The sequence below is a fragment of the Dendropsophus ebraccatus genome, chromosome 2 (genome assembly GCF_027789765.1).
Source record: "Dendropsophus ebraccatus isolate aDenEbr1 chromosome 2, aDenEbr1.pat, whole genome shotgun sequence".
Lineage (NCBI taxonomy): Eukaryota > Metazoa > Chordata > Amphibia > Anura > Hylidae > Dendropsophus > Dendropsophus ebraccatus.
The window spans coordinates 13,594,518-13,666,606 of NC_091455.1; the positions used below are offsets into that span (position 1 = coordinate 13,594,518).

A 72,089-nucleotide genomic window follows, 5' to 3' on the forward strand; every position below is an offset into this window, starting at 1 on the left:
CAATTGCGATCAGGTGTCTGACTGACAGACTGACAGCTAGGACCACCAGTCAGAAGTCTGTATCTGGCCTGGGGCTGGGACTCCAGGCCCGATAAGTATCCTCCTCTTACCCCGGCTCCTTGTTTACGATAGAGCCTAGTTAACTAGGGTATCTTGACCTAGCGTTCATTGTGTACTTGATAATTTGACTTGGATCACGTTTTATAGTGCACCGCCCTCTTGTCGCTGACCTGGACCTCGGACCCTGCTGTATTATAGTACATTTGTCTCTTCTTTGTTCCGTGTTCACACTTATAAAGGATTAGGGACCATCAACCAGTTTTCCGCTGCCGTTAGGGCTGTTGAGGCAATTAGGCAGGGACAGCAGGGCGGGCACAAGCTTCAGGGCTGCACCTGTCTTTTGTCTTCCGGGTCCCATTTCCTGACAGGAAGCCTGGAAAGCATGGATACTGCCATAAGCCACAGGCTGTATGCATGTTTTCCAGGATTCCTTGGGGCTGCATCCAATGTCTTCAGCTATCGGCACGCTCAAGCTCATATGAACCCGAGTATGCTTGAGCTTTGCGCATCTCTAATAATTGTATAATGGGATGTTCCAGAACAATCTAAGCCTCCGTTCACAATAGCCTAATAGCTTAGAATCCAGCATCCTATCCTCTTATAACGGGAACAATCATCTACACTATTTGCCCATTAGAGAGCAATAAAAATCTAATGTACAGTAACTGAATTTAGATCCCAGTGGAAAGAGAGCAACGCTGGTTAAGGCAGACAGATGAAAAATGATTTATCGGGTAGCCACCTGCTATGTACTGTATTGAGCAAGTGGTTGTTTGGGTTAGAAGACTCAATATGAAACCATTTATAGTACAACATACTAGTTGTGTAATAACAGGTGAGGAAAGCAATGCTTCTTGCGTAGGCTCTTGCATAGTGTAGAATACATGACACAATATATACAAGAGCCATAGTGCCCATAACTGGGGGTATTTAGCAGGGCAGCCATCATTTCTGTGCACTATGGTTGTTATAAGAGGATATCACTGACCAGAGTTTCCCATTACGAAAGAGATTGGCATTTCTGCCATTCATCCAATGATAACTGCATTATGAACCATAGATAAAACTTCCTACAGGAAAAATGTTTCATAGCGACAGCTGGATGCTTTCAGCAACTGGACGCCACTGCTATTAGGCAGAAATGAACGATTGTGTCCTGTCTAGGGATGGTCCGAACCAAGTTCGGTTCGGGTTCGTACGAAACCCGAACTCTCGGTAATGATTCCCGCTGTCTGCCGGCTCCGTGCAGCGGGCGGATCCAGCAGGAGGACCGCCTGGAAAACTGGGATACAGCCATAGCCATAGGCTGTATCCCAGTTTTCTAGGCGGTTCTCCCGCTGTATCCACCCGCTCCACAGAGCGGGCAGACAGCGTGAATCTGATGCCGAGCTTTCGGGTTCATACGAACCCGAACCTTGGAGGGTTCAGACCATCCCTAGTCCTGTCCTTAAGTATTTGATTACCAGTGGCTGAAGTTTGATGCAGCCCTAGAGGGTCTGGGGAAATAGTTATACAGCCTATGGCCCTTGGCTGTATCCATGTCTTCCAGGACTCCCTAGAGCTGCATAAAATACCACACGACTCGATATCGAACTCGATCAGGGCTATAGGAATCAGAAAATTGCTATTTAAATGTTTGTTTGTTTTTTTACAAAATGATGCATTTCCATACAAATTGGGTATCATTGTAATCATACCAACCTGAGGCAGCATAGTGAACAGTAACACTCCCCGCCCATTTGCAAAATTGCTATTTTTTTTTTAACTAATTACACCTCAAAAGTTTTTATGAAGGGTGTTGCTACATAGTATCCTACAAGAAAAAAAAAAAGTACCTATTTGGCTCTGAAAGAAAAATTAAGAAGGTCCTGAAAGAGTTAATATTTGTTGTTACCCACACCAACCATTTACTCTCACTTGGTCTGATTCTACTCCAAATAAAGTTTCAGCTTCTAATCTGTCTATATTAACATGTATCTACGAGGGTGAGATGGCTGCCCGATGGACTAGCAGGGTTTGGGAAGGATCCAATGGTTCCAACAATGTCCAACACCAATATCATAATCCAGGTGCTTCATCTTAAAACCTCTATTCAACAGCACGCGCAGGCTAATGGGATTCAAGACATCAGAGGTATATGAACATAAATTTTCACGTGATGTCAAACTGTTTTTTATAGAAGTGGTAAAGAATTAGATTTTTACATTTTGGATCTATGCACCAGACAAACCCTACATAACCCCATCTGTCCACCTTTGTTTTACATCCGCAATGTCTGATACTGTTGAGTTTATTTCTCGCCGTGTTCCTGGCTGAATTGCTCTTACACACTTGAGTTTTAATTACTGACCAAGGCATTTCCCTCATCCCGTCCTACATGTCATTGAATTAAGACATGTTGATGAGCAGAGAAAAGTGAAGAGGACCTTTTGATCCCATCATTTCTAATTAGCTCTTCAACAAAGTTCTATGATGACCTTACCCATCTGCTCGAAAACCATTTCACGTAGGGTCAGCACCTTCCACTTTCAAGAGTTTTATCAACGATCCCTGTTTCAGGGATATTATTCTCATATCCAGGTGTTAGACGTTGCGCATTATGGATGAGTGACTATAGAAAATAATTGCCCACTTACTTGAGCTTCTTTTTCTATACGTTGTGTCTAAGGTCAGCAAACATTCCTTGATCAAATGTCTCTCACACTGCTGGCTCTGACTGACAATCTATTAATGCTGATGTTTTCTGGGATGGTCGGGGGTGCTGTAGACTTGTTTGGCTCAAAGACTTTATCTTGACATTTTCTTGATGATCTATCGGTCTAGAGGAACTTTAATTAAATTTCCCGTGAGTTACAGAGCTAAGCATTTTTAAAGTGAACTTCCTTTGACAAACATGGTTGACTATTTCTATTCTTGTCTATAATCGTGACGTCTGATGTCACCTCGATAACTTTTCTATATACAGAATTGTCATTACGAATCCGGTAATGTGTTGTTATACCGTAGTTTAGTGCTGTCAAATTGCAGTTGAGTTATGGTGACCCATTGGATAGCTTCTCTGTAGGATGTTCTGTATGAGGCCAGACGATGGAGGATTGATAGCATCATATCTGTAGAGGTCGTTATGGTGTCAACCCAACACATGACGGTTCTGTCAATTTTACTCATTCTCAGCATGAAGTATTTTATTAATGATCTGTCTCTTCTCAAGATACGTCCAAAATATGAAAGGTAAGCCTGGTAATCTTAGGATCTAAAGACATCTCCAGTTTGATCTCTTCTATTACAGATTGTTTCGTTCTTTTAGCAGTTGCCTGTAACCACAGTGGTCTTCTCCAGCACCAACGTTCACATCCTACGTGGCCACTACAAGGGATTTTAGCCTATTTTTAGGTGGATAATTTGATTTTTTTATTTATAAACCAGTATTCGACATTTAAATATTTTTTTGATGCAACTTTTTTTTTAATCTGACTCTTTTGAGTATTCATCCAAAAGTTCCATACGCCCAATTTATAATTTGAGACTTTTTAAAAAAGTCCCACAAACAAGCCGATCCTACAGTTACCTTAGATTATGCCTTAGACTTTACTGACCTAAGTGGTACTTTATTTAGATATGCTTTTTTAAGTTGGATGCAGCCCTAGGGAATCTGGGAAAACATGGATACAGCCTATGGCCTATAGCTGTATCCAAGTTTTCCCCGACTCCTTAGGGCTGTATCCAACTTCTTGATCCACTGATATTCAAATATTGAATGATCACACTTGGGCATGCTTGACTAGCACTTATCTCTAGTCGACACCTTTGGAGAAATACAGTATGCTGTTGCTGTGGTGATATGGGGGTAAAGAACCCTACATGATGAAAGCTTTGAACTTACTCAGAGCCTACAGCCCATTATACTTTACCTGTAGACCTCAGACATTTCTCCCTCCCTCCAAGCATTGCACCCCTGGAGCTAGCTTATGGCTTGACGTCATTATGTAGCCCATGTCTCCGTGCCTCTTCTTTTCCTCTAGCTTTCAGTAAGCATTCCTACTGCTTCGTATTTTGATAAACACACCAGGTTATACGACCGGTGATTCAGACTCGAAGATCTGTCAAATCGAATTACTTTATAATAAAGCCTATACGTTACTCTACCAACATTGATTTTCTTGATGTTTGCCAGAAACTTTAGCTGAACTTCAATATGAATAATACATTGCCTGTGTATAATTATACCGTCCCAATGGTGAGCTACAATAAGCAGTCCGATCATCTGGTCAAAGTTGAATCTGTTAATAGCTATTAAACATTGAGGCTTTGAGCTGCTTCAAATGATGACTTGATGTCTTGGTAAATGATGAATGATACTGTAATTATAACACTAGAGAGACTGACTCTTTATGAATATCCATCTATAATGTATTTCAGTAGAGAAAAATTCAGATTTATATGTTGCAGAGACCAATTGTACTCTCGCGGCCTTTTAGGACCATAATAATGGACCATGATAGATGTTACATCTCCGCTGACCTAGAAGCATTTGTTTATCTCATCCAACTAGATATTCACAGTTTCTTGGATATTCTGACCACTGAATGATGTACCTGATCAGATGTCCAGTCTTTAACTGGCCATACTTATTAGCATATTGCTGAACAAACCTAAACATTTCATCAGGACTGGCCAACCATATCAGGGCCTCCTTATTCTCTAGTTCTCGTTAAGTTTTGCAGCTATCGGCCAATTCATGTACAAAAACCACAAAGCGATGTACCCTTCCGACCAGTGATAAGGTTATTCTACTGCTATCATTGCTGGTATTGAGTTTTCTATCCATGGTAGTACACACACAGGCACTTCATTTCCTTGCTTGTCTGGCCAATCACAGCACAGCAAATCAGAAATTAAAGATTTAGCAGTAGCAGCACAGTAAGGAAAGGGTTACATTAACCATTAAACTGCTGCTGTTATTAATAATTATGACAAGCTAAAGGAAAGGGGAGAAGGAAGTATGGTCAGGAGAAATTGCTCTGTATATACGATATTAAGAACAACTGCCTATGACTTTGTAGATGAGAGGAAAGACTTATTTTATCTTTTTTGGCACAGCATGGTTCATAGATAGCAGAAAAGCTGCCCACCCTCACTTCCTGTGATCCATCCTGGTCTTTCTGCTACATGAGATGGGTGAACAACGGGCAGGGAACAGCAGATGTAGGGAAGGGAGACACCTAGTGGCCAGAACTTCCCTTTTTTTCTTCAATGTAAATATATTAGGAATCACACAAGGTGTATAGGAAGACGATTTAGACGTATGTGACTATAAATAAATTAATACAGTGCAATTTTCACAATTCAAAAGCAAGCAGCTGTTTGTGTCTTGGGGTAGGTAGGGTCATGAACAAAGGTAAAGAAGGACACGTCTGACCATTGTACCTGAACAGTCTGTATCTATGGTTGGATATATTTTTTAAAAAATCTAATGAAATCAGATGAAGTAAAGTGAATGGGAACTCTCCTTAGCGGAAGAACTGGCACAAGACTACAAAGATTTATTTCTATCATTTATTTTCCTTGATTTGCTATTGATTATTATAGGAACGGCTCCTTAGGCAACAATTTATGATCGACTCTTCTGAGGTCCAGTTTCATTAAGTTTATGTTGCCTTAACCTCAAACATATTTGAAATCATAGAAAATTGGATATTTTTCCCAGAAATAGTTATCTAGGAGCATTATAAGTGAGAGTCCTGGGAATGCAGAAGTTCTATAAAGGATACAAGGCTTAATGTGTTTGATCCGCTGCCTCTCCCCATTGTACGTTATATATGACACTTCGACTTTGCTGGGCGTAAATCACTTTCCATTGACTTTCCGATTGTCAATAAATATTATACACAGGCTGAAGAATTAAGGACCTGCTCACATTACTCTTTGTCTCTGTTTTAAGCATGTGGGATACCCATACCCTTTTTTTATTTATTTTTTAAGTTTTACTTCACATTTTATCCCTATTATATTTTATGGCTAGATGAAGGGTTAAGGTGGGAAAAACAAGGCAAAAAAAAAAAAAAACTTTTTGAAAGGGTTAAAGTGGTATTCCCATCTCAGTCATGCCATGTTTCTGGCCCGTTCTCATTAAGGGTGCGTTCACATCCGCTGCGGATCCTTGCCCTGTACACTCTATGGGCAGACAACCCGCTATGAATATGTAAGCAGCCCGCCTCGTTAATCCCCTGCCGCTGGAGCGTATACATCACCTGGTCCCCGCTCCGGCTTGCTTCGGGGCTCCCGGCGTCTTCACGTCCCAATCAGCCAATCAGTGTGCTGTGGCTGGACAGCGCACTGATTGGCCGAGCGGGACCTGCCGGGAACCCCCGAAACAAGCCGGATCGGGGAAATAGTGATGTATACGCTCCGGCGGTGGGGGTTAAGAGGGCGGGCTGTTGACATGTTCATAGCGGGTTGTCTGCCCATAGAGTGTACAGGGCAGGGATCCGCAGGGGATCTGTTATGTGTGAATGCACTGTAAAAGTCTCTCAATGTTTAGATCTAGTTCTGCTATTCATATTTGCTGCACAAGGTGATGCAGATGTTACAGATGCATTGTTACTTACCTCTGGACCACTCAGTTTAAAGGAGCAGGGACTCTTTCCTTTGACAGCTGTCCCTGCTCCGGTATAAATTTCTCACAATTTACCCCTCAAAATTGTAAAGTGTCAAATCAATTATTTCTATTCATTACTTCAATGAAAGACCTATTATTATTATTATTATTATTATTATTATTTACCTATTACAGCTTCACACAAATCTGAGCCATAATATGGTTGTGTGTATCATCCCTAATGGGTAAAATCTTACAAATATTTTAAATAATAATAATAATAATAATAATAATAATAATAATAATAATAATAATTATTATTATTATTATTATTATTTTAGGCTACTTGGCCAACTATTGTTATTACGTATAGCTATGCTGCAGCTACTGATCATAATACTGTATTATTGTTATTTTTTTTTTACTTTTATTATAATTGTTATTGTTTTTTTTAACTTTTATTATGATTGTTATTATTATTTTCCTAGTGAGAATTAAACCAATTTTAACCAAATTAATCCCTACTTAGAGACTTTATAGCACCCCCCCCCCCCCCCCCCTCCAGACCACATTAATATCTGCCAAGAACAAACACAATTCTTTGAAAAATAAATATTAAAACGAAGAAAATAAATAAAAGAGGGAAAAAAACCTCTCTGTTTGTTAATGAGAACACAATGTCTGGGAGATAAAAAATAATTACCAAAAAGCATAAATCCATTTTTATGAGATGTGGTATCACATCCCGGCTGGTATTAAGGATGACATTTTAGGGAGGTGACCTAATTAAGAATCCTTTGGCTTTGCTGGAATAAAATAAAACATGTGAAAAAGCAAACAGAAAACAGATTTAATAGAAAGATAAATCATAACCTCCTGTAATTAGCTTCTCGTATGATGAAGAAAAGCCGGGGGAGCCATTCATCAAATCCGTTCACATGATCTCGCTTCCCACCGTTAATCAAATGGATTGGAATGTTTATTTTAGGTATTTTAACCCTTTAATGACTGTTCATGTCTGTTGACATTGAGGTGGCACGGGTCCCACTTTTGCAGAGACTTTTATTGTTATTGAAGTTGAGGAAAATTTTGGCCACTTGCCCCCCTCAACACACATACACATTCCCAATCCTGGCACTTAAAGGGGTTAGTTAACTTTTAGGTCTTTTTTATGTCCCCAGTTCTGAGCCTGCCGCTTTCTGCTGAAGACACAGAAAAATGGTTGAGAGCTGTTTTCCTCCATCTCTGCTCTAATGTTCCTCCTCTCCCCTCGTTTCCAGCTGTCTCTGCACTCTGTAATGCCAGGATGGTAAATCTGAGGTGACGTTGCTGGTGACCTCACTGTGATTAAGCCTCTTGGTAATACAGAGTGCAAAGACAGCCGGTCAGGGATGCTGTTTGCATGAGCTGTCGCGGAAGGGAGGGGGGAGGAGATCAGAGCGGAGATCGACTGAACAGCTCACACACAGTTTTCTGTGTCTTCAGCAGAAAGCAGAAGCTCAGAAAAGGGAAAAAAGACTAAAAGGGTAATAATGTGGAAGTAATGGTTACAGGAGGGGGGATGATTAAATATGTATTTTACCTAGCCCGATAACAATTTTAAACCCTTTGATACCCATGGTCATTGACTGCAATGATGAAAAGTAACTCGCACCCTAATTCGATCAGGTCATTGGGTTTGTCAGTGGTCTGATCAAAGACTGGGTAAACCCTCTACAGTTATCCCTGGGGGGCGACAACACACTTTGTAAAACACCGGCCGTTATGTTTGAGATGATCCTCCCAAATCTTCATTTCTGATGAATTGGGATGCAGGCACATCAGTGTGCGCCCGTATCCCGATTCCCCACTGTACACAATGGAGAGTGCGACTGGAGCTCCATTGTGTGAACTGACTGGTTCAGTTTTTTATGTGGCCACTAGCAATCCTGAACAGAGTGTATACTATGTGTATGTATATATGTAATATGTGTATACACTCCGTCCGGGATTCCCTCTACCTGCAGCACAAAGTCAAGTATTAATCACGGCCATTGTTGCAAATCGGCAACAACGGTCATGATTAATACATGACTTGCGTTGTGTGAACACAACCTGACATTATTACGGGGGTACTTCAGCATTTTTTTTTCTTTTAAATCAACTGGTTTTAAAAAGTTATATAGATTTGTAAATTGGTTCTATTTTACAAAAGTCTTCCAGTACTTATCAGCTGCTGTATGACCTGCAGGAAGTGGTGTTTTCTTTCCAGTCTGACACAGTGCTCTCTGCTGCCACCTCTGTGTCCATGTCAGCAATAGTGATGAGCGAACATCCAGATGTTAAGTTCGGATCCTGTGATCGGATCATTTTTGCTGAACATTCACCTACAAATAACGAACGTACAGTAAAAGGTACGTTTTGGTCTACGCACATGCGTACAGATTATCAGGTGCAAAGCGTAAATTACGCAGTTGCATACATTGCAAAATAAACATTTGTATGTTCGAATGTGTTTGAAAATGATCGTTATAACCATTTTGATCAGCAAAAAATTGTTTGTAATTGGCGAAAAAACAAACAATTAGCTTCATGTTCGTACCAACATACAAACATATACGAGCATGTTCACTCATCACTAGTCAGGAACTGTCCAGACTGTCTAAATCCCTATAGAAAATCTCTCCTGCTCTGGACAGTTCCTGACATGGACAGAGGTGGCAGCAGAGAGCACTGTGTCAGACTGGAAAGAATACACCACTTCCTGCAGGACATACAGCAGCTGATGAGTACTGGAAGACTGGAGATTTTTAAATAGAAGTAAATTACAAACCTATATAACTCTCTGATATGAAATATTTTGTTTCCCTACTGGAGTGCCCCTGTAGGTATAAAACAAAGTACAAAAAGTTACAACTCAAAGGGAATTAAAAATGTCACAAAAAACTGTCAAAGTGTAAATAGGTCACAAAAAAGTTAAGTGATTTAATTATAATAAATAAATATACTAAGTGATTTAGTATATTAAAAAAATATATATACTACCGTTCAAAAGTTTGGGGTCACCTAAACAATTTAGTGTTTTCCATGAAGAGTCACACTTCTTCACCACCATACGTTGTGAAATGAATAAAATAGAGACAAGACATTGACAAGGTTAGAAATAAGGATTTGTATGTGAAATAACATTGTTCTTCCATCACACTTTGCTTCCGTCCCAGAATCCTCCTTTTGCAGCAATTCCAGCATTGCACACCTTTGGCATTCTAGCTATTAATCTGTTGGGGTAAGCTGGAGAAATTGCCCCCCACGCTTCTAGAAGCAGCTCCCACAAGTTGGATTGGTTGGATGGGCACTTCTGGCGTACCATACGGTCCAGCTGCTCCCACAACAGCTCAATGGGGTGGTGATCTGGTGACTGCGCTGGCCACTCCATTACCTATGATAGAATACCAGCTGCTGCTTCTGCTAGAAATAGTTCTTGCACAATTTGGAGGTGTTTAGGGTCATTGTCCTGTTGTAGGATGAAATTGGCTCCAACCAAGCGCTGCCCACTGGGTATGGCATGGCGGTGCAGAGTGATAGCCTTCCTTATTCAGAATCCCTTTTACCCTGTACAAATCTCCCACCTTACCAGCACCAACCCCAGACCATCACATGACCTCCACCATGCTAACAGATGGCGTCAGGCATTCTTCCAGCATCTTTTCATTTCTTCTGCGTCTCACAAACGTTCTTCTTTGTGATCCAAACACCTCAAACTTGGATTCATCCGTCCACAACACTTTTTTCCAGTCTTCCTCTGTCCAATGTCTGTGTTCTTTTGCCCATCTTAATCTTTTTCTTTTATTGGCCAGTCTCAGATATGGCTTTTTCTTTGCCACTCTGCCCTGAAGCCCAAAATCCCGCAGCCGCCTCTTCACTGTAGATGGTGACACAGGTGTTTTGCGGGTACTATTTAATGAAGATGCCAGTTGGGGACCTGTGAGGCGTCTGTTTCTCACACTAGAGACTCTAATGTGCTTATCTTCTTGCTTAGTTGTGCAACGCGGCCTGCCACTTCTTTTTCTACTCTGGTTAGAGCCTGTTTGTGCTGTCCTCTGAAGGGAGGAGTACATACCGTTGTAGGAAATCTTCAATTTCTTAGCAATTTCTCGCATGGAATAGCCTTCATTTCTAAGAACAAGAATAGACTGTCGAGTTTCAGATGAAAGTTCTCTTTTTCTGGCCATTTTGAGCGTTTAATTGACCCCACAAATGTGATGCTCCAGAAACACAATCTGCTCAAAGGAAGGTCAGTTTTGTAGCTTCTGTATCGAGCTAGACTGTTTTCAGATGTGTGAACATGATTGCACAAGGGTTTTCTAATCATCAATTAGCCTTCTGAGCCAATGAGCAAACACATTGTACCATTAGAACACTGGAGTGATAGTTGCTGGAAATGGGCCTCTATACACCTATGTAGATATTGCACCAAAAACCAGACATTTGCAGCTAGAATAGTCATTTACCACATTAGCAATGTATAGAGTGTATTTGTTTAAAGTTAGGACTAGTTTAAAGTTATCTTCATTGAAAAGGTACAGTGCTTTTCCTTCAAAAATAAGGACATTTCAATGTGACCCCAAACTTTTGAACGGTAGTGTATATGCATTGTGCCTCCAATAAATTACAAAAAAAAATAAAAAAAAACAGTAATAACCAGAAGAATGAATTGAGATAAAATGAATAAAAACAAACAAATAAATTAATTAAATAAATAAATAAATAAATAGATGTTTCTGCATTCATATGAGAAAAAAATGTTTATAAATGATACTATGATTTATCCTTAAACTAAGCTGGAAAAATCCATCTTTTGCCACAATAATCAAAACCTTATAAAACAACATTAATGGAAAACCAAAAATGGCAAAAAAAAAAAAAAAAGCTTCCTTTTCTAACTTGATGGTTAAGGAGTTAACCAGGAAAGCTATAAGCCCTTAAGATTTGCAGGAGGAGTGCCAATCAGGCTGGAGGGCTCCCTGGCCATGTGTGTGTGCCACGCTCGGCACCGGCTGCTCCTCGCCCTGGTGTCGCACTCTATGGAAGCAGGTGTGCTGGATTCCGACTTGGGATTTCGGCACGAAGACCTAGATTGCAGCTTTATAGAAATGACACCGAGCGGCAGCTATGTGCGAGGAATGAGCGCAGTCACTTCTGCAGTGAGATTCCCCATAGTACATTAGGAGCCCTGTGTTTTGCTCACACTCTCTCTCGAGTGTTAGGCTTTTTCCACCTCGCGGCTCTAGAAGAAGAATGTCTCTCTGGGCTCCATGGTCTACGAAAAGAGCAGCGGCGTCTGGTGTGCGCCGGCATCTAATCGATGTTGTGGAGGAAGGTCATGGAACAGAACAGGAATGATGGGCATGAGAGGACACTGATTTGTTTACAGCTATGGATTGTTATAGTATTGGATGGTCAGGGGCGTAACTACCATTGTAGCAGCCATTGTTACCGATGGCAACCCAGTAACCTACCTGAAAACCTGGTAAATGTCATGATTACTAATGATAGTGGCATTTAAGGGATTGGTTAATTAATTAAAATTTGCTATAAATATATCCAAAACTCAATTTGTCCAAATCTAAAAGTTTCAAAATAATTTCTGGCAAATTGCATAGAGAAGCAGGGACACCTGTCAAAGGCAAGAATCCCTGCTCCGGTATACTAAGCAGTGAAGCATATATTGAATGACTCAAAGGGGTTAAAGGGGTTCTCTGGGCAAGACTTTTTAGCTGTATGCGCAGGGAGGGGGAAGATGAAAGACATAACATGCACTTACCACCCTGGCTCCTATGCTGCCGATAGTATTATGCCGCTCCGGTCCCTTCTGTGTGTCCGCTTCTAGGTTAGTGTAACAGTGTGTGTGGACACTTCTGCCTTTGACACATTCGTCCACTCACTATGATTGTAGCCAGGACTCTGCTCCTTGAGTCACATAGCTCACACCAACCCCAGGCACAAGATTCACCCATAACATGGTCTGACCTCCAACTTGTTCGGGCTGCCAGTCTGTCGGCCATTGAGATTATCTAATGTTGATCCATTACCCCTCAGACTGTGACAATGACTTGACAGTGTAACAGCTATACAACAATGTATGGGCTTACAGGGTATACACAGAGTAGCCACCTTGAATTTTACACAGAAAATGCATGTAAAAAATTGTTAGTAATCCTTGGATTACACACAGGTGTAACAATGCAATGTATGCGAGAGATAGATAGATAGGAGATAGATAGATAGATAGATAGGAGATAGATAGATAGATAGATAGATAGATAGATAGATAGATAGGAGATAGATAGATAGATAGATAGATAGATAGGAGATAGATGAGAGATAGATAGATAATAGATAGAGAGATTGATATATAGATAGATATTTCCTGTAGTGTTGTTACAATTATAGCTGTCAGATACATGTATTGTTTTCTACAGTCTTGTCCTAGATATACTGTAAATGTCAGACATTTGGGTTATCCAGTAGCTAATAGGAGAACGGACATCTAGATTTATCAAGAGACCCTTAAGAAGTTATTACTCGTCGCTCTTGAAATTCCATATTTAGCGGATTAGAACAAGTACCTGGCTTTTCTTGGTCTCGGAGCTATAAGTACTGTATTAAACCTATTCATTGTGAGGGTCAGAAAGACTTTGCAAAACACCATCTGAGAGATGTCGCTAAATCCTACAACGACCTCACAATACAGCCGCTAAAAATAGCAAACTCCACTCCGACTTTACAAGTTTTGGTTTTAACCATTTTCCGGATTTTAGAACATCGATATTTCGCTGTTTTCTGAAGTTTTGTAGAAGTTCTTTACAGATTGACATTCTTGTTCAGGCTCCAGATCGTTTGCATCTCATGCTGATCAGTCTCTCCTGGTAACAATGGACTTGATGCTGGGTCCTAGCATGAAAACACTCTTCTAGATTTAAAGGGCATGTGTTGTGTGCCCCTCATCTCGCACCAGTCCTCGCACTATTGTACCTTCCTGCCATCTACATCTGAGCAATGAGGTTGGGTTATTACTGTGAGCTGTGCAGGTATCACAGTGTCTGCTGGGAGATGCTTAGGGTCCTATTCCACGGGCCGATGGGGGCCCGATCAATAATGTAAACAAGCGCCGATCTGCTAGATCGCTGCTCGTTTACTAAGCCTATTCCACGGCCCGATAATCGTTTAGCGAGGGCTGCAGGGACATAGTTACCAATGTCCTTGCAGCCCTTGTTTAAACACCAACCATTACCTAAGCATGTGGCAGGGCTTCTCCTGCGCTCCTTCTTCCTGCCTGTCCCGCGCGCAGCAGCAGCTTCGGTGCGGCCTGTCTGAGCTGACAGACCGCTCAGCCAATTACTGGCCACGGCAGTCCTGGCCAGTAATTGGCTGAGCGGTCTGTCAGCTAAGACAGGCCGCACTGAAGCTGCTGCTGCGCGCGGGACAGGGAGGAAGAAGAAGTGCAGGAGAAGCCCTGCCACATGCCAGGTAATGTGTGGTGCTTGTGAGATTGTCGGTCGCCCACCGCACATCGCTATTTCACGTGGCGATGCACGGTCAGTGATCAATAATTTTAGGTTTGCACCTAGATAAATGATCAGCCGGTGACACGATCATTGGCTGATCGTTGTCTCTGGCTGACTCTAAAGTACTAAAGTGTTACATTATTGCTAGATCCTGACCTAAGGTAGACTGGGTGGAACAGACAGTAGGGGAGTTGGCACAGTGTACAGATTTGTTAATTACTTCTATTAAAAAATATCAAGCCTTTCCTTACTTACCAGCTACTGTTTGTCCTGCAGGAAGTGTCCAGTCTGACACAGTGCTCTCTGCTGCCACCTCTGTCCATGTCAGGAACTGTCCAGAGCAGAGAGGTTTTCTATGGGGATTTGCTGCTGCTCTGGACAGTTCCTGACATGGACAGAGGTGGCGGCAGAGAGCACTGTATAAGACTGTAAGGAATACACCCCTTCCTGCAGGACATACAGCAGCTGATACGTACTGGAGGACATGATTTTTTTTTTCTTGCTATGAAAGTATTTTACAAATCTCTCTTTTAAACACCTATTTTTCTCTTTCTATAATTTGACCTAACGAGTTATCCAAGTTTTTTTTTTTTTATTTCTGATGTATAAAAATATACAAATAATTTTTGTTATTTTGTTACAGTAAAAAAAACTGTTTTACTTAGCGTAGGAATTGTAGCTGTGAAGTCAATGACTAAAGGGCAGGTTCCCTCCGACTCCGGCTTCACTACGCTCCCCCTTTGCATCCTTCCATATGTTCCGCACATGGTATAATGTCATTATATGTACGTCTAGACTTGACTCGGTGTGACTATGAGAGGCCGTGGGCAGATAAATCCAATGACTCCTTCACTAGAGTGGAGATGTAATTGTTATTATTATTATTATTTTGTCTCTGTTTCCGCCAGTTTCTAGGTTGCTCTGGAAACCGAGATGTTCAACGTTAGCCGCACTTTAATAAACTTTTTATTATACTTGTGTCTGGAAGGTGATTTTCTTCTCCTTTGTTTCTCGACTTCTCAGCAGCTCTCGTATGTTCCCGGGCTTTGGCTGTCAGATCGCATGACTTCACTATTTTGCTACTTTATAAGCGCTCTTCTTCTTCAACAAAGAGAATAAATAGTGTGGAAGGAAAAGTTTTCCAGGTTCACCTCTGAAGTCTGTAGTCCTAATTTTTGAAACTTTTGGTGCTGAGTATGAGCATGTATTATATATTCAAAAACAGTTTGGTATTGGGGGATGGGGGCATACAAATCTTTAAAGTGTACCTGTCATCACATATAAAAAATAACAAAAACAGCAAATACACAGTTAATCTTCAGCTTACTCATCTGTAACACTGCACAAGGGCGTGTCCATGGGCGTGCACGGCTGCCGGCCAATCAGCATTCATCTTTACCGACATCACTTCCTGCATTTGGTCTCTTTTTTGCTGTTAGTGATCCAGCCTCAATTGCGTATTCCAGTAAGTGAGACACCTAGTGGCTGAATGTACAGCATTGTGCTTTATCTGGAAAACCGGCAAAAAAATAAATGAAGTAAATTGCAAAGATATAGTAGTATATCACCTCCCCGGCTGATTCAACATTATTTATTGTCAATGACAGTGCACATTTAAGGATAACCCAACCCAGAAGTACACATACCCTCACTATCATTCCTCTTAGCTCAACATGTGAGCCATAAAAAAAATGTTGGATTGGTGATTGGTCAAAACTAAAGATCAGCGAATTGCTGGTCTTAATGAAGCAAAGCGCTTCTGTCAGGAATGTGCAGTGAGCCTGGTGTGAACTGGGTGTTTTTTTACTTTTTGTCTCACACACCCGCTTGCCTTTCAGCCTCCTGGCAATGCAGGAGTTACACTGCTCACTGCTAGCCTTGATTACTGCAGCTGAGCAGTGTTGTTTGATTGACTCATGCCTTTGCCTGTCCAGAACCTTCAGGATCAGAGCGCTGGTCCAATAGGAATCTGGACCGGGCTCTTTATCCTCATAAATGGAAGCAGTGGCCAGTCTCTCATTGCTGGCTATTAAGGTTCATACCCTGATCACAGTTCCCCCTGTCTATTCCTGCGATCCCCATTCCTAATTCCTCTGCTTGCTCGACCTGTTACCTGACCTCCTGCCTGACCTTTGACTATCCGATTGTTCCCTGATTTTGTACTGCGTTGCACATTTGGTTCTGACTTGCCTTGTTGGCTTGGCATCAGGTATACTGTGGGTCAAACACAACAATCAAAATTCAGTTCAGAAATCAGTTTCTTAAGCTGGATCTTAAATAGTTAGTGTCGACCATGATAGGTGTGAGAGAGAAAGAGAGAGAGAGAGAACCCACATAACCTAAGGGCCAGACCAGTAACCACAAGGAGAGAGATTGTAGGAAATGAAGGCAGCAGTGAGTGACAGTATACTGGTAGGAGTCATCCACCAATGCTACACCATACAGTACATCTCAGGATATGTTAAAAAAAGGACGTTTTTTTTTACGTCACTTGAGCCATTGGTTAAAGACAAATACTGTGTGTCTAGAGATACCGTATGAAACCAAGCCATTGGCGTATGACTCCCGCTGTCTGACAGCTTTGTGGAGAAGGTAGACAGCCCGGGGACGATCTGGAATACATGAATACAACCATAGTTTTCCAGGGCTGTATCCATATTTTCCAGCCAGTCCACAGGCAGTATCCACCTTCTCTATGGAGCGGTCACACTCCGATGCTTCATAAATCACCACTCACTTGTCTCTACCTGCCTCTGTGCAGGAAGCAGTGAGCGGAGAAAAAAATGTTAACACGTCAACAAGAAATGTTAAGGTTTTACTCTAAACAAAATTTTGAATGTTTCTTTTTTTAAATAAAATTATTAAAAAAAATAAATTCTCCGGCTTGTTTAATCATAGAGACCGAAATAACATTGGTAAACATCAGGCGGCATTCAATGGCTTCTAATCCACAAATCGCTCTGAAATGAATAATTCCCATTTGTGTCAAGTACAAAAACTCAACTTTGGAAAAACATTCTATTCCCACGTCTCAGGAAACAACAACAACAAAAAAATATATATAAATTTTCCGTTGCAAGAAAGCCGCTATTTACCTGTAAAACAAACCGTCAGCGCACAGGGTATCATGGAAATGAATGGCATCTATATGTAATTATTCACTAATTGCCATTACAGTACACAACAATTTCTTTCAACAATTTATCATACAATTACTGTGTGATCTACAGGCATTAATAATCCTCTAATCAGGACGTAATATGCAATTAAAATGAAAGCCGCAGAAAGCCGAGGTAGTCACAAGAGAGTCAACTCTGTTGAGCAAGTTCACAAGCTGAAGCTTTTAATTTCCTGACAAATTCCTTCGAGTCTCTTTGAGGAGAATAAGTGCGGGGGATTTTATTTATTTTTTTAAAATAATAATAGATCGTCTCCAAAGAAATGAGAGTGTTGTGAAACATGAAAACAAAAGTGGGAACGCTAAGATCTGTTGCTGTTTTCCGGGGAAGGTAAAGCTTTCATAGAATATTCCGCACATAATCGTGTAATTCACCGCCGTTCTGAAATGTTAATCATCAGGTTTCGCTTCTCTCCACTCTGTATGTAAATCTTGCCATTGATGGTGTTGAAGTTCGTACTGAAATATCAACATTTACTGTAGATCAGACTTTAACAAGCACAAGCTACTCAGAACACTTTCATAATAGATCGGTTTATTGATACTCCAATATTTGAAAGTGCTGGGCTCCCAATCTCTATTCTAGGTCAACCGAAAGGTGTTGGAGGGGTTAGAGGTCAGTCTCCTACTACGGTTGTCAATTTTATTAAGAGGGGATTACCTATCTATGGGGGGAGGACTTTTACCTAATGATGGGATAAGCTACCCCCTGCTGGTTTTACCTAATGATGGGGATATCTCCCTTCTAGGGGGCCTACCTACTTAGAGTTCCTACCTACTGGAGGGGGAATTTTTTACTACCTAATGGAGGAATAATCTACCTACTAGGAGCATTTACCTAACCAATAGAGGATCTTCTAGCCAATAGGGGATTATTTAGCCACTGGGAGTACTTATCTTATCGGGGTAAATGATCAATCCACTGGAAATCTACCACTGCTGACAACCAACACTACCACTGAGCTATGGAAAGTATTTTATACAATTGCTCTATAAAAGCTATCGAGATAAAAGAAAAATAGTTTTGACTGTCTAGATAACTATTTGATGTGCATCACTGGAGTGGGGGTGGGGGACTCTTTTGGCTTGGGGTGCAATGCTGCCTCCGGCCACAAGAAACTGGCAGAGAGTCCAATGTGAGCCATGAGCCGTAACAACCATAGAGGCAGACCATGCTTCACCGGGGAGGGGGGGCAGGGCCCCCCTGCAGCACGGGCCCCATAGCAGTCGCATGGTATGCCTCTATGGTAGCTATGGCACAGACCTTGGGATGTTTATTAGCTAGTCGTCTACCTAACTAATAAAGCCCTTCTCCTTCTCTCTCTCTGCTTCAGCAGCTTTCTCTCTCAGCTAACAGACCAAAAGTTAATTGAGCATCCGGTGCCCTGGCTCTATATACACCCAGATCACCTGATGCAGACGGCCAATCACTGCTATGACAGCAGCCAACATAGCTGTGACATAACAGGGTGTGCCAGCCCCTTCCCTCGCATGTTTATTGGTTGATTAAAGGCCCCAAACCCCAATACTCAAGCGAATGGTATACATGTTTATTTTTAGTCATTACCAGTTCTTTCCAACCTTTCCCAGCTGTTGTTTATGCACCCAGTATTATAATGCTGTAATATGATAAAATGTGCTGTAGATAGCCACAATTCATTATAATAAGAGTTTCCAATACTTGTTGCCTATCTTGTAATAAGCAGCAGGTAGGATGCTGAGCATATTGTGTGATATACAACCAAAGCCTCGCTCTTATGGCAGCTATCAAAGGGCCTTGCAGGTTTTCTCTGTTGCTATCAAAGCAGATGGTGGTATACAAAGGCAAGGGCTGAGGTGGGACCCCCTTTGATCAGATCACAGGAACAGTAGACCCATAACTCCTAAGGGCAAACAGCCCAAGGTCTATTATAGGGCTCCAGGGCTCTTACTGCATGCTTACCTATGCCTTCATATCTTGTCTGTATACCTTTATTACAATGTAATGGACTGAAAAAAGATTGAAAGAAAGGAAAATAAAAAGTAAATAAGAAATAATGTTCAGTAAAACACATATACAGACACATACATTTCTATAAAAGGATATACACATACCGCTGCCTAATATTGGGACAGCTCTGACCCATCCTGGCCCAGACTCCATAGACTTTCATAGACCCGTTGTAAAAACAGGAGTGGAGCATCCACTGGACTACACCAGGCAGGGGAGCCCAAGGGGGTCTTCACAAAAGCCCGCCACAAGGCAGGAAGGTCTTTTAGCAACAGGTGAACACTGGGTCGCTACCCTTGACTTGGCTTGCTAGCAGTGGCGGGCGAGGTGCAGCAGAAGACAACATAAAGAGGTGGCACGATACACAGGAAGGGTTCACTGGAATTATGGGAATTATGGGCAGGAATCCCTTTAATAGATTGGGGAACAGCCTGGGAGTACAGTTCTTAGAAAAGCGTGCATAGGGAAGACCAGGAAAGCTGCCCTAAATAGGGACAGGCTGTTTGTGGTAGCCAATTGGGTGCACTGGCCTTTTAATCAGTAAAAGCTGGTGCGTGCAATCTAAGAGAAAGGAACATGCATTCCAGGAGGAATAGGACTATCAAGGAGCAGAGACTGGGAAGGGGCTGAACTACAAGCAACACCAAGCCCCAGCATTCAGGCTACGAAGTCTGCTATAGCAGGGACCTGAAGGCAATGAGTGCAATGGTGGCCCATCTGAGATGTGACACCTGTGACTAGTGTGCCCGCACCAAGTGGTCAACAGAAGATCCGTTAAAGCAGGGATGGTGAACCTTTGGCCCTCAAGCTGTTGCCAAACTAAAATTCCTAACATTCCCATCATGCCCGGACAGCCAAAGGTGAAGGGTGGAGGACCAAAGGTTCCCCATCCCTGCTTTAAAGCATTATTTTATATATGTAACATATTGCATATATTTAACCATTAGACATGTTGTCCCGATGTCAACACCACCCAGACCTCCAGCCACTGTTAGTAGTGGGGGTGGGGGATAGGTAGTGGTGGATGGGTTGCAGCAGTGTTCTCCACTCCCCATTCATCTAGATCTTTCCATAACAATGTCAGCAGTGTGGCCCCCGGGGCATTATCCATTGCAAACATTAAGGGATCGATTTTTAAGGATTAACGACTAACGATAAATGATCGAAACGAGATTGTTTATTGTTAAGCTGAAATAGTTCACCATATTACACAGAACGATGGTCGTTAATTACGATCGTTATTGTGATCGTTATTATGATCGTTTATTTCTTCTGATCCCAAGAAAACAATGAACAATGTGCTATTACACTGAACGATTAGTGAACAAATGCGGAACTTGAGCGAACAAATGTGGAATTACAGCAAACGATTAACGATAATTTTAGGTTCAGATCTAAATCAACGATCAACGACATACGAATGATTTTTCGATCGTTGCCTGCAATTACACAGAACGATTATCGTTTAAATTCAAACGATATAACAATTTTTTTGCACGATAATTATCCCATGTAATAGGGCCCTAAGGGGTCCCGCTGCCATGACTTGATGTTTAAAATGATTAGGATAAAGGGAAGTTTCCTTTAACACAGTCCCATCAGTAGTCACAGTAAGAGGTCACTTTGTTGTTAATCTCCTTACTTGTTTATACAAGATCAATATATAGGTTGCACAAGCTGCTCTTTGAAGGTCTGAGTACATCTCCATTTGTCAGATATATCACATATTACATATTTACTGAGCCTATTACACCGCTCGATGATCCTTTAGCAAAGGCTGTACATAATACGTCGGTGCAGCCCTTGCCCAAAACTGTTATACATGACCTCTCCACTCTCCCGGTCTTCTCCTGCTCTCTGCTTTCTTTCTTGGCGCCGCGAATACAGCTTCAGAGCAGCCGGTCTCAGCTCACAGGCCGCTCAGCCAATCACTGGCCGGGACCACCATGACCAGTGATTGGCTATCTGGCCTATCAGCTCAGACAAGCCGCTTTATAGCTGCATTTGCAGCACCAGGAGTGAAAGCAGAGAGCAGGAGAAGAGTGGGAGAGTGGAGAGGTCATGTATAACAGCTTGTTCAATCATTAACAGTCGTCTGCACATTGCTTTTACATGTAGCTATTACACATAGAAATGCATGGTCGACGGTCAATGATCTTGGGTCTGGAACTACTGTAAAGAAACAATCAACTGATGATTGTTTCATCAACTTATCATTGTCTCTATTACACCGAGCAATAATAGGCTGAATCGGATGATTGTCCCTCCATGTTACAAGGCTTTTCATCATCTTCGATCAGTCTCTTCCTCATTGTCAGTAAAAACTAGTCAGCTGTCTCTCCCGGTATCTCTTGACACTCGGTATCTTCTGACAATGTCTTATCCCCAAGATCAAAAAGACCTGGCAACTCAACATGGCTGATCCTTCATTACCCCAAAATCATCAGAGTTGGGGAGCCCTTACGTACATCAAATAATTAGCCGATTGTGCCCAAAATAATTGGGTTCAGCTGACACATGTCTGACATGTATGGGGGCCTTCCATCAGTCTTGGTTACTCATTATACACTGCTATCTTATAACAGCCATGGTCATTATTAGAGATGAGCGAACCTGGAGCATGCTCAAGTCCAATCGAACCCGATTGTTCGGCATTTGATTAGCGGGGGCTGCTGAAGTTATATAAAGTCCTAAGGCTATGTGGAAATCATGGATATAGTCATTGGCTGTATCCATGTTTTCCAGACAACCTTAGAGCTTTATCCAACTTCAGCAGCCACCGCTAATCAAATGCTGAACGATCAGGTTCGGATGGACTTGAGCATGCTCCAGGTTCGCTCATCTCTAGTCATAATCTCATACGATGAATATCAGACACTCAACTGCCCCGTGACCTTCCCATGGGGACATTACCAATAGTAATAGGAGTCATTTACAACTTCAGAACTAGTTTCAATGAACATAAAGATCCTTGAAATTACGAAATGTCAAAGTAGAATTTTATCCACTATTGTTGAGCCCATAACCACAGAATTGTATCGCCATTTCTTCGGGGATTACAATAATTAGCTTTTCCTTAATTGGTATTTTAGATCGCTCTCCGCAGGTAGTTGCTTTAACACAAGATTTAAAATTCCATTAGTGGCTATGACAGGAATGCGACTAAGTGGCGTAAGAGAAGGGGCCGCACAATCATTGTCTCAAATGTTCAGCGTAATTGATGATAAAATGGGAAACCATTAGCCGAATGATTGATATCAGTACCGCTCTAATTACATCAAGCTTTCCCAGTAAGGACAAGTCGGGAAAATGATAGATCTGAGGCCAAAGGTTTTGTTTCTACAAAATAATGATAATTTGAGACACAATTGCTGATATGGACGACTAATGACAGTGGCATTTATGTTATTAGGCCGGAGCAGGTAAAGGGCATTAAAGCAATTATTTATATACTGAACTTCAAAGAAGAATCGAACCTTGAACTTGCTGACATATAGATGTGTCCATCATTACCTTTCCTTTCATTTAGTTAAAGCAATTCTGTACCCACAATCTGTCCCCCCCAACCGCTTGTACCTTCGGATAGCTGCTTTTAATCCTAGATCTGTCCTGGGGTCAGTTCAGCAGGTGATGCAGTTATTGTTCTTTTCAAACTTGCAGCCCTGTGTCAAATTGGTGTGGCCTAGAATGTCTGTGCCCTAGGCCTGCATTGCCTCTCCGTCCTTCCCTCCCACCCTCCTCATCATTAGGAACGCCCCTGGGCAGGATTTCTCCTAATCATCACTTGTCTAAACACTGCATATGTGCTAGATTGTTAAAGCACATGTGCAGTGTTCAGACAAGTAATGAATAGGGGAAATCCTGCCTGGGGCGTTCCTAATGATGAGGAGGGCGGGGGGGGGGGGGGGACGCGGAGGCAGTGCAGGCCTAGGGCACAGACATTCTAGGCCACACCAATTTTACTCATCGCTGCAGGTTTAAAAGTTGTTTTTTTAGGACAACACCTGCTGAACAGACCCCAGGACAGATCTTGGATTTGAAACAGCAGTTGTCCGATGGTACAAGTGGTTTAAGGGGCAGATTGTTGGTACAGAATCACTTTAAAAGGGTACTTTCTTGTTTAGGAAAGTTTTACAGATTTGTAAATGCTTCTATTAAAAAACTGATATATCTAGTTTTCCAGTACTTATTATCTGCTGTTTGTCCTGCAGGAAGTGGTGTATTCTCTCCAGTCTGACACAGTGATCTCTGCTGCCACCTCTGTCCATTGTCAGGAACTGTCCAGAGTAGTAGAGGTTTCCTATGGAGATTTGCTCCTCTGTCCATGACAGTTCCTGACATGGTCAGAGGTGGCAGCAAAAAGCATTGTGGCAGACTGGAAAGAATACACCACTTCCTGCAGGACATACAGCAGATGATAAGTACTGGAAATACAGTTGACTTTAAAAAAAAAAAAAACATTTAAGGATTTCAATTTTTTGGGATACAAATTCGATAAATGCTACGAGAACCCTTAATAGGTTGCAAATACCATTTGAACCGGTCCTGATACAGTGTGGCTTTATCCTGTTTATTTGCTTTTTGTTTTTCTAAACTCTCATGACATGTATCATAGGATACACTAAGGAAAGGCAGGGAAGACACTGTGTAGGACAAGCAGGCAGTAGGCAAGAGTAACAGCTGTAGATCTAGGCTGCAGATTACTGTAGATTGCTGTAGATCTAGGCTGTAGATTATTTTTCAGCTTAGCTCATTATATCCTGAGATGAATGGTATGAGATAATCAGATCTGAAAAGAAACATGATTTCACAATACTCTGTCAGATGTTGTGACCCCCCCGGTGGTGGTAATAAGAATTGCAGCCAGTGAGGGTTTAGTTATGGAAGGATGTTAATCTTCCTACGGTCCTAGAATGGGCCCATGAGGTCAACATGATTAGAAGAATGGAGGAGTTGGCCACAGAGAGAGTAGGGACCCCTGGTGATACTTATAAGACCTGGGTTTCTTGTACACAATTTTTATAAATTTCCTTACATTGATAGATTAGGACTCCTCTTGAATAAGAGCGCTGTTTGTTTGTTTTCTTTCGATATATGTTGTATGATATAATTGTTGTTTGTTATGTTTCGTTATATGTTATGTTAGTTATTATATGTTGTTATATGGTGTAATATGTGTGACACACAATTGACTTTGATTGAGAGAGAGAGAGAGAGAGAGAATTTAAAGAGATAGTAAAGCCACTTGTGAAATTAGCAGAAACCACTGATGAGATGTGACCCTATCCCTGACCTGTGGGCTTATATTAGATCGCTATGACAAGCAGGCTCATAACATCTCTTTAGAAGGTCGTAATGTTATATGTCTTCTGTAACCCAGTCTATAAAGGGTGACTAATGGCTTACCTCCAAGAAAAGCATGTAGCTAGTGATGTGATGTCAACTATAATGGTAGTAATCTTAGCTTTCTGACCTGTAGAAAATTCCACTGAGACGCTGTCTTGGGGAGAATTCTGGTGTCTATCAGGATTCCTGGAGATAAAATAATGACACAATTTTTAGATTTACGTCTGATAACTCAATTAAGCATCTCAATAAATGGAAAAATCCATAAAAATATAATAAAACTGTGTGTTTAATTAGATGTTTATTGGAAGAAAAAAAAAAAGTAGCATTGTGAAGAGGCTCTAGAACCCAGTTGAGTACCTCTAGCCTGGATACAAGATGAGATATGGTAGGGCACCTCTAGCCTGGATAAAACATGAGATATGGTTGAGCATCTCTAGCTTGGAGAAAAGATGAGATATGGTTGGACACTTCTGGGCTGGATACAAGAGGAGATACAGTTGGGCACCTCCAGTCTGGATAAAAGATGAGATAAAGTTGTGCACCTCTAGTCTGAATACAAGATGAGATATGGTAGGGCACCTCTAGCCTGGATGCAAAATGAGATACAGTTGGGCACCTCTAGTCTGAATACAAGATGAGATACAGTTGGGCACCTCTAGCCTGGATGCAAAATGAGATACAGTTGGGCACCTCTAGCCTGGATACAAGATGAGATACAGTTGGGCACCTCTAGTCTGAATACAAGATGAGAAACAGTTGGGCACCTCTAGTCTGAATACAAGATGAGATACAGTTGTGCACCTCTAGTCTAGATACAAGATGAGATACAGTTGTGCACCTCTAGTCTGAATACAAGATGAGATACAGTTGTGCACCTCTAGTCTAGATACAAGATGAGATATGGTTGGGCACCTCTAGTCTGGATACAAAATGAGATAAGGTTGGATATATGGTTAAATAGATTGTCCAGGGAAAACAAAGTTGGATTGAGGTGCTGGTGACTGTTTCTTTCTGGGTCCTGTAAAGTGCCAACCCTACAGGAACTTCCTGGCTTAGGGAATGAATAAAGTGGTGACCAGGAGCGGAGTTGCAACATTGCATTACAAGTATGTGGTGACCAGGGAGCGAAATCCCATTGGTGGAGAGAGGTTTGAGGTTACTCTAGAGCCCATTGGCTCAGGGGATTGAGAAGATACTTGTTCGGCCCTGATAGGCTAAGAATGGGGTGGTGACCTAGACAGACTGTCTCTTTAAGCAGCATTTACAGCAAAATATAGACAAACACTTAGTGAACACTTACATAACCTTCAACATATCTTACATGTCAGTGAAGGGAACAGTATTATACACAGAACTACTATGAATCACCATAACTATACACAGAATATCCCTGATATACAGAATAAAGTCTTAGGAATTGCCACCCTACATCTTAACACATTCATCAGCAGGAGAAATGGGGTTCTGAAGGAAGAAGTGAGTATAGCATGTTTTTTTTTCTCTCTGCTCTACCCCCATCCTTGGAGAGAACATTTATTTTCCCTGGACAGCCCCTTTAAGACAGACTTTATGATACATACCCTTTTCAGTCACTTCTTATAAGCTATAACATTTCATGGCGTTGTGGTGGGATAGGGCATATGCTTAAAAAAAAAAAAAAAAAAAAAAGACTTTACTGGGTATAAAGTGCAAGTTACAATTACATAATTCCACAGCGGATATGTCTAGTATTGTCAAGAGGGACCGGGTAAAAAAAAAGACAGATTCTATTTCATCACAACCTTTACTTCATTAATGGAAAGACATGTTGAACTATTATTCTATACTTCTAGAATCTTAAGGAGGACATGAAATTATCTGATCATGTAAGTGAATGATTTATCATCCCTTTATGGCCTAAATCAAGGACTTGCCCTGTCCAATTCATCTCCCAGGAAAATATGGTAATTGCAGTGGAAATTAAAAGTACATCCACCCCCGGCTCAAAATGACAGCTACCATTATAGAGAGGAGCGGGACTACATGATTTGTAGGAAATCTGACGACTTTTCTTATTCCCTTTATTTGGGGATTCTTATCTTCGGCTGTCATTCGTAAATTTACATTTCTGCTTTTGTGTGAGGATTAATGAAAACATCCGTCTGGTCCTTAAAGTGTTAACTTCTGGAGCAGTAGACTAGAAAATTGTTTAAAATGCGTCTGGGTCTATCGGAGATGAGTGGCTCTGCCGCTCCACGACAGGAAATCTAAAGAAACATTTCCTTTGAGAGACTCTGTCAGTAGGTTTAAGGTGTCCTATCTCAGGATAGCATAAACTAGTGACAGAGAAGCTGAACAGAATGATGTATCACTTAAATTGTTCTGTGCAGCTGATCCAGAGATCTCCTCCTGAATACCATGGACAATATATAGTCTACTTCATTATGTGCATGAGCATAGTAGTCCTGGATATTCATGAGAAGCACAAAACTCCACCCACCAGCTGCTGATTAACAGTTATCTATCCATGCTGTATATAGGCAGTCAACTGTCAATCAGCAGCCGGAGGGATGGGGAGGGGTGTGGCAAGAATCCTATTATCCTGCATATTAGGAGAACGGCTGAACAGAATTATGTAAGTAATACATCGATCTGTTCAGCATTTCTGTCACTAGTCTATGCTGCTTTCATTTAAGGCACCATATACCTAGTGACAGATTCCCTTCAAAGAAACACTCCCCTTGGTTCTTTTTTTTTTTTTTGCTTCCCAGCTGCCAGCTGACAATTATACTCCCCCATGATAATCACTGTATTGTGGCGCTAATCCGGTGATCTGATTTTGTTAAAATCATGCTGGCACCCACATGACCTCTTTCCTGCTCTCCTGCATCTTCAGAGGCTGGAAGTCAGAGTTTTCTATGCATATCTATAAGAGCATTCATAGGGCTGCATTAAAGACACTAGTTTAAAAAAAAAATTCAAGAATCAAGAGGGTCAGAAGAGCAATGACATCAGCCCCACTGGGAACTGAATGGCATTGGTGCACCAGAATAATGCTGCACCATGGGCAGCTAGAATTCATGGGGCCCGATAGCAAGAAACTGTACAGGAGCCCCATAAATCCTGTAACCCCCCCCCCCCCCCCCCCCATATGACCTTATGCAGTCTGGCGGCGTTCCATTCTCCATTATGTGAGTAATGTGAGTATATGCATAAAAGGGGGGGAGACTCTTGTGGCTGGAGGGGCAATGCTTCCTCTTGCCACAAACGAGACTGGCAGGACATTTTGCTCTGCCATATAGCAGTAGGATAAAAGTCTTTAACCATTCTTTGAATGAGGAAGCATAATCTCTAATGGTCTCTTAAGAGACCAGGAGTAGGGTAGAAGGATCATCCCCTGAGCCAGATACCAGGTGAGGGGATAGGTAATAACATGTTGGAGAGAGAAGTAAAAGAGGAGACGGTAGGAGAGATCCTGTAGGTGGGAGTATGCATGAACCTTACCTGCCCATCTACCTTCACTTCTTTCTTCTTGTCTTATACTGTTCCTTTCATCTGTCCTCCATTTCTTTATCTCATTGATTTTCATCTTTTTTTCAATCCTTACCTTGCTTTATTCTATTGCTTTCCTTCCTCGTTCTTTTACTTCCTTCTTCCTCTCTCATTCTTTCCTCTTCCTCTATCCCTAATTCCTAATCCTTCTTCATCTCCGTCATTTCCTTCTTTTCTTTCTTTTGCCCCTTTTTTTCCCTTCTTTTTTCCATTTCTCTCATTTTCATTATTTTACTTTCTTCTTCCTCTTTCATCCTGTTGCCTTCCTCTGTCCTCCATTTCTTTCTTTTCATTCTTTCTCCTTCTTTATTCCATTGCTTTCTTTGCTCATTCTTTTACTTCCATTGTCTCTTTTCTTCCATTTCTTTCCTCCATCCTCCCTCCCTTGCACTCCTTGTTACATTCCCTTTCCTTCTTTATACCATTGTGCTCCTTCCACATTTTTACTTCCTTCTTCCTCATTCATCCTGTTCCCTTCCTCTATCCTCCATCCCTTTCCAATTTTCATTCCTTTGGTTTCCCTCTCTTTTCTTTTCTATTTCTTTTCTTCATTATTCTTTTACTTCTTTCTCCCCTTTTCTCCCATTTCTTCTTTCTGTCCTCCATTCCTTTCCTTCGTCATCCAATTGATTTTCCTCTCTTCTTTCTACCTTCCTTCCATTGCTCCCCTTCTTCATCCCATTGATTTCCTTCTCCTTTTTCTTTCTGCCATTCCTCCCCTTCTTTGATCTATTGCTTTTCTTCCTCATTGTTTTACTTCCTTCTCCCCTTTCCTCATGTCTCCTTCCTCTGTCCTCCATTCCTCCCCTTCTTCGTCCCATTGATTTCCTTCTCTTTTTCTTTCTTCCATTCCTTACCTTCTTCCATTGCTTTTTCTTTTTCTTTATTTTACTTCCTTCTCCTCTTTCCTCCCATTCCCTTCCTCTGTCCTCCTTTCCTCCCCTTCTTCATTCCATCGATTTCCTTCCTATCTTCTTTCTGTCATTCCTTCCCTCCTTCCCTCCCTTTCTCCTTTCTTCGTCCTCTTCTCCCTGGCCGACCTCCTTCATTCAGCGTATTTGTAAAGACCTGATCAGATTGGTTTTGCCAGTAATTGTCATGTTTTGCTGTCTATTTTTTGCTCTGCATTCGTGATATCTGTGATTTAATTCCGGCCTCTTCTTTTTTTTTTTTTATTGCATGATATGGAAATAAAGGCCTGAACAGATGCATTATGTCAGGCGGTGACTGTAATTTAGGTAAACACAGCTATCTTTACAAGGTGAACTGTAACAGCGGGCCTGGTTAACCAAGATAAGGTGACACAATCTTTAATGAGCGATCAATTATAGTTTGCAGAAAGTGCTCTACTTTTGTGTGATGGGTGCCACGCATTTACATAGCTACAATATAACGTTCATCTTCACGCTCCACCACTTGGAATAATGTATAAGAAAGAACAAGGGCAGACTTATGTAAACCGACTACTGAAATGGAAAACGTATGAATATTATTAGCCGAGAAGAAGCTAAATATCCTTTTTTTTTTACAGGAACGGCAAATATGACCTGGAGGTTTGTATCAGAAGAGTCTTGTTGCTTTCATTGCAAAGTGTCGGCTTTATATTTAATAATTTGCATCTTTATGGTTTATTAACCTTTTTATTGATCCACAGGAAATTACTTTGTTCTGACTGCTGGGTGACAGAGAGGTTTTTTTTACGGAGTATATAGTACTTGAAGCCGTGGAGTGGCTGTCTTAATATCTGCTGCTATTACTGGAGTCACACTCTTAAAATAATTTCTTGCAGGAACTTCATCCTTATGGACTCACTTTCACTGTGATTCAATGAAGGAAAGTAATAAAATAAAGTATACGCTTTCATTTGGAATGGATTAAAGTATATACTGAAGCAATGGATGTTAGAATTCTTGCTGAAAGAGGCCACTGCCATGAGGGGGTCCCACTGATATCAAGGGGGGACTCAGTCTGTATAATAGTTAGGTAGATGATACATGTCACTGTAACATCCACATGATGCCAGGACACAGGGTTTCCAGCAGAACATTGCCCACTATACTGTCCATGCTAGCTTTTTTTATAGTGCATTTTGGTTCCATGTCTTGTCTAGGTAAGTGATGCACACATACAGCCATCCACATGATAGAGAACACAATTCTAGCTGTCTTATTTGATTTTTCCCTGTTTCTCTGACCTTCCAGTTCTCATAGCCACATGACCATAAGAGGTGCTTTCAGCAATGGATAGGGGTCAGCATGGGCCCTCAAACCACTCTAGGACTACACATCCCCATGCACACCAAGCTATGATGTGCTGGGAGATCTGATTCCTTTATGTCAAAGCCAATAGAAGCCTTTTCAGCACTTTACTCTTCAGCAGCTCTTTGGTGGGATCGGACTTGATTGCCCCCCACCCCTCTTCCTTCAATATCAGTGCACCTTGGGTATCCACAGCCATCCTGTCCCTGGTCGGGTCACTGGTTTTTCTTCCCCAGACCTTTTTGTTATATACTAAGCACTACATACTGGGAACACCACACAAGACCAAGTATTCTTGACCTGCTCTTACTCTCTACATATCACTGTCCATTCTTTTCACGGTCACTTAGATTCTAATGTGGTGTCCTGCACCTGTCCACACTCAGGTTAAATGGTTGATATAGTGCCCCACTAGGTGTCACTATCCTTTATTTGAATTACTTCTATGCACATCTGAAGGTCATAGGTTAAGTGTTCTGTGTTTTGTGCTGACCACTAGGAGGTGCTCTTTCTTCTCTATCCTATCTTTTTCTCCCTCTCTCACACTCACTCACCCCCTTTAGGAGGAGATAGCTCCGTGTGGGGGGAAGGGCAGAGAGTTAGTCATTGGAGGTCCGAAGGACAGATGTGTGAGGATCAACTCAGTTAAAGATTACATTCTTCAGACAAACAACCACTATTTCTACTATGCAGTCCGAAGCTTCCATAGGGGAGACCAGCCACAAAAGGAATACCCTAGCCCAGGTCAAGAAATCTTGAAAAATGTGCAGGGCAAAATCCGGTCAACAGAGGAATCTACTTCAGTAGGACAAAACTACCAGTGTGAAAAGGTCTACGTATCCTACTGTGCAGTGCAGTGCTATACCCATATAACCAATGACTGGTGCTCGTGCTACCCACCTAGGACGGGTTTTACAATACTAGGGGGCAGAAGGCGGTCAGACATAGATCTAAACGTGAGTACAAGTATCACTTCCACTACCTATATATCGACACAGTGTCGGCAGAGTATAGGATCTACACCTGGCAAACTCCTCTCCTCTTCTCTCTACCTCTACAAAGCACTACTACTACTACTTCTACCAAAGCTCTTACTCTTGAGTCAAGATTTGCACTATTTCCAAAGCGTGTACTGTTCACCTGCAGTGATATCTAGTAAATTTTCATATTTTTGTACAAAACGGGACTCTGTCTCTGTCTGCACCAGCACCCATTCACATGACCGTACACCTTGGGTTATTTCTCCCCTTCTCTGTGGGTGACGGTACCGACATCCCGGGTGGGTCAGTTGCCACTTCAGGTTGCCGTGACAAGTGCCCAAGGGACCCGCAACAAGCCCAGCGGTTACCGACCATTTGGGGACATAAACTGGCTAAATACAAAACAGGTATCAACATCACACCTGTGTTGTATCACAGCGCTAGCGTCATCTTCATTACTGGCCAAGTATCACACTAACACTTACCTATGTTACTTTCCAATATCAACTACAAGTACTGACTTATCTAAAATATCTAACGTAGGACACTGCTGAAACTACTGGAAATGGAAATGAGCTTGTTCCTAGCCACTTGACCACTTCATGTCACTTTTAACAGTGACCATGGCATGTAAAGGGTTTTACCAATAGGAGGATCTGCCTCTGTTATTATGAGTATGCATAAATCTGCAATCGCTGTATACTGATCCTTGTCATGGCAGCCAGTGGTCTGAAAAGGCTCAGAAACTGCAAAAGGCTCAAAAACTGCCATTGCCATGTACAGTAAGTATTAGGCAGTGCCTGAGGCCATAGTACTAGACAATAGTAATATAATAATACACAACATGGAGAGAAAGGAACGGCTGCACATCCCATCCATGGCTGATACTAATGCCGCTAGGCCTATTTTAAAATTCAACACCAGGGTGTCTGTATATAATTTGATCAAACCATAATAGCCCCGTGTACCACGTGCAGGTCCCCTGGTTCACACGGGTCCCTACGCTAACTCCACACAGTGTAGGTCAGTGACTGCCAACCCCGCAAAGCGTACACATGCAGGGAAGGGAGTCCATGGAATGGCCCTGCAACCCCTATGTCACAGGACCAAACCCAAAGTGCCCCACCAGAACCCGGCCAGCACCACCGGCGGGGAAGGCTGCCCCCAAACAACACAAGTATGAATATGGTATTACACTCACAATTGCTGCTCACACACAATGGGGAACAAAAGGTACTGACATGTGAGCACAGGCATATCCTGCTAATTTTGGTCATGTGGGTCTTATAAAGGTGTGCGAGCTGTTCAGAAAAGGGAGAACTGTAAAACACAACATGGAGAGAAAGGAACGGCATGTGGTTCACGGGGCTATTATGGTTTGATCAAATTATATACAGACACCCTGCTGTTGAATTTTAAAGTTGGCCTAGCGGCATTAGTATCAGCCATAGATGAGATGTGCAGCTGTTCCTTTCTCTCCATGTCGTGTTTTACAGTTCTCCCTTTTCTGCACTCCTTTATAAGACCAACATGACCAAAATTAGCAGGATATCCCAATGCTCACATGTCAGTACCTTATGACTTCCCCATTCTGTGTGAGCAGCAGTGGTAAGTGTTATACCATATTCATACTGGTGTTGTTTGGGGGCAGCCTTCCCCGCCGGTGGTGCTGGCCAGGTTCTGGTGGGGCATTTTGGGTTTGGTCCTGTGACATAGGGGTTGCAGGGCCATTCCATGGACTCCCTTCCCTGCATGTGCACGCTTTGCGGGGTTGGCAGTCACTGACCGACACGGTGTGGAGTTAGGGTAGGGAACCGTGTGAACCAGGGGACCTGCACGTGGTACACAGGGCTATTATGGTTTGATCAAATTATATACAGACACCCTGGTGTTGAATTTTAAAATAGGCATTAGTATCAGCCATAGATGGGATGTGCAGTCTTTCCTTGCTCTCCATGTCGTGTTTTGGAGTAATATAATAATGCTTTAATATAATAAATATAAAGAGCTTTTCCTCTTAAACTTAATTTGTCCTTGCTCCAGAATAGGGGACAAGTAAGAGATTGCTGGTTTTACCTCTGTACCCCCCGGGATCTCCAGATCGCCACCTGGCACCTTTGTTTTGAATTCAGCCAGCGCGGTACCGTACATGACCAGCGGCTCAATTTACTCTCTATGGAGCTGCTGGAGAATTAATGGAACCGAATACAGTCTTTATGGCAGCTTCATAGAGAGTGAATAGAGCCGCGGGGCACGTGCTGCACCCGCAGCTGTATTCAAAACAAAGGGGCAAGGGGATTACAAGGGGTACAGAGATCGGACCCCTACTTGATTTCAAGTACCCTGTGGATAGGGGACAAGTTAGTTTAAGTAGAAACCTTCTTTAAGGCATACTGTCAATGATTATTACGTAAATTCTCCTAAAAGGATGGGAAAATAAAGATATATATATATATATATATATATATATATATATATATATATATATTATTTTTTATTTTTTTTTAAGTTTTATTTAGAAAACAGTCAATAAATAGCTAAATAAACAATGGTGGAATTGCTGTTTTCCCTCCTGTGGTCTATATATCTCAAATATCTTGAATGACATCTAACTACTACATGTACTGCTGGTAAAATACCTTGCTGGCCTTGGCTTCCCCACTGGCAATATCAGCTGTTTGCCAGGGGTGGCAGGAATGGCACTTGGGGCAGTCAGCTGATTGAATCAGCTGGAATTTGTGAAAGATTGCTATATGTGTAAAGTAACCTCATAAAAATTAGATACTGTATAGTCATAAAGAATAATTAAAAATTTCCCTCAGGTTGCTAATTACAGCATAAATGAGGAAACAATTTATCTAGAAAAGACCATGAGCGGCAGGTTTAATTGTCTGCCCGCCTCTGCTCGGCATGAGACACAGGTGTAGCAGAGCTGAATGGAATTTTTCATATTCTATAAAAAATACAAAACCATTTTAGGTAAAAAGAAAATGCAACTTATTACTGTATCTCCATGTTGTCTCCTCTTCCACATGGTCTCATGGAAAACTTGTATTTGGTTGCTCCCGCAGAGTTTGATGCCCGAATATTGGCATCAGTCAAAAGGTTACAAACTAACCCATGGAGGATATCATAGTGGTTGACTTGATGGGGCCAGTAATGAAAAAAGCAGGTAAAGGATAACCAGGCTACCGTATTTAAACATATACAGAAGCCATAGGAGCTATAGAAAACAATAATCTTGGACCATTATTTTCTATGGAAGGGTTTTCTAGACATGCTCTGTGACCTGTGCAGACATCAGTGTGCAGTGAGGAGAAGGTTTTCTAGGCATGCTCTGTGACCTGTGGAGACATCAGTGTGCAGTGAGGAGAAGGTTTTCTATGCATGCTCTGTGACCTGTGTAGACATCAGTATGTAACAAGGGGAAGAAGGTGAGCTGTGACCATTACTTATTTTGAATGGTGGATCCTGAATTACCTGTAGATAGATGTTACCTATTCCTGTAATTATTCTTGTAAGACAAATGTTGAAAAGTTTTTTGGTACAGAATAAAACGTATCTGCTTATTAGGAGACTTAGTGGCCAGATAAAAAACTGTAATGAAAAGTAAGAATTAAAATAAATAAATAACATTAACAAACTTTTCCTAAACAATATGTTTAACAAAAATAAAAAATTGATTCAAACAATGGGTTGTATTCCGATTACTCATTTTCTTTACAAAACACAATTTATTGAGCTTAAATTCACATCTATTATTAGTTTATACAAGAATAAAATAATACCGGCTATAATACATTATGCACGGCATTGGATGGGGCTGCATACTCTTTTACATCAAAAGCTTCACTGATGTCAATTAAACACAAAGAAAAACAATAGGCGCTCATCAGGTAATGCATGTTTTCTAGTTTTTTATCGATTTTTTTTGTACATGCAAAAAATGTAAGAACAAATAACTACAGCACTAATATGTGGCCAAATGTGTTGAATGTTTCAGTTAATGAATTCCCCGGACTCCATTTTGCTCTGGCTCTCGGTACATTCATTAGCTTCTATGTGTAAAGAATAATAAGAACGCTCTAGTTGTGTGGACAGTGTAAGCTCTGACAGAGGACCTGTTGCTATATGTCCTCCGAAAACTGAAATTTACAGCAGACCCATATAGTTTGAAGTTTTTTGTGTTTTAAATAAAATGGCAGACAGTTTAAAGGTCCTAAAAAAAAAAAGAGAAATTAACTACAGCTGTGTGTGTTTAAGGCAGCTGTCACACATGGCAGGTTTTTGACTTATTTTAATTGACTGGGTCACAGAGGGGAGGGGATATTAACCCACTGGGAGCAACTAGGCCTTCCCTCCACTGCTCCAAGCCGGGCTGGTCCACAGGAAAAAAAAACGAGGCCAAGCATGGAAACAGGGCAGCTCTTGGAAATAAGGACCAAACTACTGCGATCCCTGTGCTGGCGCCGAAAGGTTAATGTTGAAAAAAAGTGATGTACTTGATATTACATATTACATATGCCAATCACTGGCTGTGGTGCTTTCCTGTCTCAGTCAGTCATTGGCTGAGCAGGCTGAAAGCGGTTGCAATCAGTGGGGGACACTGGAGACCCACAGGAGACACCAGGGGGTGCAGGCAGGTAAGCATAGGCTCTTTTTTTGTTTTCTATGTGTGTTAAAATGAGTTTACGAACTTGTGATGAACTTAGCATAAAATTTGACAAACCAAACTTTTTGAAAAGTTCATAATGGGTCTCAGTTCTTGAAGTTTGGTTCACTCATTCCTACAAGTCACATAAGCCACAAAAATAATTTCTTGCAGTGCAAAGTGCACCAGATTTTAATGGAGCACATCCAATGTAATAAATTTGTATAATGAAAAAAAAAAAAAAGTAATCCTTAGCGAGATTCATACATGGACATCTTCATAAATTGCTTTATAACTGCTGGTGGAGTCTTTGATGCGTGAATAAATTGGTCCATGAACACTAGCTAAATGAATAAACATAATCTACATAAAGGGAAATGTCATACCCTACCTCTAACTACAGAGAACATCTATCTATTTACAAGCTGGCACCTATCTACCCACAGGGGAGAACCTGCCTACCCAGAGTCTACCGGGTTCACATACCTATCTACAAGGAGACCCATCTACCACCTGGAGGGACCAATCCACCTACCAAGGAGAGCATCATTACCATTGGGGGTGAGTCACAGCCAGGAGATGTCTTTATGGTGGTCTGATCCAGTTGTAGAAGAAATTGCCTTATTTGCCAAAACCCTCTTTCAGAAAACACTATACTTCTCCAGTAGAACTGTCCCCCTCTTAGATCCCCAATTAATGGATGTGTGAGATCGAAACTAAAGCCACAATTGAAATAGAAGTCTGCCTGGGTTGAGGTGGTGGTGGTGGGGGAGGGGGACGTGTCAAAAAAATAATTTTAGGAGTGGGGGGAAATTAAAAAAGACAATAAGCTCACCAATTCCCGTGTCCATGCTGAGCCACATCACCAGGCTCCCGTACTCCACCAGACGTCCTCTTCTCCCGGTTTACATGTCCCGGGTTGAATGTCACCAGCAGTTTGCTTTTAGCCCGCTCAGATTTCCTGCCTTAGTCACTAATTGGCTGAGCTGGGCAACCATCAACCGAGTCATGGAAGAGAGCTATGAAGACAGCCGGCTGGGGTACAGGAGTAGTACTTGGCGCTGTATGGGCACTGGGACAGGTGACTATAACTTATTTTTAATGTTCCCCCACCCCCAGTCCGGAATAATTGTTTTGTCCCACGCCGGACTTCTCTTTTAATAGTGAAAACCCAACCACAGAATTGGATCTCATATAAACAATAACAACAATGATTTTTATTTTTTGTTACTTTTTTGCTGTTTTGAAAAACACAAATCTTTTACACCTGACAAGAAAAATAAAACAACTAAATGAATAAATGTTTTCTTTTCTACATTGTCAAATTTTCTGCTTATTTTGCCCTGAAAATCACATTCTGCCAGCTACAATAAAATTATTTTCTTTGTCCAGGCTTTGAGAGTTAATTATATCTCTACGAATATGTTGTAAGAACACAAAGGAAAAACAATAATAACATAACCTGCCTGAATTGCTCGTTGAATTAGAAAACCAATATTATTATTATAGCAGTAACTAGCTAAGAAGTAACAAGATGAAATATGACTGGAAGAAAGAAATGAACTGGAAAACAAATGTTACACCTCTTCTTTTCAGCCCAGAAAATCAATAAAATATTTCTTATTTGTGGAATGAAATTGGAGCCAATTTTCTTTTCTGTCTTCTGACAAGGTGAAATCAAAGGTAAAATTATATTTATTATACGTTTCGAGTCCTCCTGTTGTCCCTTTTATGTATTTTACATCTGCAAATGTATCCAGAATATATTTTCCTCTTCAATATGGCTGCATTACTGGAGGCAGCTGATAAAGCTCTGGGGTGTTATGTAAAGGATTACACTGTATACGTTTCTATGCACATAGGGTTGGCTTTACGAGTAAATGGATAGTGGGGTCACACATAATGAATTATAATGTTATTTGTATAAGAGTTTGATTATTTATTTTTATTTTCACAGTGTCCATCCTTATCTTTCTGCTAATTCCATTAATCTGCCTATATCCTACTTTTCCTTGGCCAAGGTTGTTTCTTTGACACGCCATTTTTCCATCTGCCCACATCATTTTTTTGCCCATACTTCCAGTCATGTGCTAGACTAGAAAACTTCCCAGAAGTCTTTGTGGCACTTACACAGATAAGTACCCTACCACCCTGCTCTATAATTTTCACAAATGGTGCTCTCTGTGCACTTAATTTTAGCAAACACCACCATCAAGGCATTAAGGAGTCAGGCTAGTAGTTAAAAGTCTTAGTCAATGTTGTCCATTTCTAGCCATGTGGCACATTGCATTGATTTGCTGGAAGATTCCCTTTCAGATTGTTTGAGAGCACTTCCACATGAATAAGTGGTCCAGAGAACACCACAACAACATCTCCAGACCATAATGCTGCCCCCACCAGCTTTTTTTCTTCCAGCAATGGCTGCAAGGTGTTTGTTCTCTGATGTTTCTAATCTGGCTTGTTCATATCCATAAGTTCTATGAAGCAGAAAATCTGACTCAGTGAAGAAGACAACCCTTTACCAACCAGCAGAGAAGACAATACTTTACCAATCATTGGAGAAGACAACCCGTTACCAACCAGTGGAGAAGACAACCCTTTTCCAACCAGCAGAGAAGACAACCCTTTACCAATCAGCGGAAAAGACAACCCTTTATCAATCATCAAAGAAGACAACCCTTTACCAATCATCGAAGAAGACAACCCTTTACAAACCAGCGGAAAAGAAAACCCTTTACCAACCAATGGAGAAGACAACCCTTTACCAATCAGCAGAGAAGGCAACCATTTACCAACCAGTGGAGAAGACAGCCCTTTACCAATCATCAGAGAAGACAACCCTTTACAAATCATCGGACAAGAAAAACCTTTACTAGCCAGGGGAGAAGACTACCATTTTCTAGTCAGGTCAGAAGACAATTCCAATTCCAGGAATACTGGAGCCTTTTTTGCTCATACAACTTGGTTATCAGAGAAACAGTGACAACCCCTTTACTCCTGTGCCCCATACACACTACGGATCACTGATCTGTTGTGTTACACATGTCTACTCTGGAGCCCTATACACACTAAGGATCATAGATCTGTTGTGTTACACATATCTGTTGGTGATCTGTTTAACTGTAGAATGTTGATTCACCCTTATGCACCTTCGTAGCCGATGTTCACCTCTCACATTAATGATGTTAGGTGCTCTGAAGTTTCCACATCATTTATTCACAGTGGTGCCATTTATCCACTCACTATACACTTTCACAGCAGCACACGAAGAGTGCACAAACTGTACAGTGTCAGAAATACCATGGCCCTCTGATAAATTGCCCCTTTTACCCTTGCTAGCAATGAGGGAGATGTGTGCAGACAGGCTATAACACACCAAATATACCCACCAAGCCGGCTCATCCCACGAGACTTCCTTCACAAGCTATAATATCATAATAATGTGACCCTACTGTGCAATAACCTGTATTTAGAGAGAAATAAAAGAAGACACATGACATGTACAAATTTGCGCTTCCTTTCCTTTTCTCTTCGCTCAATAAAAATATAAGCAGAGAAAATAACTTAAAAATAACAAAAATAAAATGGTAGAAAAAAAATCAGGCGTCCTTTTAATTCAGTTGAGTTTCACTGCTCTTTTTGATAGACTAGAATTACTCCTGCTCCTTCGTCTCTTATTTCCTCGTACACTATGTTCTCATAAAACTGTATCTGCAACCTTTACAACTGTTAAAGATTTATTCCAGCGCACGCAGCACATGTAGGAGCATGAGAAATATTGACTTCATTAGGTGGTAACAATGTCGGACAAACACATAGTGCATGAACTGCAAATACTTGTCTGCAGCAGGGGAGCTATAGAGAAAAGATATCAGATGTGAGCCGAGAGCCCCTGCTGTCCGGGAAAGGCATGAGAGAAGGGAAGCCGTAGTTTAGATGAGCTATGAGATGTCATCATGTTGCATGGAATGAAGAAATTCCTGGAGTTGTGTCCATGAATCAATACTGAAACTTAGTAACTACAAAGAGCTGTGGTTGAGATTGATTAGTCACTATATTGACTGCTCACGGGGACAAAGGCCACAATTCCATCGGGTGGACTTACTGAGCGAGTCCCCTCCAAATATATCAACTGTGTTCCTCAGATGGAGAAATTGCTTCATTTTTACAATTTTTTACTGTATATGTTGTAGAATGTAGTTACTTTATTATTAAAATGAAAGGTGTGTATTTTAGGTTATTAAGTTGAATATGTCTATATTAAAATAATGGGGGACATTTATGAAACATCCGCGGGAGGCATACGCCAAGGAGAAGGTGCAGATTTGCCCCTTCTCACTGGTGTACACCTGCCATATGCCCCGCTCGTCCGATGGGCGGGCTGGGGGAGCTTGGGGGGCGTGACAAGGCAGGGAGGAGGTGTGGCCTCCTGCCGTGCCTCATTTATCATGATTTACGCCTGCTCGTGTTTCAAATCTATACCTGCTGGAAGCAGGTGTAGATTTAGTACGCCAGGTGCAGGTTCGGGTGACTGGCTAAGTGAGTCAACATAACATGTTTAAATGGAGTCCAACAGCATCCAGGACTGGTATTCCAAAGTATTTATGGGTGTTCAAGTCTACATAAATACGACGTTTCGACCCTGCTGGGGTCTTTGTCAAGTATAAGAGGTTAAAGCGACTCTGTACCCACAATTTGACCCCCCCCAAAACCACTTGTACCTTCAGAAAACTGCTTTTTATCCAAGATCTGTCCTGAGGTCTGTCCGGCAGGTGATGCAGTTATTGTCCTAAAAAATAACGTTTAAACTTGCAGCCCCATGCCCAACTGCCGGGGCTTAGAATGTCTATACATTAGGCTGGCACACCCTCCCTGTCCCTCCTCCCCACCCTCCTCCTCATGAGGAATGCTCCAGGCAGATTGTTTCCTATTCTTCAGCTGTGCGAATACTGAACATGGGCTGGATTGTTAAGGCACCTGTGCAATGTTCAGACAAGAAAAAATGTTCCAGTGGCATTTCTAATGATGAAGAGGGTGGGGCGGAGGGGTGGTGCAAAGTTAGGGCACAGATACTCCCATTGTGCATGGGGTTGCAAGTTTAAAAGTCGTTTTTAGGACAATAACTGCATCACCTGCCAAGCGAACCCCAGGACAGATCTTGGATTTAAAGCAGCTATCCGAAGGTACAAATGTTTTTTTTTTTTTTGTGTTTTTTTTTTTTGGGGGGGGGGGGGGTCGGATTGTGGGTACAGAGTTGCTTTAAGTATACTTGACAAAGACCCAAGCAGGGGTCGAAATGTTGTAATTATGTAGAGTTGGACACCAATAAATACTTTGGAATACCAGTTCTGGATGCTGTTGGACTGGATTTATACAAGGAATGCAAGGAAGTCTGGTGTGGGCACTAGATGGGCACCATCCCATCTTGTTTTCCCTCAGGCAGCAGAAAACCTAGAATCGGCCATGATGGCAGCTATAAGGTATCGGGCTCATTCACACTCTAACAAAGAGGTGACTTTCAAAAAAGTTGAAGAAGGAAAAGAAGATGGACAAAGTAAAAGGTGAAACCAAAGGACAAGAAAAAGAAAAAAAAGGAAACAAATTGGGATACAGGAAGACTTTGCTGGTATGACACTTTGCACTACTGAAAAATCTTGCACAGTCAATGCATTATGGGCCAGGAGCTCTCGAGAGCAGCAACATCCCTGGTGCTTGAGTGTACAGTAGAGGGTGGATCACTGCTTACTCTAGCAAACAATAATATATGCATGGCCATTCACTTCACATTTGCGAAGGCAATTTATTATATACTGGTAACTAAGAGATGAGTGAAACGGGTTCGGGTTCGAGTCTATCCGAACCTGAGCGTTCAGCATTTGATTAGCGGTGGCTGCTGAACTTGGATAAAGCTCTAAGGTTGTCTGGAAAACATGGATATAGCCAATGACTATATCCATGATTTCCACATAGCCTTAGGGCTTTATCCAAGTTCAGCAGCCCCGCTAATTAAAGTTTGGGTTCGGATCGACTCCAGCATGCTCGAGGTTCGCTCATCTCTACTGGTAACCTCAAAGCCACCGGACCACTATACTTTCAAAAAGGCTTGCTATGGTTACGTGAGGAGCCACCATCTCAAGTCTAGGTAATTGGCTGTATCCCAAAATTCAGGCTGTACCCGGGCTGTCTCCTCCTTCCCCATGGATCGGGAAGGCATTGGGAATCAAATGCGGAAGGTTTGACAAGGTTCGAGTTCTATAGAACCTCAGATTTTCCGCTGTTCAATCATCTCTAGTTGGCAGGTGCTACTGTACTGGACAAATGTAGACTCCCTGGGTTACAATAGGTTTGCCTCAGGACCATACTGGTAAGTGCAGTTTATGGATTTCTTAGATTATAGATAAGCGTGACTGATGTGCGCTTGAGTCGAATCGCTCAGCATTTAAATTCCAGTGGCTGACAAGGTTGACTGCAGCCATAGGGAATCCGGGAAAACATGGATAAAGCCATAGACCATAGGCTGTGTCCATGTTTTCCAAGACTCCCAAGGACTGCATCGTCAGCCACCGGTATTCAAATGCCGAGAGATCTGACTCGAGCACACTCAAGTCACGCTCATCTATAGTTTCCACCCCTTTGCAAAAAAATTAAAAATTTTGCTGCAATAAATCTCCAGGTTGACACCCTCAGAGTATTCTTTGCTAGAAGCAGGAAGTGATTGTAGAATACAAAACACAATAACAAGGCAGAAGACAGTAAAAGTGGTCAGGCAGCTGGGGGTGGGGTTAGGCATTGTTTATTAACAAACTGTAATTGGGCAAAAGGGGAGAAGAAGTTGGTTCTGAAGTTTCCCCCAAACCTCAGATTGTACCTTCTTCCTCTTCTTTTGCACAAACTCATTGTCTATCATGACATAGTTTGTGCAGTTGTGAAAGAGAAAGTGCAAGCTGGAACAAAGGCGTGAAAAAACGGCAAGTGATGGATTCCCCCATTATCTGAGATAATCAGTGATCTAGACCACAGCTGAGTGAAGAGAAATCCAAAGCTGAATGTAATAAATGAGGAAATATAGGCTCAAATGGACACCAACAGAGTGTGATCAGTTACAGAAAAAAAAAATATATACAAATGCTTCAAACAACCAATGGTATCAGATGCAATCTGTCCTGTGTGGACTAAAAGGAAATACCACAACTCTAAAGATGCCATCTTGTCTTCTACCCTTCTACTAAACACAGATAAGGCATGAGTCCCACTGGACCCAATATTCAAAGGATAGTGCCCCCTTGTGGAGAGACTTTGTATATGTTGCCATGCTTTTCAAGTCTGCTTTTAGTCTTTACCATGCAGCAGCATCTATATTATCACTCATGCTATTACCGTGACAGCCCTTCGATGGGTACATGGACGGGCTGGAAAGATAAAAGCTAGTGAGACCAGCTAAAATTGCCCAAAAGGGGCCAGTGGTGGCAGAAGTGGCTATAGCTAGAGAAGAGTCCAGGGCTATTGTGAATGAGAGCAGAGAAAAGAACAGTCACCAACCAATTAGAAAGCTGGCCAGTATACAGTAAATCCTGCTCACAGAGTACCAACGGACAGTGAGTAGAACTCTGTGGCATATCTGAGGAGGACCCAGTAGAGGACTGAAGTGTAGTGTGAGCTTTAAATAATAGCCCATATATAGACTCAATTAAAGGCCTTTTACTCTTGTTTGCTTTGAAGTAAGCAAGACCTACTACCTGTGGTTGCCTGGATACCAGTGAGGCCTAATACCTGTAGTTGATTGGATGCCACAGAGACCTAGTACCTGAGGTTGCATGGATACCAGTGAGGCCTAGTACCTCTGGTTGCCGGGATACCAGTGAGGTTTAGTACCCGTGATTGCGTGGATACAAGTGAGGCTTAGTACATGTGGTTGCCTGGATAGCCGTGAGGCCTAGTGCCTGTGGTTGCTAAGATGCCAGTGAAGACTACTAGCTGTAGCTGCCTGGATACCAGTGACGCCTACTACCTGTGGCTACCTGGATCCCATTGAGGTTTATTACCTACGGTTAGCTGGATACCAGTGAGACCTAGTACCTTTGATTTCCTGGATATCAGTGAGGTCTAGTACCTCTGATTTCCTGGATATCAGTAAGGTCAGGGGTTGCCTGGAAACCAGTGAGGCCTAGTACTTGTGTATGCTTGGATACCAGTGAGGCCCAATACCTGTGGTTGATTGGATGCCACAGAGGCCTAGTACCTGAGGTTTCATGGATATCAGTGAGGACTAATAACCATGGTTGCCTGGATACAAGTGAGTCCTAGTACCTGTGGTTGCCTGGATACCAGTGCTGCCTAATACCTGTGGTTGCCTTGATACCAGTGCTGCCTAATACCTGTGGTTGCCAGGATACCAGTGATGCCTGGTACATGTGGTTGCCTGGATACCAGTTGGTTGACATAATTTCTTACATCAAATATTGATTGCTGTATTTATTAAATCTATTTATAATAATTGTGGAAACTTTTTGCAAATATTATCTGAATCACATTAATAAATCCGCCACAGCTGTAGACTACTGTAAATATCTTAGACAGTATTAGGCTGGGTTCACTTACAATATTTTTGCTCAGTATTTTGGTCCTCGTATTGTAACCAAAACCAGGAGTGGATTGAAAACACAAAAAGGCTCTGTTCACACACTGCTGAAATTTGGTGGATGGCCTCCATTTAATGGCAAATAATAGGCGTTATTTTAAAACATCGCCCGTTGTTATGAAATAACGGACATTATTTGTCATCAAATGGCAGCCATCCACTAAACTTCAAAGGTGTGTGAACATAGCCTTTCTGTGTTTTCAATCCAATCCTGATTTTGGTTGCAATATGATCAGTGTCGGACTGGAGTATCTGAGGCCCACCAGAGGAAATGATCCTGGGGGCAACCAATAAAGGACCACTGAGAAAAGACATGCCAATCAGTGTTAGTGCAGGTTCTAAAGCTGGGGGCCCACCGGAGGATCCTTTGGTCCTCTGGTGGGCCAGTCCAACACTGAATATGAGCAGGGCCATCTTACCCATTGGGCATGGTATGCGGCTGCCCGGGGGCCCTTGCGTCCTAGGGGGCCCCTGCCCGCTGTGACATACCCATATTTTTCGCTTTATAAGACGCACTTTTTTTCCTCCCAAAGTGGGAGGAAAAACTAAGTGTGTCCTATTAAGCGAAGACGGCTCCCAAGCAGTGCCGAGCACCGCAAGGAAGCCGTCCCGCCAGCCCCTTCTATTGCCGCTCACTATGCATATGCATAGTGAGCGACCCCCTCCGCCCGCCTAGCCCGCCCCTTCTATCGCCGCTCAGCTGAGTCGATCAGAAGTGCTGCTCATTGCACTTTCCTGGGCTTCTGATCTGCTCAGCTAAGCGGTGATAGAAGGGGCGGGCTGAGCGGGCAGTCCAGAAACTCACCCGTCCGCTGATGTCTCCCGGCAGCGCGCACTCCTGTCATCCTCTGGGCACAGGCAGTGGGGTACAGAGATGCTGCCTGTGTCTCAGATGTGTCGTGCAGCCTCTATCATTCATGATAGAGGCTGCAGGACACTTCTGGCACAGGCAGTCTCTCTGTACCCCACTGCCTGTGCCCGGAGGATGACGGGAGTGCGATCTGCCGGAAAACATCAGCTGCTGGGGCCGGCGGATGGGTGAGTAACTGGTTTGTTGTTTTTCTGTTCGGCAGGGGAGGTTGGCTAGTATGGGGGGCACTGGCTACTATGGGGGCACTGGCTACTATGGGGGGCACTGGCTGCTATGGGGGGATTGGATACTATGGGGGGCACTATATGGGGGCATTGGCTACCATGTGGGGCACTATATGGGGGCATTGGCCACTATGTGGGGCACTATATGGGGGCATTGGCTACTATGTGGGGCACTATATGCAAAAATGGGGGGGGGGGGGTTGATGGCGGCGGCCGTGGGGGGGGGGGCAATTCGCACCTCTGCCCAGGGGCCCATAATGCTGTTATGACGGCCCTGAATATGAGGACCAAAATACTAAGTAAAAATACTGTGTGTGAACCCAGCCTTAGGGTGGTATTACACGGAACGATTATCGTTCAAAAAATCGTTAAATCTTTCGGATTTGAACGATAATCATTTAGTGTAATAACAGGCAACGATTAAACGACCAACGAGAAATCGTTGATCGTTTAATAGGATCCGGACCTATTTTTATCGTTTGATCGTTCGCTCATCGTTTGCACATCGTTCGCATATCGTTCGCATATCGTTCGGTGGAATAAGAATTCACAGCTGAAACGTATGCAATAGCGACGACTAAACGACCGCAAGAATGATCATAAATAACAATCATCATTTCGTGTACTTGGGCGAACGATTTCAGGTCGTTTGCCTTAGCGGTCGTTTAAAATCCTTTATCGTTAATCGTTAGTCGTCGGAAAATTGCTTGGTGTAATAGTACCCTTAGACAGTATTAGTAAATCTGTAGAAAATACTACACCCTATTGGATTACACACATGTAACTCTAAGCTAATGACCTCATCTAGAAAATCATTAATCATGATCACCTCACCTCTGCTACATCCGTAGCTCAGCTCTAAGTCATTTTTTTCCAGCACTTCGAGATCTCGGCGTCTTGTCTCGAGGTGTCAGTCTGCTCACAAATTAGAACGAAACAAGTTTCAGGATCGATGTCTAGCTAAAAATGTCATAACGCGGACTGACCTAGGACGCGGCAACATGTCAGATAAAACCTTTCTGCTTATTATCCACAGAGGAGCGATCAGGTGTTTTCACTTTTCACCGCAAATCCCGTCTTATCTCTTCTTATCTGCTCAACAGTAATTAGCTAATAACTTTCTCCAAATCCAGGATCCTCAATCTATGGCTAATTTGCTCCGAAGAACCGGAAAATGAAGCTGATAATGCGGATGAAGTTACTTATGTACGAAACAGAAACAAAGTCTTCTTTTATTGTGATTAGAGAAAGAAGGGTCTGCATTGTCTGATGTCGGCCGAACCCACCGCCGGCCGTGCCAAACGTTCACGTGTAAGACGAAGGTGGGAGAGAGAAGTGTTACTGAGGGTGTATAGCCGCCCTAATGAGAATAGCTACTGAACAAATTTCTCACTCTAGAAGACCAGAATACATCTATGCATTATATATTTGTATATCAGCGCCGTCTTCGATTCTTTTTTTACATCTTTTATTTTTTTAATCTATTTATTTATTTTAAATCTCAAAGGCAAACTTCAAATACATGCACTCTTACACTTGTTGGTATGCAATTCTTTTTCACATTGTTAGTATACCAGATCACAGGATGTTTCGGTCACTTTGACCTTTTTCAACCAGGTATACCCTACCGTGGTGCAGAGGAAAGAAGATGAGATGAGTGCCTAAGATGGTTCGACTAAGATGGCGGACAGTTGAAAAAAGTCAAAGCGACCGAAAGGTCCCGTATACTAACAACGTGTAAAAGAATTGTATACTAACATGTGTAAGATGTGAATGTATTTGAACTTTGCCTTTGAGATTTAAAAAAGAAACAAACAAATTAAAAAAGTAATAAATCATGTAAAAGATGGCCTAATTGGCATGAACTCTGGAATCGGGTAATATACAAATATATGGGCATGACATTAACGGAGTGCAAAGACATACTTGACTTACATCTATGCATAAGGCTGTGCATTTTATTTATGCACTATATTTAACCAATCCTTAAAGCGACTCTGTACCCACAATCTGACCCCCCAAACCACTTGTACCTTCGGATAGCTGCTTTTAATCCAAGATCTGTCCAGGGGTCCGTTCGGCAGGGGATGCAGTTATTGTCATAAAAACAACTTTTAATCCGGCAGCGCTGTGTCTAACGGCCAGGGCTTACATTTGTATATGCATTAGGCTGGCACCACCTCTCAGTCCTTCCTCCCCACCCTCCTCATCATTAGGAATGATCCAGGCAGATTACTTCCTATTCCCCACCTGTGTGTATAATGAACATGGGCTGGATCATTAATACACCTGTGCAAAGCTCAAACAGCAGTAAATGTTCCTGGATCATTCCTAATGCTGAGGAGGGTGGGGAGGAAGGACAGAGAGGTGGTGCCAGCCTAATGCATATACAAATGTAAGCCCCGGATTAAAAGTTGTTTTTATGACAATAACTGCATCCCCTGCCGAACGGACCCCAGGACAGATATTGGATTAAAAGCAGCTATCCGAAGGTACAAGTGTTTTTTTTTATTTTTTTATTTTTTTATTTTTTATTTTTTTTTTTGGGGGGGGGGGTCAGATTGTGGGTATAGAGTCGCTTTAAGCCTCAAAATGTAGCTGCACAGTTATATACTGTAGCTGAAAAGGGAAAACCAGGTCCATCTAATATTCTGGATGTGATCTGACTAATGGTTGGTGCAGAGACAAAACTATATTCTTGCCTTGAGCATCTCTGCCTTTTTCTTAAGTATACCATGGTATTGCTCGCCTTGGCAGCAGTTGCCTGGCACTGGGCACTAAGGACCAATGGGTATACCCATCTGGGACACTTCTGCCATATGCTGTGGATCAACATAAGTGCCCCCTAGATGTAGATTTCACTGCTGGGACCGATCTTCCGATTTGTTGGCGGCTAGTTGAATTTTGCAACTAACACAATTTGAATAACTCCCATTGACTTTATGGCCGCATAATTTGCACAACTCATCAAAGTCAATGGGAGTAGTGCAAATTGCCAGACTCCTCAACCATCTCTTAGTGGGTCAGAGTGAGCCGGAGCGACCTTAATCTTACAATAGGTGCATATCCAACCTTTGGGATATGCCACTAGTGTCCTAAATCGGTATACTGTCTACTAATACCCTCAAGTCTATAACCTTACATTTAAAGTTAATTTGCCATTTATCCACCTAGCTCCCCATCCTCCCCAAATCCCTTTATGGTATGTGATGTTTAACCCCTCCAATGCTGACTTTTGTGGTGCTCCACTTGTAACTGTGACCCATCTAGTTGTGACCCCTGTGGCCCCCATTAGTAACTGTGACCCCTGCAATACTGACTGCTGTGGTCGTCATTAGTAACTGTGACCCCTCCAATACTGACCTCTGTGGTCCCCCACTAGTAACTGTCATCCTTCCAATACTTACCCCTGTGGTACCCCACTGGTAACTGTGGCCCCTCCAATACTGATTCCTGTGGTACCCACTAGTAACAGTGCCCCCTCCAATACTGACCTTTGGGGTACCCCACTAGTAGCAGTGACCCTACAGTGTTGACTGTTGTGGTGCTACACAAGTAACAGTGACTCCTTTAATGGTAACCCCTGTGGTCCCCACTAGCAACTGTGAGCCCTCCAATACTGACCCCTGTTGTCCCCACAAGTAACTTTGCCCCTTCCAATACTGGCCCCTGTAGTACCTCACTAGTAACTATGACCCCTCCAATGCTGACCTCTGTGGTACCCTGCTATCAAGGGGGAGCCCTCCAATACTTAAGGGGACCACTGCAAATGAAGCTCTGACAGCCGCCGGCCTCCTGCAGCTCCTGCAGCTGCAACGTAACGTACCCGGCTAATGGATTGCCTGCTCAGCCAATCAGTGACTGTGGCACTACAGCCCTGCTGTAACTAACTGTCAGAGCGGACAATCCACCAGCAGGACCATGATATTGCAGCAACAGGGTCCGGGCCATGACGTACCAGCAAGCTAGCTGAAAATGATATCCGGCGGCTGTCTGAGAGCGATGAGTGACACTATGGGGGCTTACAGACAATAGGGATACTTTTTTTTTAAATTATGTTCCCATATGACTCTGCCTGCCTGTCATTTCTTTCTTTCTTTTTTTTTGGTTGGACTTCTCCTTTAAAGCATTAACTTAAAGAGAATATGTCATCTAGAATTTTTTTTTTATTATTATTTTTTTACTAATAAGAGCCAAGTACTGGAACATGTGTGTTTTTCTATTTTTATATAACACATTATGGCACAGCCATCTTGTCTGAACTATTTTTAATGGCATTTAGTGACAAGCTCCACAGTTATTGATTCAATGAACATCTCCAGGCCATATTCTTTGTATGGGACACACTTGCTCTATGACCTCTGAGTTGGACAGGGAGGAAGAGGAGGATAAGCTATGAGCTTCATGTATTGTTTCCTATATTTACTGGTGTCAACTTGCACTATAATGTATTAATAATAATATTATTATTATTATTATTATTATTATTATTTTGCTCCTTAATTCCAGATTGCTGTACATACGATAGGAGTTAACAAACAGGAACATTACAAGATCAAAAACACATTACATAAAGGTAAATGGCCAACTGGTACGTGGGGAAAGAGGACCCTGCCCATGAGGGCTTACAATAATGCTATACAGATCTTCACTTTCCAGCAGTCTCCTCCTTATCATCACAAACACAACAGGAATTCTCAGCTTAGTTTAAAGCCTAGTGGCCAGAATGAAAACTGCAAGATATCAGGATTATTTTATAATGTAGATAGTAAAATGGAAACTGAACACAACACATTTTCTTCAAAAATACAGTATTTTCAAAATGATCAGACCCCTATGACTAGTTTCCTTTAGATCTTTACTGCGTCACCAGTAAAAGTCAAAGAGGAAATTTTAATTTACTGATATCTTATTTGAGCCCATAAGTCATCAGTGCCAGGGTTCTGCTGCTTCCTCTGTATTCTTATAGCTACGCTCTGGATCGGTACCATAGTAAATTAATTTTGTAAATTTTGACAAGACATACCAAGTCCGATAACAGATGCTACATTGAAAACCATGGAAGGCCATTAAAGGGTTAACTCCCACTGCTTTGCAAGGTTTTTGGAGTATTTAAAATGCTATTTTTCACTGAACAAATCCCAACTTGTTTATTATAGCATGACAAACATGCAATATAATTAACCCAGAAATTGTACTCGCGTACTTGAAATTGCATGATTAAAAATACAATTTCCTCCTGCTAATCTATCATCTAGGTTTCTAATTAAGCAATTACATGTGCGTCTTTCACTCATCCTATTTTTAAGCTTCCTTGATGATTCTTTATTGTTGTCTTTTTTTTTGTGGGTTGCATTAATCCACAAAGCCCATGTTATATAAGAGCTAGGAAAACGATCACCGCAGAGCTTCAGACTTGGCATAAATGTTTGGAAGTAAAAAAATAAATAAATAAAAATAAAATCAATATGATATGTTTCAAAACTTCTTGAACTTAAAATATTGTCAATTTTTTTCTTGTAAGATCTTATGTAATGGACTTAATGTTCCGAAAATTCACTATGGGGGTGTCATATCAAAGTTTGACCCCCCAAGTTTGACCCATAGTCTACCTCAAGGATTCACAAACATGTATGAATAAATAAATAATAAATATAAATAATAATAATTATTATAAATATGTATATATATATATATATATATATATATATATATATATATATATATATATATATATCAAGATTCACTGCAAATCGAGCTATCAATGCGCAAAATTTGTTGAAAAAATTGCTACTCTGTAATGGTTCCACTATTCTAGCTACTAGTTTGGCTGTTTTATTGAAATTCGTTTGCATTTGATTCACCAACCTTAACGAGTTTGACCCAAAGTTTGCAAACAAATTTTTGCCTGCTTTGCTCATTATATATATATATATATATATATATATATATATTTTTTTTTTTTTTTTTTTTTTTTTTCAAAAAAATTGGAGCATCCCAAAGTCTTCAAGTGAAATTAATGTGATTTATTCACCCCATGAACAAATAGTAGCAGCAAGGTTAAAAATTATGTTTAATTTCACTTGAAGACATTGGAGTGCTGCAACTTTTTGATACTATATATATATGATGATACCTTTGCTGGCACCCAATCATTTTTCAGGTGCTGCAGACATTTTGTGAAATATGTATGTAGAGAGTATGTAGAGAGAGAGAGAGAGCGAGAGAGAGAGAATGTGAATATGGTAATGTCCTAAAAGTTCAGAAAACCTATAATTTCATCAAGCTTCTAACACATCAAAATGATCTCTTTTGATCTAATATTATTATCTAGAGGATAGGCCATCATATAGAAGTGATCAATAAACTCCTTTAAGGGTGCCTTCACACGTACCGTATCGCTGCGTTTTTATCGCTGCGTTTTTTACATGGCGTTTTGATTTTCACATGATTTTCATGTGAAAATCAAAACTCGCATGTAAAAAAATCGCACCAAAAACGCAGCGATAAAAACGCAGCGATACGGTACGTGTGAAGCTACCCTAAAGGAGAACTCCAGCGAAAACAAAAAAAAAAATCCAGTGTGTGCAGGAACATAATAAAGAATTTATACTTACCTGTCCCTTTGCCCCACATCTCTACCTAACTTTCAGCCTCCGGTGTCCTGTTTCTCTTGCGTTTCACTGTCGTCATAACCCAGTGGGAAGTGCCCGCTCAGCCAGTCTGTGACTGCATGTGTCCTGCCCCAGTCATTGACTGGCTGAGCCATTCCTGAGCCCCGGTTGTGATAAAGAAGGAGCTTCAGGAGGCCAGAGAGGGCACTGGGATGGGTAAGTATGTATTCTTTATTATGTTCCTGCACCCCCTGCCCACAATGGATTTTTCACTTTCTCCTATATCTTTATCAGTTTATTTTTGGGAAGCATCAGGGGGTATTACCCACCCCTGTAAAACCCCTTTTTCAGCATAACTCACCCTTGATCCACTTTCCTATACGTTCTATAGATATTCCCGTCTCCGTTCTTAGTCAGTACCTATTATAGACTTTCTGATTTCATGTCACATTGAGTTCTGTAATTTGCAGCCTCGTGTTTAAATACAGCAAATGACAGGTTTCTGCAAAAACAGAAGAACATGTCAGAGAAATTCACAGCCCTGGATGAATACGTGATGTCAGTCCTGCTGGAGTCATCTCAGCTACTTTCTGGGGTAAATCTCATCTGCGGTTTGTAGTGTGAGACACAGAGCTCATGACTGGGAGTATTAATGAAATGAGCGGCCGATAAATTGTCTGCAGAGTCCGGAACATTCTTCCATATTAAGTGTAAATTGTATAGCGCTGGCTGAAAATGGCATCAAGTTCTACTTTTTACTTAACTTCTATATAGGCATAGAGTGGAGTGATGAATCTCACACGACGCCCGGACCTCCAGCTTTAAGGCCTAAATGATTCAGAGTGTTTTTTGTAATAGACTTTAAATGGCTCTTATGTTCTGTTTCTTTAGCACAGTTCACACAAAGATGTGCCCTTTCTTATCCTATCTTCAAACTTAAGCTATTGTGAGATATACAGTATGTTGTATAGAGATGACCAGCCATTTTTTTATGGCAGTGCCCATTTAAAGGGTTTTTCTGATGATTAAACGTATTTTCAACTGTCTAATAAATTAACGTATATTCGCAAATAAAGTTATTTTACTGCCTTTCTGTGGTTTTATGCATGCACTTTTTGCTTTGTTGTCTTTATTAGCCTAACGCCTTGTCCAGTGTACATCCTGTAGCCAACTCTTTCTCCCACCCACTACACCTTCATGCCAATAACCCTACAGACTACATCCACAGAAGGCTCCTACATAATGGGAAGGAGGTAGAGTTGACTGAATTCCTGGCTAGAGTGTCTAACAGAAACAGGAAGTTCTTAATGTATATCCTCTAAGGGACTTCCTATTTCTGCTGGACAGTCTAGCCAGAAATACAGCCAACATCATCTGTCTTCCACTATGCATGAGACTTTTGGGGATGTAGTTAGTGTTGATATAGGCAAAAAGGTGAAGTGGGAGGGAGTTGGCTATAGAATGTATGCTAGACAGGAAGTTGTGGTAATGCAGTCAACAAATCAGTTTGCATCAAAAGCATAAGAAAGACATGTCCAGTGAAAATATTTTCCTTTCAAATCAACTGGTGTCAAAAAGTTATTTAGACTTGTAATTTACGTCTATTAAAAAAATGTTTTCCCATACTTATTAGCTGCTGTATGTCCTGCAGGAAATCTTGTTTACTTTTCAGTCTGACACGGTGCTCTCTGCTGACATCTCTGACCCAGACAGAAACTCTGTCTGTTTTCTATGAATTCCCATAGAAAACCTCTCCTGCTCTGGACAGTTCCTGTCTCGGCCAGAGATGTCAGCAGAGAGCACTTTGTCAGGCTGAAAAGAAAACAACATTTCCTGCAGGACATACAGCAGCTAAGTATGGGAAGACTTGAGATTTTAATAGAAGTAAATTACAAATTTATATAACTTTCTGACACCAGATGATTTAAAAGAAAAAGATTTCCGTTGGACAACCCCTTTAACTAAACCAAGTCACAAGGGAGAACACACATCTGTACAATTTTACATGATCCAAAATATAACAATGTGAATTACACAAAGTTGATACAATTTTTATCTTCTTGGGGTTAGCTTAAGATGTGTTATTTTTACAAAGAAGCTCCCATCCTAACCTTAATTCTATATAAACCCTAAAAAACCATAAACTACCATGGTGCAAATCTAATTTAGACAATAGATACAGTGGGGAAAAAAAGTATTTAGTCAGTCGCCAATAGTGCAAGTTCTCCCACTTAAAAAGATGAGAGGCGTCTGTAATTTACATCATAGGTAGACCTCAACTATGGGAGACAAAATGAGAAAACAAATCCCGAAAATCACATTGTCCGATTTTGTAAGAATTTATTTGCAAATTATGGTGGAAAATAAGAATTTGGTCACCTACTGTACAAACAATCAAGATTTCTGGCTCTCACAGACCTGTAACTTCTTCTTTAAGAGTCTCCTCTTTCCTCCACTCATTACCTGTAGTAATGGCCCCTGTTTAAACTTGTTATGAGTATAAAAAGACACCTGTGCACACCCTCAAACAGTCAGACTCCAAACTCCACTATGGTGAAGACCAAAGAGCTGTCAAAGGACAACAGAAACAAAATTGTAGCCCTGCACCAGGCTGGGAAGACTGAATCTGCAATAGGCAACCAGCTTGGAGTGAAGAAATCAACTGTGGGAGCAATAATTAGAAAATGGAAGACATACAAGACCACTGATAATATCCCTCGATCTGGGGCTCCACGCAAAATCTCACCCCGTGGGGTCAAAATGATCACAAGAACAGTGATCAAAAATCCCAGAACCACGCGGGGGGGGGGGGGGGGGGGAGGCTAGTGAATGAACTGCAGAGAGCTGGGACCAATGTAACAAAGCCTACCATCAGTAACACACTACGCCACCAGGGACTCAGATCCTGCAGTGCCAGACGTGTCGCACTGCTTAAGCGAGTACATGTTCGGGCCCGTCTGAAGTTTGCTAGAGAGCATTTGGATGATCCAGAAGAGTATTGGGAGAATGTCCTATGGTCTGATGAAACCAAAGTGGAACTGTTTGGTAGAAACACAACTTGTCGTGTTTGGAGGAAAAAGAATACTGAGTTGCATCCATCAAACACCATACCTACTGTAAAGCATGGGGGTGGAAACATCATGCTTTGGGGCTGTTTCTCTACAAAGGGGCCAGGGCGACTGATCCGGGTACATGAAAGAATGAATGGGGCCATGTATCGTGAGATTTTGAGTGCAAACCTCCTTCCATCAGCAAGGGCAGTGAAGATGAAACGTGGCTGGGTCTTTCAACATGACAATGATCCAAAGCACACCACCAGGGCAACGAAGGAGCGGCTTGGTAAGAAGCATTTCAAGGTCCTGGAGTGGCCTAGCCAGTCTCCAGATCTCAACCCTATAGAAAACCTTTGGAGGGAGTTGAAAGTCCGTGTTGTCAAGCGACAGCCCCAAAACATCACTGCTCTAGAGGAGATCTGCATGGAGGTATGGGTCAACATACCAACAACAGTGTGTGCCAACCTTGTGAAAACTTACAGAAAACGTCTTACCTCTGTCCACGCCAACAAAGTATATATTACAAAGTATTGAGATGAAATTTTGTTACTGACCAAATACTTATTTTCCACCATAATTTGCAAATAAATTCTTAAAAAAATCAGACAATGTGATTTTCTGGATTTGTTTTCTCATTTTGTCTCCCATAGTTGAGGTCTACATATGGTGTCAATTACAGACGCCTCTCATCTTTTTAAGTGGTGGAACTTTGGTGACTGACTAAATACTTTTTTTCCCCACTGTATACAATAAACAACTTAAGATCTACGACCTAAAATCTTCATAAAAGTTTGAGATGAAAACAATTCAAATCAGATGCTGATAACTATTTTAATTGCTCTGGATGCGGAATGGTAAGATAATGAATGGCAGAGATTTATAGACGATGGAAACGTGTTTTCCTGCGAATCCGCTGCCTCCAATCTCATTATCTATTAAAGCAGAGATGTAAATAAGAAGGGCAGAGGTATCACATCCGCTGCCAGACTCTGATGTTTGTGTTGTCTGTGTCAGGATGATTCCAGGTTTTGTCTGTTGTTGTGGTTCCTGAGAATGTAAACAAATGTTAATGGATTCGTCTTAATTAATTCTTTAATGAGACTGTATGGGGAGAAGTGAATGCTGGAGGAGAGCGATTAAAAAAAAAAAAAAAAAAAAAAAAAAAAAAAAAAAAAAATATATATATATATATATATATATATATATATATATATATATATATATGTTGTTGGTCATGTGCTTCCTGCATTCACAATACATTTTAATTACAGAGTCTCAAACTTAGGCCCTCCAGCTATTGAAAACTACAATTCCCATCATGCCTGCACAGTGGAAGCTTTAGCTATTCAGGTGTGATGGGAATTGTAGTTTTGTAATAGCTGGAGGGCCTGAGTTTGACACCTGTGTATTAATATAATTTAACTGTAGAAGGAAAAGGAGAAGAAGGAAGAAAAGGAGAAGAAGAGGGAGAGGGAGGAGAAAGAGAAAGAAGGAGGAGGAGAGGAAAAAGGAAGATAAGGAGGAATAGCAAGAAAGAGGAGGAGAAGAAGGAGGAAGAGGAGGAGGAAAAAGAGTATAAGAAGAGGAAAAGGAGACGAAGAAATACTAACTAATATAAATGGAAGCTGGAAGCAATTTGTTGTGGTCCCTTTGTAGAATTGTCACCTGGGTAATGCAGCCTCTATTGAAATTAATGGGAGCTGTGTCTGCGGCATCCCAGCTCCTTCACTTGTACAGAGTTAACCCTGCTTTCAGTGTAGCGTGGTGCTAAATCAGTGATCTGTGGGGGTGGAACCTGCAGATCAATGTTTAATATTTTTTCCCTGGAGTACCATTTTAAGCCATGCCCCCTTTTACCAAGGTCACACCCTTTTTGTTGGATGCTGGGAAAAATATCTAAAAAGTGTCCAAGACTCCAATAAGTATAGAGCAAGTCATTTTCTTCTAAAGAAAAAAATAATTGCATAATAATTCTTACACATTTGCTAAAGTAAATATGCCCCTAAGTCTGATCCATAGTTTAACCCCTACTTGGCTTTATTTTTATAATCCAAGAAGTTTCTTAAGGGTGCCTTCACAAGTAACATATTTCACAGTGTTATCAGCTGCAATACTAAGTACCATTAAAGTCTATGGCACTCTATTCTTGCAGTGGATTTCCATTCCGCTGAGAGAATGTAGTCACATAGCCTTGTAAAACCTAAGATGCTGTGCTAATGCTATAGTATAAAAGTAAGAAAGCAGCCATACTTACCTATCTGCATTCCTCTTATGCCCTTTGGCATCGTCTCCAGTGTCCTGCTCTGTGACAGCTCGCTCAGCCAATAACTGTGCTGTCTTAACATAACCAGTGAGCAGGGACCTGAAGCCAGAAGGCATCGGGGAAAGCAGACAGGTAAGTATAGCTGCTTTATAGCTTTTACTATAGCATTAGCACAGTACTTTATGTCACTACATTCCCTCCCTGTATGTCCTGCAGGAAGTGGTGTATTCTTTCCAGTCTGGCTCTGTGCTGCCATCTTTGTCCATGTCAGGAACTGTCCAGAGCAGAAGCAAATCCCCATAGAAAACCTTTCCTGCTCTGGACAATAATGTACATGGACAGAGGTGGCAGCAGAGAGCACTGTGCCAGACTGAAAATCAAAGACCACTTCCTGCAGGACATACAGCAGCTAAAAAGTACTGGAAGACTTGCAATTTTTTTTTTTTTTTATAGAAGTAAATTACAAATCTCTATAACTTTCTGAAACCAGTTGATTTGAAAGAAAACTATTTTCGCCGGAGTACCCCTTTAATGGCTGCATGTTGAGATATTTTGAGGGAACACAAATTTACATTGTTATTATACAAACTGTACACTGACTACTTTCCGTTGTATCACAGGGTCTGATCTTCCATTAAAATGTATAAAATAAATATATAATAAAATATTTTCGAAAATGTGAGTAAAAAACAAACAAAAAAAAAAAACATTTAACTCAAAATGCAGTAGTAGTAATAATAATAATAATAATAATAATAATAATAATAATAATAATAATAGTTGTTGTTGTTGTCGTCGCCTGTCCATATAAAGTTACTATTAGAAAAAAATAACCTGATCAATGATGTCCATGTTCTCACCCCTCCTCCTCTTGTTTGGTTAAGGTGGAACATTGCATTTCCTTTATTTGTTATTAACCTCTGTCAGCTGCTAGAAATGCAATAAATTTAATAAGTAAAGAAATAAAAATTGTCCTTTTTTTCCCCTGACTGTAGGCATAATTTATTGGGCTTGAAGCCATCACGCTCATTTCCATAATTGACATCATTATCTGTCAGGTCTCTTGGCTTGGACTGGCAGTCATTATGAGATCATTAGAGGAAGGGTTGTAATAAGGTTAGCAGGGCAATGGGCTGCATTTTAATCACTGAAGAAGAGACTAGTGATACCGGCCTCGGGGAGAAACTATTGAAGCAGCTAGAGGATTTTTAATGACCAAATCAAGTTACGAAAATCACCACCTGTGCCTGAATGAATGGAATAATTTTGGCTTGGAGTGAGAGGCGGCCTGGAACAGTGGTGCAATCAGTCTTCTACGTTGGCTATAAGTATAAGCGAGCTTGGAATATGCAGCATGCCTGGAGCTAAAAATGGATCAAACTTCTAAACTTCCTCTAAAAAATGAGCTACTAAAAAATAGAGATGGCCGTCCAGTCACCATTTATGTCTGAAGATTATAAGGAGCATTTAGTGTACAATCCTATATAATAATACTGTTAGGCGGGGTCCCAGAGACACAGGACAAGCAGAGCCCTAACACTGGCACCCACCTTGCTGTCCCTTCCTCTTGGAGTGATCGGCTCCTTAGCAGGTCGGCCCCAACCTGAAGACTGGTCGCTATGCTGATATAAGTGAGACATAAGACAAAGACAAGACAAAACAAACACAATAGTAGCAGGGTCAACTAGCCGGGTCGTTAACTATCGGTTGTCACAGTACAGAATCAGAAGTCGGAGGGAATGGCCAAAAAGTCAAGCAAAAATCAGGAAACCAGGGAATACACAATCAGCATACAACGCTAGCTTAGTCAGACTCTAAAGAGGCTCTATCCCAGGCAAGGAGGAGGCTGAGGGGAGTAAGTTTATAGAAGCTGGAGTCTCAGCCCCAGGTGTTATTGGGGCAAAAACCCCAGCACCCCCCCCCCCCCACACACACACACACACAGAGCTGACTGACGGTGCCAGCCATCTGTCAGCATATCACAATGTTTAACACCTGAGCCCAGGCCTGCTTCTGCCATGAGGATTTTGCAGTCCTGCAGGGGCATTATGTCCCCCCTGCTGTCAATTTAGTTAAGTATCACTTAACAAAAATGACAGCGGCCGCTCACCTGTCCCGTTGCCTGCGCTAACCACATCCCGTCAGGTCCCGTGACATCACCCTGCAGCTGTCATCGACCTCCAGGCTGTGGTGAGTGCCCAGGGTCGGTGAAGGAAGCGCTGGGGCGATCGGGTCTCGCGGGGCCGCCGGGGGGTTGTTGCAGTTTGATGCGGTGCGGGTGGCACATCAAACAAAACCGCAAAGACACCCCCCGGCGGCCCCCTGCACCCGATCGCCCCACTCACTCACCACAGCCTGGAGGTCCATGACAGCTGCAGGGTGACGTCACGGGACCTGACAGAATGTGGAGACAGCGGAGAGCTTGGGCCGGCTGCGGCGTGGGACAGGTGAGCGGCTGGCTGGGGGGTGGGGGGTGGGGGGGCGATGCCGGCCATCACTGAGGGGGCGGCCGCCTGAGTTTTGCCTCAGGCGGCAGAGACCCCAAAATCAGCCCTGCCTGAGCCGATTGACTGGGGGCGGAGAAGCCCTGGCCGCAGCAATAACTAAGGATGCTTTGCCGACGCCCCCCTAGTAACTGTAGTAACTGTCATCAGGGATACCGTCAGCACCCCCACCCCGCAATCGGCCATACTGACTGCCATGGGTGCCGTCGGCATTTACAGGAGGCTGGCCACACGCTCCAGCTGTGCCGGGAGCCGAGCGTGACGGCCGCCTTCTGACAAATACCTTACATGATTAGTCCTCATTCCGACACTTGTATTTCCATGTCCATAAGCCCATGTTGCAGAAGAAACTGCATTAATCTATCTACGGTGTCTCTATAGAGAAAGAATGAAGCATTCCACAACTCCACTGGGAGATTTTAGGGTCCCCATATTTAAGATTATGCTCTATTCCATTGATTCTGTGGATAGAGCATAACTTGGAAAGAAAAATAATGGACTCTGTTCTCTGACATCACTTCCTGCCCTACAGCTATTGGCGGCAGCTGCGTCTCACAGACTTCCTGCCAACCTCCTGCACAAAATACATGTGATTCTGAGAGCTCTCTTTTAATGGACTGTAAAGCAACGATCATCACCCAAGAGGAAGCTGAGCAATCCTATCTCTTATTAAATCCAATCCAATCTCTTATTAAACATAATAAGGTGCAATGTATGTAAAAAAAAAAAAATTAAATGGGCTCACTTACAGCCCAACCCGTAGCGATATCCTCACTCTGAAAAATTGAAACTATAAATTACATACACGAGAATGATATAATTTGTAATTTTCCCTATAAATAGAAAAAGGACAGGACAATGGGGGAGATTTATGAAAGTTACGGCAGGGGCGTATGCCAGGGAGAATGTGCAGATTCAACCCTTCTCCCTGGCGTACGCCTACCGTATCCCCTGCTCACTCACTCATTGGGGCTCAGAGGAGCATGGCATTTATAATTTGTCATGATTTACACTTGCTCACAAGCATAAATCCTGATCCAAATCTACACCGGCTGGAAGCTGGTGCAGATTTGGTATGCCGGGTGCAGGTTTGGGCGCCCAATAGGCCAGATACACTAAGAGGCGTACACCTGCGGCTGTGGAAAAGGAGGCTGGGCCTAATTTAAGACTGGCGTACAAGTACATATATCGCCTCAATGTGTCATATATCACCTCAATGTGTCTGTTATTAAAGGGAGTCCTCCCTTCTCACAAATATATGGCAAATCCACAAGACATAACATAAATGTCTAAAAAGTGATGATGCCACCTCTAGGGGCCAAACCTTTGTCTAGAATGGGGTTATTTCATATTTTATTTCTGCTCAGATGGAGCAACCATTGACGGCACTGTGTTAGGTGTGTTAGGTGTGTGTGTGTGTGTGGGGGGGGGGGGTACACCTCTAGACATGTAAAGGAACCCATCCAACTCATACACTAAAGTTGGTTTTTGCCAACAGTTATTGATATTGGTGGAGATTGGGGGGGGGGGGGCATGATGGATTTTGAACACTCAACCCTATTGTACTCGGAGGGATAAGCCGGTACTAAGCTATCTGTCTGCGGCTTACTTCTCTCATAGAAAATACATGAATGTTTGCAGAACATTCATGTGTATGGGGAGGATGGGAGAGAGAACCGACAGTTATTAAGAATGTATTTTTTAATGAGCTACGCACAGCATATGTTATAATTGTCTGAAATGGTAACGGGGGAACTACATCAGTACTAAGCTGCTAGGGGAATCCACATTTTGGTGAAATGCATTTAATAGACACCACTACAGACCTCTCTACTATATCAAACCTACCATTAAATATGTAATCTGTACGCACCGATTCCCAGGATTTCTATTAGTGTAATGTGATATGATTTTGTCATTTACCAGGTGGAAGCTATTGCTTTTAATGAGGTGAGCGTGTAAATTGGTGTGTAGATTGATGGCTGTAATACAGGAATGCAAATCTAAAATCTATACTAGGCCTGAGTTCTACTAAAATAACGAGACCTGTCATCTAAATCCGCCTAATGATCTTCTAGAATGGGGGACTTCTTATACAGATGCACGGATGACCAAGAATAGTTCTATCCAGGAATGATAATGAGTCGTTCCCATCATGTAAGTGACCATATGTCATTTAGAAGAGCCATACCTTTCTGATCATTGTGAGTCCAACGCAGAAGATCCCAATGATTCCAAAGCTGGACGTACTCTTTTAGTAACTATCCACCAAGTGTTTGTGTGTTTGACAGTTCGGCACGGCTGTACGTTTGTTCATGTCTTTTCTATGGGGAGGTGAGCCACAGTTAGACTGCAGTAAAAAACCAAGCCTACCTGACCTTCTCTCCACTGACATCATCTCTCGGTGAACCACTGAGAGGCAGCCATTTACAATAGAGAGTCGTGCAAACCCCTTGATGGCTATGGGTTTGACCATAAAGAATAAAGGGCCAGCAATGCTGCGTCCTCTTCAAAGATGTCTCTTCATGTTCTCCTGGTCACTTCTTCCATTGGAGACCAATTCCATTCCATCTTGACCCCAACATTTTCTTCGGGGGAAGAGTCAGGAGACTATCATGCACAATAGATGGTCTGCCGGTCAGAGGGTTTGACCAAAATCTAATGTTTATTACCTGTGGTAAAGTAAAAGAATCTTTTAGACTAGCTTACGTTAATTTTTTTTTGTATCTGTCTCTCTTTTGTACCTAACCATCAAAGGCCCCAAAGCATAATCTACAGGACATATACAGTACAGGGATTGCTCTTGGGAACTTGATCTGGTCTGAGAATTGCAGGAGTTTTAGTGGGAACCCTCCGGCCACAATGACCATTGTGACCCAGACCATGACCAATGGGAGACGTAATAGTCACATCCAGACACAGGTACCAGACGTGGTCCAGACCACATAACAAGGCACCCTTATTATAAATGTTATATACAAGTTGGGGCCCTCTTACAGACTATACATCATTGCCCCAACAACTTCAAGCTTAAAGGGTCTCCATAAATATGATGAAATATCATATAACATTTTTGACAGAAAGAACAATGGAGCTAAATTTAAAACAAAAGTTCCAGTTTGAAAGTTCTGTCAACTTGTTCCTCAGCCTCCTAAAATCTGCCTCTTGAAGCCTTACATCCTTTATATTTCCTACAGATATCTAAAAGGAAGACGAAAAGATGTATAGAGTTCAGCTGTTTGAAGGATGTTCTAATTGACACGGCTATACTTCAACAGGGACCTTGGGACCTACCCTTTGTGAAAAGAACAGACAGAGGTCTTCCCTTGGGACGTTTGACACAACAAAGCAGTGTTTTATCATTTTACATGGCTAAAGGAATAAAGGAAAGATTGCATTTCAGCTCTCTTGTTCTGTATTACCAACCAACTTGAGTCACAACCCGACATCATTCATGGTCTTGCTGGAACAAGACAACAGAGTGGTTGTAGAATTTGTGAACCATTTAAAGTAGAAGTCCAGCTCTGGGGAGGGGGGGTAATAGAATAATAAAGGGTATTAACTCACTTTTCCCCGTGCCTCTTCAGCCCCGGATAGCTGCTCCGGGATCTCCGGCATTGAACGCGTCGCAACCTGTAGTGACTGGTACAGGGGGGACGTAGCGACGGGTACATGAGGGACGTAGTGACTAGTACAGGGGGGCGTAGTGACTGGTTCAGGGAGGATGTAATGACTAGCACAAGGGGGGTGTAGTGGCTGGTACGGGAGGGCGTAGTGACTGGTACATAGGGGAAGTAGTGGCTGGTACATGGGGGATGTAGTGGCTGGTACATAGGGGGCGTAGTGACTGGTACATGGGGGACGTAGTGACTGGTATAGGGTAGGAGAGATGACTGGTACAGGGGGGGCATAGTAACTGGTACAGGGGGGACATAGTGACTGTTACAAGGAGGGCATAGTGACTAGTCTGGGGGGCGTAGTGACTGGTACATGGGGGTGTAGTGACTGGTACAAGGGGGCGTAGTGACTGGTACAGGGGGGACGTAGTGGCTGGTATGGGGGGCATAGTAACTGGTACAGGGGGGACATAGTGACCGGTACAAGGGGACCATAGTGACTAGTACAGGGGGCGTAGTGACTGGTACATGGGGGACGTAGTGACTGGTACATGGGGGGTATAGTGACTGGTACAGGGGGGACGTAGTGATTCGTACAGGGGGGAGGCATCGGTATAGTGACTGATACAGAGGAGGCATTGTAAAGAATTTTTTTGCCGGAGTACCCCTTTAAATAAACTTTCTCTTCATATCTGGGATCTAATGTAAGGAAGGAAACATCTAAAGATATCTCTTTTCCTTCCCAACCATTTAATGCTCAACAGAACCATAAAATGTAGCAACATAACTAAGGTAGCTTATTAAAACAAATCAAGGAGAGGTAAAGATGGTGAGGTAAAGCCAGCTGTATTCTCTGATATAGCGCCACTTTTTTTATGTTTTCATGGTATTGCAGTTCAGTCTGTTACACTTTAACACCTTAAGGCTATGTTCACACAACGTAACAAGATGTAACTAGAGATTCTAAAAAAGTGTAACGCCTGGAGTAGTGGATCCACTGGACCGTCACCAGCGATGGCACTAACCTCACCAGGGAGCGGAGTCTAAGGGGCCGCTGGTTTTCACCAGAGCCCGCCGCAAGGCGGGATGGACTTGCTGCGGCAGGCGACCCCCAGGTCGCTACCCCTGGCTTGGTTGCTGGTGACGGCAGGCGAGGCGTGGCAGGAGCAGTAGGCAGGAGATCGCGCAGGCAGAGGACAGAAGGCGTGCTCGCAGGTGGCGGACAGGACTCAGGAACAATGGGAAGGCAGCGGGCAAGGATAGGGACAAGGACTAAGGACAGGAACCAGGGACAAGGACTAAGGTCAGGAACAACAGGGAGCTGGGCCAAACGCTATGGGAAGCATGTAGAGGCTCCAACACGAGGGACAGGGCATGCTGGGATTTATAGGGGAGTGATTGGTGCAACTAACCAATTAAGGGCGGACTGGCCCTTTAAATCTGAGACAGCCGGCGCGCGCGCGCCCTAGGAGGCGGGGACGCGCGCGCCGGCCGGCACAGACCGAGACAGGAACGGAGGAGAGGTGAGGCGCCCCAGGGGCCGAACTAGCAGCAGCCCCGGGTCCCTACACAAGGACCCCGGCGGCTGCATGGGACAGGAGGCAGTCGCGGCGGCGACCCGGAACGCGGGAAGCCGCCGCGGCCGTGACAGTACCCCCCCCCTTTGGCCTCCCCCTTTTTCTTGCCTGCAAATGGCACAGGAAGCCACAAAGTCTTTGACATCTTGGAACAAACTGGGCCACCAGTAGGGGCGGGAGATCCGTTGCCCGGTCTTTCGGACTCCAGGGTGCCCGACCTCCAATGAGGAATGTCCCCACTTCAAAATCCCTCTTCGAAGCGCAGGGTGAACATGGGTCTTTCCGGGGGGTATTCTCTGAAGAGTAGAGGTGACGACTGGTACTAGGCGATCAGGAGGTATACTGTGGCGAGGGGATGTGGGTTTGTGGATGAGATCCTTCTCGGCAGAGAAGGCATCCGCCAAGTCTTGGTCTTCTGCCGGTAGGCCGGATAGAGGCTTGGCGGGGTCAGGTGACGACACCGAGTACTTGGTCTGAGGTGACTTGAGACACTGGTTGGAACAGTCCTGACCCCAACTGATAATCTCCCCGGTTCTCCAGTCCAGCTTAGGAGCATGTAATTGCAGCCAAGGGAGTCCCAGGAGGATGGCGGGGGATGAATGGGGCAGGACGTAGAAGGATATCTTTTCCTGATGTAAAGGACCCACCTGGAGGACTAGAGGTGCGGTCTGGAAATATATCTGGTCGGTAAGAATCTCGCCCGTGACCGAGGAGATAGTCAAGGGCCTGGCTAGTTGGATCACGGGTAGCCGCCATCTTTGGACCAATGTTGCCGCAATAAAACTGCCTGCTGACCCAGAATCGAGAAAGGCAGTAGTCTGGTGATTTTGTCCTGAGGGTGTCTGGATGGAAACCGGCATAGACAAACTTGGAAAGGTAGCGTTCACGCCTAGGGACACCTGTCCCACCGGACCTAGGTGCGAGCATTTCCCGGACGTTTGGGGACGTAGGGGACATCTCAGCCGAAAGTGATCTGAACCACCGCAGTAGAGGCAGAGATTCAGCTCCAGACGACGAATTCTTTCATCAGGCGTCAGGTGAGCCCGTTCCACCTGCATGGGAATCTCAGGAGAGGGCTGGGGCACCGGAAAGTCAGGATTCTAGAAAACCGGCGCCAGCTGGTGATGGCGACGGGGCAAGCCTAGTAGATGTTCATGCCGAACCTCCTCCTCCCTCTCCGAAAAACGAGTATCAACTCTGGTGGCCAGTAGGACGAGTTCGTTCAGGGAGGTGGGTAGGTCTCGGGCGGAAAGCACGTCTCTCACCCGACTAGACAGGCCCTTCTTGAAGGTGGCTATTAGAGCGGCTTCATTCCAGTCCAATTCAGCCGCCAGGGTACGGAACTGGATGGCGTAATCGCCAACAGAGGAGCTCCCTTTAGAGAGGTTGAGGAGAGCAGTTTCAGCTGAAGAAGCACGGGCAGGTTCCTCAAAGACAGAGCGAAACTCGAATAAGAAGGTTCGGAGATTGGCAGCAGCAGGGTCATCTCGGTCCCACAGCGGCGTGGCCCAGGCCAGAGCTCTACCCTCTAATAGGCTGATGATGAAAGCCACTTTAGAGCGCTCAGTGGGAAACTGATTGCTTAGAAGTTCGATATACATAGTGCATTGAGTCAGGAATCCTCTGCACAACTTGGAGTCACCAGAGTATTTGCTTGGGAGAGCCAGTAGAAGTCTCGAGGTAGCTGCAGGTGGTGATAGGCGCTGGGCTGTAGTATGCTGCTGTAGGGCGGCAGTCAATTGCTGGATTTGCTGAGCCTGTTGAGCGACCACTCTGGCGACGTCACGGAGATCAGGCACCTCGCCGGGATCCATGGTTGGAGCCTACTGTAACGCCTGGAGTAGTGGATCCACTGGACCGTCACCAGCGATGGCACTAACCTCACCAGGGAGCGGAGTCTAAGGGGCCGCTGGCTTTCACCAGAGCCCGCCGCAAGGCGGGATGGACTTGCTGCGGCAGGCGACCCCCAGGTCGCTACCCCTGGCTTGGTTGCTGGTGACGGCAGGCGAGGCGTGGCAGGAGCAGTAGGCAGGAGATCACGCAGGCAGAGGACAGAAGGCGTGCTCGCAGGTGGCGGACAGGACTCAGGAACAATGGGAAGGCAGCGGGCAAGGATAGGGACAAGGACTAAGGACAGGAACCAGGGACAAGCACTAAGGTCAGGAACAACAGGGAGCTGGGCCAAACGCTATGGGAAGCATGTAGAGGCTCCAACACGAGGGACAGGGCATGCTGGGATTTATAGGGGAGTGATTGGTGCAACTAACCAATTAAGGGCGGACTGGCCCTTTAAATCTGAGACAGCCGGCACGCGCGCGCCCTAGGAGGCGGGGACGCGCGCGCCGGCCGGCACAGACCGAGACAGGAACGGAGGAGAGGTGAGGCGCCCCAGGGGCCGAACTAGCAGCAGCGCCAGGTCCCTACACAAGGACCCCGGCGGCTGCATGGGACAGGAGGCGGTCGCGGCGGCGACCCGGAACGCGGGAAGCCGCCGCGCCCGTGACAAAAAGGTTTTTATTGTGTGTACACTGGGGGTAATATATATGATGAGTCCTGACACTTGCAGTTTGAAACATGGTCCAAAGTGATTGTTATAACCATTCCAATTATTGAACCAATTGTTCATGATCAACAAACACGAAAAATTAGCATCATGTTTGTACAAACATACGAACATTTACGAACACGTTCCCTACCTTCACCGTCCATTGCAGAGCAGCTGCATGCAGGACATGAAGGACAGCTTCTGGCCACCAGAGGGAGCTCCCTGCAGCACACTCATGTAGCACAGAAGGGACAACATACGGAATGGCGGCTGTAAATCTGACATTTACAATTTGCACATCCACCTAAGGGAACATCAGGATTGGTGGCAGGTGACCTGTTGTACCTTCCGTGCTATATGAACTTGCTGCAGTGAGCTCCCTCTGGTGGCCGGAAGCTGCAAAACCTCCTCTGCTGTACAAGTTGTCCAGGAACTGCTGTGAGAGATCATTTCAGTCTCCAGACTGTACAGTATATAATTAATGAATGTTCATTTTTTTGTTTTGTTTTGTTTAACAATAAGTTTGAATTCTTTATGGAAAAATAAGACATTTCTTGACCTAGCGCACTTTTTGGAGAAAAATAATATGAAACTGTGTTATTTTCCGGGAAATAGGTTACGAACTGCACAGGAACGGCGCAGATCATAATGATCCCATAAGCTGAAGTCCCTAGCTCTTCCCCCATTTCTCTGTCCTCTGCCAATGATAGGAGCTCATAACAGTGGCAGGGGAGAGAGGGGAAGAGGCAGAGCTCATGGCTGTGCACCAAGAGTGGCCGCACACCAGCCTTACCTCCTTCCCACCGGCTTCCATAGCTAGGACACCAGAAGCAAGGCTTCCAGTGTCCTGGCAAACATTGGGGCTCTGTGATCGCAGAGCCCTGATGGTTACCAGACAGAGAATTCTCCCTCTGTAGATGCTGTGATCGGGCCGACTGTGGCTCAAGTGCTGACAGTTGTGTTGGGTCCCCAGCTATCACTGACAGCCAGGACTCGCGGCGGATGACACAGGCACAGCTTCTGTGCCTGTGTCATCCTGCATCTTAAATTAACGTCACTGCAGAATCAGGCATAGACTGCAGCAATGTTAATTTACAGTGCAGCAGCAAGAGGGGGTTAAGGAAGGACAGACAGATATATGAAAGGTACCAGGTGTCTCCTTGACCTAAGATCATCTTACAGTGTGAGCACTTTGGAATATCAATTACAGCTGACAGATCTAACCCAGAGTTTCCTGACCAATTGTCTGCATCATTTCTTCCATATTGGAGGACAATAAATCAGCATGCTGCCGGTCCTGAACCTAATCCACTCTACCGGCGAGAGAATTCCTTCATGTGCCAATTTTCTTACCTCCGAGATGCTGATCCCATAATCTAACTTGCTCCCAAATTATCCCAATAAATATACTGTAAGAAATCTGAAGGAAAAATCATTTATTCCATAAAACCAAGAACATTTTTTTTTGCAGAAGATGAAATGATTTCCCTGAGCTGACTACCTGCCGGTTACCTGAGTGCTGCGACCTCGCCACCTACACATGGCTCCTCTTCTCTCCGCAGCATGTTCCCGGAGTCGCTTTCATCTGCTATTTCTCTGGCTGTTCCTCAGGTTGCCATAGCATTTGTGAAAATGAGAAGAAGTGCACATTGTCCAGAAATAAATCACACAAGTTAAGTTTCAGCACTCTGGTGAAATATCAAATTTTTATTAATGGCGACACCTGAACAGCCGCTGTATTCAGTCACCCTGGATTCAATTCCAGCCATCTGCATAGCGTTATGGTCACTGGAGGGGGTTACAACACAACTTTTGACATGTTACCAGGACATGTGTAATGTTTTGATCAGTCAGAGTCTCAGTGCTGACACCCCCACCAATCTTTAGATATAGATGGAAACCAATCCCCCAAGTCAGATCTAGCAGCAAGAGCAGAATGAAGAGCACAGCCATGTTCTTCTTATAGCTATAGCTGTAGATTGATGGGATCTCAGCACTGTGGCAGATGACTTTAGAACCAGGACATGGGGTAGGCACCTGCCTAGGGTGCTACCACCAACCAAACTCAGGGGGGTACAAGTTACCACTGCTCACTAGGAATGATAATCCAGGGAACTTTAATTTGGAAGGATGCCCTTGCAACTGAAAGCTTACCCCGAATGCCACAGGCTGCCTTGGGCCTACAAACTACACAGTGCCAGAAGTAGTTCAGGATCTCTACATTCTGCCCCCAGTTTAGGCTTGGGTCTGTCCAGATAGGGAGTGGAGGGCAGGTAAGTATGAAGAGATGAGGTAAGTATGTAGTAAGAGATTAGCTAACTTGCTGAGCATTTGGGTTTGGCCAATTTGCTCATTACTATTGGTAATGTGTAAGGTGTTGGAGGGGATCTGGGGCATAGTTGGGATTCATGGGGCCCCACAGCAAAAAAAACTGTCCTGCCCCCTCCACATACCCACCTGGCACAGTCCCCCTGTGATTATTTGTTCTCCCTCTTTCATAATGCAGAAGTGACGTTACTCGTGCCTTGGGGAACTCGAGAAAGAGTGACAAGGGACTATGCCAGGCCAGAGGTGTACAGGGGTGGGGGCTCTTTTGGCTGGAAGGGTAGTGCTGCCTCCAGCCATAAAAGACACTGGCAAGGCAAGGAGCCAATGGCTCAGTCAGAGCGCCACAGCATTTAACTGTGGGTGTTCATCACAAATGCTCACAGTTCCAGGGCCAGGGGCCTGCAACCCCCCCTTAGTGTCTGGCCACCTAGCAGTAACGTGGTCTGCCTTTATGGTAGCCATGCCACTGGGAGGGGGTTGTTTTCCATTTGTGGTATGGCAACATAATACCTTCCCCCCACCCTGTGTGACTCCTTTGTGAGCTACACGCTGCACTGAAAGAAAGATATAAAAAGAAAAAAAGAAAAAACAGTGCACTATATATGCAGCAGGTTCTTGCCCCTAAATTATATATATATATATGAGGGTGGGCTCATACCCAATTCAATGCATTATCCTAAAATGACCCCTCAGCAATCATTCTCATTTCCAAATCCACATATTAGTTTCATATATTTGTTTCGCAATGAGGCGATTTGGATCTTTCTCGTTTTTAATGAATTAGTTCTGTTTTGATATTTCCGGCGCTTGTCTAAAAGTCAAAAGTCGCTCAGCAAAAATAATCCACAAAGGCATCAGGGATTTTGCAACAAAGGTAAATCTATGTACAAAAGAGTTCAGATGTCCTGCCTAAACCTGTGTGATGGATGCCCTTCACTGTCCAACCAGCTCTCCCTCAGGATGAGTGTGTGCCAGCATATCAACCCCGGCCGGCTGCCATTGATGTTGCACTCCAGCGTATCAGTGAATGACATTGGAGTGTTCGTGGCACTGGAACATTTTATCCGTTGCGGTCAGTGAGAACATGATTGATCTAGTTACAAGCATCTGACTATTGCAAACATTTATTCAGCACTTGTAAAGGACATCTATCTATGATATTAGATGCTCTCTATAAGCAAATGTTTAAGGTCTGTCAGCAATGTTCCCTGTAAGTCATTGTAAATACTGGATATTGCTCCATCTAGGCCTGGTGATCCAAGAAAAGCATCACATATTACAATACATAGCTATACTGTAGCCAGATATATGTCACTAGTAGTGTTAGCGAGCACTAAAATGCTTGAGTGCTCATTGCTTGAGTCAACTCAATTACCGAACCCAATTAAAGTCAATGGGAGAGTATTTAACCAAGTGTGCCCTGCTTGGCTGGAAAGGGGGGGGGGGGGTATTTCTAATTTACTTTCAAGGGAAGTGTAAGTGATATATACAAAAATTAGAACAACAAAAAAAGGGTTATGTTTGTGCAAGTCTCATTAGAACTCGGGTGGTATGTCGGCAATGACAGCATACTGCCAGAATTTTAGTGTGTCTTGTGCTTAGGCTAGGATGGAACATACAAGGCAGTTGTGCAATTATTAATTAGTTCTAATGAGAATTAACAAGTGTTCTAATTGATCTAGTTTTCCCCTGAGCGTGCAACAATATGATTAA

General features: G+C 42.9%; 1 long non-coding RNA gene across 1 annotated transcript; it reads right to left on the reverse strand.

Moving 5' to 3' along the window:
- Window positions 1-17,607: 17,607 nt before the first annotated feature.
- LOC138784295 (uncharacterized) lies at window positions 17,608-24,911 on the reverse strand. The gene is made up of 3 exons (XR_011361805.1): window positions 24,847-24,911; window positions 19,326-19,372; window positions 17,608-17,842 (listed from the first exon to the last, which is right to left on the reverse strand). It is a non-coding gene; the product is annotated as an uncharacterized lncRNA (long non-coding RNA).
- Window positions 24,912-72,089: the final 47,178 nt, after the last annotated feature.